This window comes from Pelophylax lessonae (genome assembly GCF_965119305.1).
Source record: "Pelophylax lessonae genome assembly, chromosome: 9".
In the NCBI taxonomy this organism is placed as follows: domain Eukaryota; kingdom Metazoa; phylum Chordata; class Amphibia; order Anura; family Ranidae; genus Pelophylax; species Pelophylax lessonae.
Window position 1 is genome coordinate 233,713,223 of NC_138776.1, and position 72,089 is coordinate 233,785,311.

Here is a 72,089-nt window from a genome sequence, read left to right on the forward strand (position 1 = left end):
ATCATTTTCAATCATTATCAGAGTCTGTTTTGGAGTTTTTCATTTTTATTTGGAGCTTTTTCATTTCATTATGGAGTTTTTCAACTCTTGTCCACTAGGACAATAAACTCTTAGGCTGGCCATACATGATAACATTTTCTTACAATTTTCTTGAAATTGACCTTCAACTATGTAGTACAAAGGTCTACCTAATTGGATACAAGTGAAAGTTTAGTTTAGCTTTGACCTCCATATTATAAGATTAGTGGTAAATCTAACAGAAAATTGGACAAGAAAATTGAACATTTATGGCCAGCCTTATGGGCCGTACACACCATACAATTGTCTTTAGATTTTTTCCTTTAGATTTACCAAAACCATATCTGGTTGCAATGCAATGCAATCTGTCAGACCCTTTTTCTACATAGTTGAAGGTAAATCTAATGCCTCGTACACACGCAACGATTATCGGCCGACCGATCATCCGACTTTTGTCCAGAGTTGTGTTTTGTTGGTTGGAATGTGCCTAGACTGCACACAAATTTTCTCGGCCAACAAAAATCAACTTCAGAAGTGATGTCATGTGCTGGTTTACTTTCCGTGTGTTTTTTCTTCTCTGAGCATGCCCAGTCTTGCTCATCAGATTTTTGTCTGCCGAAATCTGTACTGACTCACGGAAAATCGGCCGTTGTGTTGACGGCCAACAAAAATTTTATAGCCTGCACACCAGATTTTTTTTCGGCCGAAAAGTCGGAGTCTGTTGTCGAAAGCATCATACTAACAAGCCGAAAATCGGCCGATCGGACGTTGGCCGAAAATTCCTGGCCAATAATCGATGCGTGTGTACGAGGCATTAGGCTCCTTTCACACGGTCCGCTGTCTGGTGCAGACCGTTCTCTGCTCAATGGGGATCATTCCGCTGATCCCCGCTGAGCAGGCGGTTTACAGTTCCATCTCCGCACTGTGTGCGGATGGATGGAAAATAGGGTTTCCATCCGTCCAGATTTCACGAACAGGATAGGATGCGAATGGCAGCGGGTGTCAGCGGACATGTCTCTGCCCCATAGGGATGCATGGAGGATCCGATCAGATCCGCCTAAAAAACTGACAGGCGGATCTGATCGGATCGTTCATGTGAAAGGGGCCTAAAGGAAATCTAACAACAAAAGTTGTATAGTGTGTATCCAGCTTTAGTCTCTGAAGATTTCACAATTTATAGATCTGTCCCGTATTGTATGCAGAAAGATCCTTAATTTGTTTCCTATTTTTATTGGTTACTAATGTTTTATTGTATTGATAATATATTCTTTTAAGAATACCTGCTTGAGGTGAGGTGAGGTGTTTAACCACTTGCCGACTGCTCACATGGGTACTACTGCGGCAAAGTGGTTTGTTATCGTCCAGCGACGTAGACCTACGTTGCTGGACTCCTCCCCCTGTGGGCGTCGTGCGCGCGCTACCGGAGGCTCGCTCCCACTGTATTCAGTTACAGCGGGAGTCAGGCCAGGGGAGGAGCGGCGGGGATTGAGTGTGGAGATCCGCCCGCTTGTGTAAACAAAGCGGGCGGATCTCCTAAGTGACAGGCATAGCTGAACATGCGATCTGTCCCTGTGTCACATAGTCCCCTCCCCCCACACACGTTAGTAAGCACCAGGCATACATTAACCCCTTGATCACCAATAAAAGTTAACCCCTTCCCTGCCAGTGTCATTTTTACAGTAACAGTGCATATTTATAGCACTGATTACTGTAGTAATGTCACTGGTACCCCCAAAAGTGTCAAACGTGTCAGTCAAGGGTCCGATCTGTCCGCCGCAATGTCGCAGTTCCGCAAAAAAAAAATCGCAGATCTCCGCCATTACTCGTTAAAAAAAAAAAAACAATAAAAATGACATACATTTCCCTTAGTTAGTAGCTGCGATAACTTTTGCCAAACCAATCACAATACGCTTATTGCGATTTTTTTTACCGAAAATATGTAGCAGAAAACAAATTGGCCTAAAATGTTAAAAAATCTAGATTTTTACATTTTTGGGGGGGGGGGGGAATTTCATATATCAAAAAATTTAAATATATTGTTATTTTTTCAAAATTGTCGCTTTTTTTTGTTTATAGCGCAAAAAGTAAAAATCGCACAGGTGATCAAATGCCACCAAAAGAAAGCTCTATTTGTGGGGAAAAAAAGACATACATTTAATTTGGGTACAGCATCGCACAACCGCGCAATTGTCCGTTAAAGTAACGCAGTGCCGAATCGCAAAATATGGCCTGGTCAGGAATGGGGTAAAATCTTCCGGTCTTAAAGCGGTTAAAAATACACTCATTGAGAATTTTTTTGTCAAAGACATGTAGCTAAATACATATTGGCCTAAATATATGATAAAAATTTAATATATTGGATATTTTTTAACTGTCAAAGTAGAAAAATATTGTTATTTTTTCAAAATTGACGCATTTTTTTATTAATATCGCAAAAAATGAAAATCGCACAGGTGATCAAATACCACCAAAAGAAAGCTCTGTTTGTGGGAAAAAAAGGACGTAAATTTCGTTTGGGTACGGCGTTGCATGACCGCGCAATTGTCAGTTAAATTCGCACAGTGCCGAATCACAAAAAGTGGCCTGGACGTAAGACAGCAAAATCCTCCAGTGGTAAAGTGGTTAACGAGGCACCGTGTAGAGAGCTGTTTTTATGTTAATTAAGTATATTCAATTCACCTGAATGGTGGCCTTTAGGAATCTCTATCACCTGGAGAGAACATTTTTGTAGATTGCTCTCCAATGCTTCCTTTAGTTCAGATGCTTGGAATAGTTTGGGAACATTCAAATCTGTGATCTCCAGGGGATGCATTTGCATTCAATATAATTTTCAAGGAAATGTATATGCCAAAACATATCATTTGTTCACCAGCAACTTTTTCAGCTTATACATAAAGTGTCCAGATCAGAGCCATTACTTTCTGAACCAGGGACATGCTGTTGAATTTTGAGCATTAATCCATCCAAACCAGAACCACTTAAATTTGCCATCATAAACTGAAATAATCAAAATGATATTGCAAAAAGAAAACAAAATGAAAGAAGACAAAAAAATAACTTTCTATATGGAGAGTAATGTTTAAGAGGATATCCACCAATAGAGAGAGCAAGGGGCCAGTGTGTCCAGGAGAGTTTTGGCAGAAAAAATGCTTGATGCTGCTAAACGTTTGGGGTGTTTAGTACTTCAGTGTTTATTCATTTCAGTTGTCAGAATAAGTGATATTCTGGCCAATTAAATAACGCAGCTTAGGTGAGTTTTTAATGATGATTTTCCCCTGTCAACAGAAACATCATTTTACCATAAACCATAAGGTTTGTGTGCATAAGGCCCCGTACACACGCACAGATTGTTGGCCAACCGATCGGACGTCTTTTGTCCATTGTTGTTTGTTGGTTGAAATGTGCTCTAGACTTGCACTGGACTTTTGTTGGCCAACAAAAACCAACTTCAGAAGTGATGTCATGTGATGGTTGACTTTCCGTGTGTTTTTTCTTCTCTGAGCATGCCCAGTCATGCTCATATGATTTTTGTCTGCCGAAATCTGTACTGACTGACAAACAATCGGCCGTTCTTTGTTGGCCAACAAAAATTTTATAGCATGCACACCAGATTTTTTTCGGCCGAAAATTCACAGTTGGTTGTCGGAAGCATCATACTAACAAGCCTACAATCGGCAGATCGGACGTTGGCCAACAATCTGTGCGTGTGTACGGGGCTTAAGGCCTTAAACAATAGCCAACGTGTCATATAAATACTGTTAAAAATCTGCGCAGTTAAAGAGGTTGTAATTTAAAAAAAAAAAACAAACACCTGAAAGAAAAACACATAATGAGCTAGTATGCATCGCATACTAGCACATTATGAAATACTTACCTAAGAACGAAGCCCCGAAGTGCCGACCGCTCACCTCTCTCTTCCGGGTTTGTGGCATCCGGCCATCTGATTGGCTGGAGCCGCGATGACGTCACTCCTGCGCATGTGCACGGGAGCCGGGGGTAACGGCACAGGGCTCTGAAGGAACGGCATGGGCAGCCGTTCCTTCAGAGCGCATGCGCCAGTGATGTCACTGGCTGCATACAAAGTAAATATCTCCTAAACGGTACATGTTTAGGAGATATTTACAGTACCTATAGGTAAGCCCTAATATAGGCTTTCCTATAGGTGCAAGTTGCAGAGGAGGGTTTACTTCCTCTTTAACAATAAAACTCCATAAATGCATGAAAAATAAAATGAAAAATAAAACGCAGGAAAAACAAAATAAAACTTGAAAATCAAAAGTGATTGCTGCTAATACATCAATGAGTGCTTTTCATCACACTTCAACATAATATACTGTATAACATCCTCCACGATACAACGCAATCCCATCAAATAATGTGACAGTTCCTAATTCAAAACCATATGGTCCTTCAATGCTCAGTAGCCTGCTGAGAAAGCTCTGGTACGGAAGCGTAACGCGCACAGGATTTAGAGCCGCGCTGTGGGTATGAGAACACTGGCTGTACTAATCAATATGACCCATGTTTATTCATGTTGAGATAAATAGCATTGTGGTGCTTTTTAAATGTAAGTGTTGATTTTGGCTTTTAATAAATTGTTACTATTCAGAGAGCACGATTGTGGTCCAGTTCTATTTATCTTATATATATTCTATTTGCACAGGGTTGTATCCATGGTGAGAAATACTGAGAAGGAAGGAGCAAGAAGAATAGCCGATGCCACATATGCTCAAGGTGTGGCAACAAGTGTTATGACCTTGATCTGTATTGAGGTCAATAGCACAAGGTGAGCACAATTTGTCACTGGGTGTTTGCATGTGTCACAGAGTTTGAGAAAAGAGGAAGTAAGAGATAAATCACATCATGGTGGTGGAAGAAATACAGCGTTATTGGACATTAAAGGATCATTATATTGTTATACTGTCACGTTACTTGATGGGATTGCGGTGCATCGTGGAGGATGTTATATAACACAATAAAGGTTTTATGGGTTAAAGTTTTGTTCAACTACATTATAAATATAGATACAATATACATTGCTCAAAAAAATTAAAGCAACACTTTGAAAACACATCAGATCTCAATGGGGAAAAATATTATGCTGGAAATCTATACTTATACAGACTGGGTAGCGTGTTACGAACGAAAGGATGCCATATGGTGATGGAAATTAAAATCCATCATATATCATAAAAATATCATCCTATAGAGGGCTGAATTAAAAGACACCCCGAAAATCTAAGTGAAAAAAGGATGCCGTAGGATAGTCCATTTTGCTGAAATTTCATTGCAGCAACTCAAAATGGTACTCAGTAGTTTGTATGGCCCCCACGTGCTGGTATGCATGCCTGACAATGTTGGGACATGCTCCTAATGAGACAACAAATGGTGTCCTGGTGTATTTCCTGCCAAATCTGGACCAGGGCATCACTGAGCTCCTGAACAGACTTGAGATGCAACCTGGGGGTGTCGAATGGACTGAAACATAATGTCCCAGAGGTGTTCTATTGGATTTAGGTCAGGTAAGGGTGGGGGCCTTTCAATGGTCTCAATTCCTTCATCCTCCAGGAACTGGCTGCATACTCTCGCCACATGAGACCGGACATTGTCGTGCACCAGGAGGAACCCAGGACCCTCTGCACAAGCAAAGGGTCTGACAGTGGGTCCAAGGATTTCATGCTGATACCTAATGGCAGTCAGGGTGCCATTGTCTAGCCTGTAGAGCTCTGTGCATCCCTCCATGGATATGCCTCCCCAGACCATCACTGACCCACCACCAAACCAGTCATGCTGAACGATGTTACAGGCAGCATAACATTCTCCACAGCTTCTCCAGACCCTTGCACGTATGTCACACTCAGGGTGAACCTGCTCTCATCTGTGAAAAGATTGAGTTAAAGGCTATCCCTGCAGCCTAGCATGGGTATATGTTTGGAGGAGTGGAGCTTATTATCCCCTTCCTAGTGGAGGTGTTGACATAAAGTATTGCAACGATCTCCATTTTATTCTCTAGGGTCTCTGCTAACAAAAAAAATATACTGTATAATGTTTGGGGGTTCGAAGTAATTTTCTAGCAAAAAATACTGATTTTAACTTGTAAAAAAAAAAAGTGTCAGAAATAGGCCAGGTCCTTAAGTGGTTAAGGACATAACATAACCTACATTCATAGTTAGCCCATCCAATTCATTTTTAGTCTTGATCCTATGGCTATCACATGGCCATAAGATTGTATTTACAGGTCATGTTGCAATATACGTGTAGGGTCAGTCATAGATGGGGGCAGGTTGGGGAGGCTTGGGCTACCTCGAGGCCAACCTATACCTCATCTATCCATTAGCTAGCATGTACTAGTAGTGTTATGACTGCAAGTAATACAGGGTGCTGTGAAGGGGCCTTGCTCCTCAGCCGGTCATTTTTAGTCTTGATCCTATGGCTATCACATGGCCATTAGATTGTATTTACAGGTCATGTTGCAATATACGTTTAGGGTCAGTCATAGATGGGGGCAGGTTGGGGGAGGCTTGGGCTACCTCCAGGCTCACCTATCCCTCATCTATCCATTAGCTAGCATGTGCTCCCACTGTGGAGACACTCATAAATTTGTAGTGTTATGACTGCAAGTAATACAGGGTGCTGTGAAGGGGCCTTGCAGCTTACACATGCATTTGCAAATGTGTGTTAACTAAACCCCTGTTTTTAACGTACATTGTTAGACAGGTCAATTCAGTTTGTTAGCAGACTGGTCAGTGAGTATGATTTACTAAGGGCCGGTTGTTCTCACGCACCTCATTTAAAGTCCCAATCTTTTTTCATTATTTTCCACACACAGGGATGGAGACGCAGAGACTTACCCGGCTTGTGTCTCATTTAAAGTCCCAAAACTGCCTTTATTCTACATACAATTAGGGATGGAGGTGCGTGCTCCTCAGCCGGTCATTTTTAGTCTTGATCCTATGGCTATCACATAGCCATTAGATTGTATTTACAGGTGATGTTGCAATATACATTTAAGGCCAGTCATAGATGGGGGCAGTTTGGGGGAGGCTTGGGCTACCTCCAGGCCCACCTGTCCCTCATCTATCCATTAGCTAGCATGTGCTCCCACTGTGGAGACACTTATAAATTGGTAGTGTTAGGACTGCAAGTAATACAGGGTGCTGTGAAGAGGCCTTGCAGCTTACACATGCGTTTGCAAATGTGTGTTAACTAAACCCCTGTTTTTAACGTACATTGTTAGACAAGTCAATTCAGTTTGTTAGCAGACTGGTCAGTGAGTATGATTTACTAAGGGCCGGTTGTTCTCATGCACCTCATTTAAAGTCCCAATCTTTTTTCATTATTTTCCACACACAGGGATGGAAACGCAGAGACTTACCCGGCTTGTCTCATTTAAAGTCCCGAAACTGCCTTTATTCTACATATAATTAGGGATGGAGGTGCGTGCTCCTCGGTCGGTCATTTTTAGTCTTGATCCTATGGCTATCACATGGCCATTAGATTGTATTTACAGGTCATGTTGCAATATACGTTTAGGGTCAGTCATAGATGGGGGCAGGTTGGGGGAGGCTTGGGCTACCTCCAGGCTCAACTATCCCTCATCTATCCATTAGCTAGCATGTGCTCCCACTGTGGAGACACTCATAAATTAGTAGTGTTATGACTGCAAGTAATACAGGGTGCTGTGAAGGGGCCTTGCAGCTTACACATGCGTTTGCAAATGTGTGTTAACTAAACCCCTGTTTTAACGTACATTGTTAGACAGGTCAATTCAGTTTGTTAGCAGACTGGTCAGTGAGTATGATTTACTAAGGGCCGGTTGTTCTCACGCACCTCATTTAAAGTCCCAATCTTTTTTCATTATTTTCCACACACAGGGATGGAAACGCAGAGACTTACCCGGCTTGTGTCTCATTTAAAGTCCCGAAACTGCCTTTATTCTACATATAATTAGGGATGGAGGTGCGTGCTCCTCGGTCGGTCATTTTTAGTCTTGATCCTATGGCTATCACATGGCCATTAGATTGTATTTACAGGTGATGTTGCAATATACATTTAAGGCCAGTCATAGATGGGGGCAGGTTGGGGGAGGCTTGGGCTACCTCCAGGCCCACCTGTCCCTCATCAATCCATTAGCTAGCATGTGCTCCCACTGTGGAGACATTCATAAATTGGTAGTGTTAGGACTTCAAGTAATACAGGGTGCCGTGAAGGGGCCTTGCAGCTTACACATGCGTTTGCAAATGTGTGTTACTGTTAACTAAAACCTCTGTTTTTAAAGTACATTGTTAGACCGGTCAATTCGGTTTGTTAGCATACTGGTTGGTGAGTATAATTTACTAAGGGCCGGTGGTTCTCACGCACCTCATTTAAAGTCCCAATCTTATTTTGCATTATAGTTCATCCAATTCAACCAACAGAAAAGAAAAAAAATCATCCATATACACAATCCTATACCCACAATTGATCCAGAGGAAGGCAAATAAAAAAAGTAATAAATATTTCAATTTGCTCCGGCAGGGAAGAAAAATCCTTCTTGATTCTCCAGGAGGCAACCAGATATTTCCTGGATCAACTAGCCCTGATGTTAGTATCCAGTTTTTTGCATTTAGGAATGCATACAGTTTTTTTTTTTTTTAATCCACTGAGCTGGCCAGATCTAGTTCTTGATGGAATACATTCCACAATTTTACAGATTTTACAGTGAAGAACCCTTTCTGTATATGGAGGATAAATCTCTTTTACTCCAGATGTAACAAGTGCCCCTTGTCCTCTGTAATGACCTAAAAGTGAATAGCTCAGCACCAAGTTCATAATAAGGATCAGTTAGTGACCATATCCCCTCTTAACCACCTCTTCTCAAGAAAGAATAAATTCCGTTTAGCTAATCTTTCCTCATAGCTGAGCTCCTCCATGCCTATTATCAAATGGTTGTTGCACTTTATCCTTTATCTGCACTTTATCCAGTTCTCTGACATCCTTTCTGACTGTGAACTGGTATCCAAAATTGAGCTGCCTTTTCTTGATGAGGTCTTACTAAAGCCTCTAACACACGTACCGATCGTCGGCCGAACGATCGGCCGTCTTTTGTCCAGGGCTGTCGTGTCTGTTAAAAACTGCAAAAGACTGCACACGAATTTTGTTGGCCAACAACAGCCGACTGCAGAAGTGATGTCATGTGATGGTTAACTTACCTTGTCTTTTTTCTTTTCTGAGCATGCCCAGTCTTGCAAATCTGCTGTCTGTCAGCCGAAATCTGTACTGACATAGAAACATAGAATGTGTCGGCAGATAAGAACCATTTGGCCCATCTAGTCTGCCCAATATATCTGAATCCTATGAATAGTCCCTGGCCCTATCTTATATGAAGGATGAAGGATTGACTGGCGAACAATCGGCCGTTCTGGTGTTGGCCAACAAAAATTTTAATGCCTGCACAACAGATTCTGTTCGGCTGAAAATGCGCTGTCGGCTGTCGGAAGCATCATACTAACAAGCCTACAATCGGCCGATCGGTCGTCGGCCGAATATTTACGGCCGACAATCGGTACGTGTGTACGGGGGTTAATGACTTGTACAGGATAAAAATATTGTCTCTCTCTCTCTCTCTGGAATCTATATCTTTTTATTACAAGAAAGTATATTGCTAACTTTAGAAACTACAGCTTGGCATTGCATTGTTAAGTCTATGATCTACCAAACTGCCGAGATCTTTCTCCACCATGTTAAAATGTCAATATTGGTTTTATAGTTGAAAAACGTTTAACCCACAAAACTTTATTGTGTTATGTCAATAAAATTACACTTTTACAGTATTTAGATGACTCTTTGGTTATTGCTTGAGAGGTAGCACCTTTGTCAAAGTCCCATTATTTCTTTAGATACGTATTTCGATTTTAAATATTACAAATAAAATCAGGCCATTGCATCCCCAGTGGTCCTGATGCAAACACTATCAGACTCAACTCATTCCCCTATTAATAGCATACAGCGTACAGTGGTCATGAGTTTGCCGTATAAAGCCCAGCATACAGAGTGCAGTGATCAGGAGTATGAAAAACACAACAAAGTGTATATAGTACCGGGTACAAGAATTTGTGTCACGCAGAGCTTAGGAGTTGGTAATGCTGGGTACAAATTTGAAATTCGTCTGGTTCAACAGGAAAAATAAAATACATTTCTACCAACAAATATAAAGAAAAATGGTAGTTTCAAATGTGTTATAGAGTAAGTGGAAAAGTAATCTGCCTACGCCTTGCAAATAAAGGATCTCACATGTCGAAGGGTAAAAGTTAGGCCCCTTTCACACGGGCTTTGCGATCCGATCTGCCTGTCAGTTTTTCAGGCGGACCGGATCGGATGCTCCATGCAGCCCTATGGAGAGGCGGATGTCAGCGGAGATGTCTCGTTGACGCCCGCTGCTATCTAATCTTATCCGGTCCATGAAATCTGGACAGATAGAAACCCTATTTTCCATCCGTCTGGAGAATCGGATCAGATAGGATCGGATGAGAATGGACACGCGATCCGTTCTCATCCGATCTTCCCATAGAGGAGAGTGGGGATCTGACAGCGGCGGATCAATTACCCACTGAGCAGAACAGACTCCGTCGGGCGCACCGCCCGTGTGAAAGGAGCCTAAAGGCCCGTACACACGATAAGAAAATCTGAAGGGAAATTTCGTCCGCCGACCGATCTGCCGATTTTCGGATTGTTAGTATGGTGCTTTTAGACAGCCGACTCCAAAATTTCGGCCGAAAAAAATCCTGATGTGCAGGATATAAAATTTTTATCGTCCGTCAACACAACGTCCGATTTTTGTCTCATTAGTACACTTTTCAACGGAAAAAAATCTTAAGAGCAAGACTAGGCATGCTCAGAGACGAAAGAACACATAGAAAGCAATCCAACACATGACATCACTTCTGAAGTAGAATTCAGTCGTACGGAAAAATTTGTATGAAAATAACCTCTTCACTTTCCACATCAGACTAGCATGCCATAAAAAATGGACGACAGATCGTTTGATAATCTGATCGTGTGTACGGGGCTTAAAGCTGCATACACACTATACAACTTTTGTTGTTAGATTTCCTTTAGATTTACCTTCAGCTATGTAGTGCAAGGGCCTGCCTGATTGCATACAAATTGAAAGTATTTAGGTCTGACCTCATATGGTTTTGGTAAGTCTGAAGGAAAAAAATCTAAAGAAAATTGTATAGTATTACATAGTTACATAGTAGGTGAGGTTGAATAAAGACAATAGTCCATCCAGTTCAACCTGTGTAGGTGTGTGTGGCTGTAATCATCTCACATACCCCTGAATGTTCTGATCCTTGAGATGTACCTCTAATAATCTTTTGAAAGCCACCATACTACCTGCAGAAACCACCTCTTGTGGTAGAAAATTCCACAATCTTGTAGCCCTAACAGTAAAGAACCCCCCACGTTGCCTGAGGTTAAAACGCTTCTCCTCTAATCGCATTGTATGCCCTCGAGTCCTCATGCAATCTCTTTGACTGAACAGTTTTTTTTCTAAGCTGAGATCCACATTGAGATATTTAAAAATTGCTATCATGTCCCCCCTCAGGCGTCTCTTCTCCAGGGAAAATAAATCAAGCGATTGCAGACGATCTTCATAATTAAGGTCCTCCAATCCCCTAATTAGTTTAGTTGCCCTTCTCTGGACTCTCTCCAGCTCCAACACATCCCTCCTGAGGACTGGCGACCAGAACTGAACAGAATACTCCAGATGCGGTCGGACCAGAGTTTTATAAAGTGTATGTATCCAGCTTTAGTGTATTAACCTGTGGGTGGGTGCAGCGACAGAAAAACACTCATGGGTAGATTTACTAAAACTGGTGCATTCAGAATCTGGTGCAGCTGTGCATGGTAGCCAATCAGCTTCAAACTTCACCTTGTTCAATTAGGCTTTGGCAATAAAACCTGGAAGCTCATTGGTTTCTATGCAAAGCTGCATCAGATTTTGCACTCTCCAGCCTTAGTAAATAAACCCCTCCCAGTCCAAGTACAGAGAAACCAAAATTTATTGAAACTGGAGTTCGGCAATACAGAACAGGTCTCACAGCAGTGTGTCAACAGTGTCTGTCTCCAGGGGTGGAAGCTTATTGAAACAATGCCACAGCGAATGCATGCCGTAATCAAAGCAAATTAAATATTAGAGTATGACCTTTTTTTTTTTTTGGTGGCTTTTTTCTTTTGGCCAGGCAGTGTATGTCACTGACATAACAATTGGGACGTGGAGAGACACACCACCATCCCTGAGAAAATGAGACCAAAAAGGTCAAAAAAAGAGAAACTCAGAACCCACAAGGTGGTCAAGAGCCTGCAATCTACGATTTTTGACGTGGGGCTCTTTCAGGCTCAGATGTGAAGGCGCAGACCTCAGTGGTTGTTGCATCTGGGACAAGTTTGAGGATTGAGAGCGTAGGTCTGCTGGGATATCTTGTTCAAGAGTGTAGAGATAGTTCTTGATCTCCCTCCGGGTTGCAGCACCGAAGCGGGAATTGCAGTTATTGAATATGGTGCACATTTTTGGAGTTGAAGGAAAGTTTTCATGGCACTTCATTTAAGCATTGTGGATTGTGGCAGATCTGCACAAATTGGTAGGTATTCCCTTGAAGAGACAAATGTAATGTAAATGTAAACTTCAGGACAATGTGCCTAGGAGGGCCATCTGGCTGCCTTCAAGTAAGGACCCTATGTGACATGAGAAACTAATGCCTCGTACACACGCAACGATTATCGGCCGATCATCCGACTTTTGTCCAGAGTTGTGTTTTGTTGGTTGGAATGTGCCTAGACTGCACACGAATTTTCTCAGCCAACAAAAATCTACTTCAGAAGTGATGTCATCTGCTGGTTTACTTTCCGTGTGTTTTTTCTTCTCTGAGCATGCCCAGTCTTGCTCATGAGATTTTTGTCTGCCGAAATCTGTACTGACTGACGGAAAATCGGCTGTTGTGTTGACGGCCAACAAAAATTTTATAGCCTGCACACCAGATTTTATTCGGCCGAAAAGTCGGAGTCGGTTGTCGAAAGCATCATACTAACAAGCCGAAAATCGGCCGATCGGACGTTGGCTGAAAATTCCCGGCCAATAATCGATGCGTGTGTACGAGGCATAACTCTTTAAGGCCTGGTTCACACTGATGCAAATCTCATGCAATCCGGAATTTATAGATTTGCATGTCATCTGAAATCACATTGTTTTATATAAAGGCCATTTACATTGATGCAGTGCGATTTTGATCTGATTTAAAAAAGGGTCCTGTGCGAGTTTAGTGCGAGTGTGGTGCAAATTTAATCTTCAGCTATGCCCAGTCCCCTCAGAAATTGCATTTATTTGCACCTGTCAAAACACATAATCACACTGTTAAATCGCATTGTGAAATCGCATCAATTCGCACCGCATTAGGGTGAACCGAGTCTATAGGGAGCCAGGATTGAGCCTTGGAGGTCAGTGTTCCTCTCCAAGAGTCCTTGTATTCTGATTTTCCCAACTTTTTACAAAGCTCGCTCTTCTATGTCCTCTTGTGAGGAGAGGTCCAACCTCCTGAAGTGGCCATGGGTTATACGAACCAGCTGATTCTTAAGCCCCGTACACACGCGTCGAAAATTGGCAGGGAATTTTCGGCCAACGTCCGATCTGCCGATTTTCGGCTTGTTAGTATGATGCTTCCGACAACCAACTCCGACTTTTCGGGTGAAAAAAATCTGGTGTGCCGGCTATAAAATTGTTGTTGGCCGTCAACATAATGATAGATTTTCGTGCAGTCAGTACAGATTTCGACAGGGAAAAATCTGATGAGCAAGTCTGGGCATGCTCAGTGAAGAAAGAACACAAAGAAAGCAAACCAACTCATGACATCACTTCTGAAGAAGAATTTTGTTGGGCGAGAAAATTCGTGTGCAGTCTAGGCACATTCCGACCAACAGACACCACTCTGGACAAAAGACGGACGATCGGTCGGGCGAAAATCGTTGCGTGTGTACGGGGCTTAAGGGCTGGGCTGAGGTTAGGAATATTGTCCAAGTCACATCAAGTCCAAACACCGCATGAGGGCTGCGGGTGGGGTCCAAATAACCATTGTTTTTAGGTGTTCTTCACAACCAGGACATACCATTTCTTTTCTGTCTATAGCCCATAATACAGTGGGTACGGAAAGTATTCAGACCCCCTTAAATTTTTCACTCTTTGTTATATTGCAGCCATTTGCTAAAATCATTTAGGTTCATTCTTCTTCCTCATGAATGTACACATAGCACCCCATACTGACAGAAAAACACAGAATTGTTGACATTGTTGCAGATTTATTAAAAAAGAAAAACTGAAATATCACATGGTCCTAAGTATTCAGACCCTTTGCTCAGTATTTAGTAGAAGCCCCCTTTTGATCTAATACAGCCAGGAGTCTTTTTGGGAAAGATGCAACAAGTCTTTCACACCTGGATTTGGGGATCCTCTGCCATTCCTCCTTGCAGATCCTCTCCAGTTCTGTCAGGTTGGATGGTAAACGTTGGTGGACAGCCATTTTTAGGTCTCTCCAGAGATGCTCAATTGGGTTTAAGTCAGGGCTCTGGCTGGGCCATTCAAGAACAGTCACGAAGTTGTTGTGAAGCCACTCCTTCGTTATTTTAGCTGTGTGCTTAGGGTCATTGTCTTGTTGGAAGGTAAACCTTCGGCCCAGTCTGAGGTCCAGAGCACTCTGGAGAAGGTTTTTGTCCAGGATATCCCTGTACTTGGCCGCATTCATCTTTCCCTCGATCGCAACCAGTCGTCCTGTCCCTGCAGCTGAAAAACACCCCCACAGCATGATGCTGCCACCACCATGCTTCACTGTTGGGACTGTATTGGACAGGTGATGAGCAGTGCCAGGTTTTCTCCACACATACTGCTTAGAATTAAGGCCAAAAAGTTCTATTTTGGTCTCATCAGACCAGAGAATCTTATTTCTCACCATCTTGGAGTCCTTCAGGTGTTTTTTTAGCAAACTCCATGCGGGCTTTCATGTGTCTTACACTGAGGAGAGGCTTCCGTCGGGCCACTCTGCCATAAAGCCCCGACTGGTGGAGGGCTGCAGTGATGGTTGACTTTCTACAACTTTCTCCCATCTCCTGACTGCATCTCTGGAGCTCAGCCACAGTGATCTTTGGGTTCTTCTTTACCTCTCTCACCAAGGCTCTTCTCCCCCGATAGCTCAGTTTGGCCGGACGGCCAGCTCTAGGAAGGGTTCTGGTCGTCCCAAACGTCTTCCATTTGAGGAATATGGAGGCCACTGTGCTCTTAGGAACCTTAAGTGCAGCAGAAATCTTTTTGTAACCTTGGCCAGATCTGTGCCTTGCCACAATTCTGTCTCGGAGCTCTTCAGGCAGTTCCTTTGACCTCATGATTCTCATTTGCTCTGACATGCATTGTGATCTGGAAGGTCTTATATAGACAGGTGTGTGGCTTTCCTAATCAAGTCCAATCAGTATAATCAAACACAGCTGGACTCAAATGAAGGTGTAGAACCATCTCAAGAATGATCAGAAGAAATGGAAAGCACCTGAGTTAAATATATGAGTGTCACAGCAAAGGGTCTGAATACTTAGGACCATGTGATATTTCAGTTTTTCTTTTTTAATAAATCTGCAACAATGTCAACAATTCTGTGTTTTTCTGTCAGTATGGGGTGCTATGTGTACATTCATGAGGAAGAAGAATGAACTTAAATGATTTTAGCAAATGACTGCAATATAACAAAGAGTGAAAAATTTAAGGGGGTCTGAATACTTTCCGTACCCACTGTATGTACTAGCAGAAGAAATTTTGATTCATCTCTCTGCTACAAAGATTTTGGACTTTATTGGAGATTAAACACAATTCCTCTGATCTTAGGAAAATTACTGTCGCAGCAGACACTCTGGTGCCTCCAATAATTCAGAGGCTGACAGGTCTGAAGCATCTCTGTGAGAGTTGGTGAGGTGACAGCTGTCCATCCCCTTATCGACACACAAGCCTACAGGACCTGTCAGAAGGTCGTAACCAGCAAGGTGTTCCTCTGTTCTCCTGACCCAAAATCCGTCTATTCAAATGATATATTGCGAACATTTGTTTACTACTCTATTCACTAAATAAATAAGAACTTCTGTCTACTGGTGGCCACTGAAATGCTAAAATAAGGGTGAGATCAGCTTGCCTCTTTATTTTCATATCACACAAGGTCATCCGTAAGCCCCGTACACACGAGTCGAAATTCGGCCGGGAATTTTCGTCCGACGACCGATCTGCCGATTTTCGGCTTGTTAGTATGATGCTTCCGACAACCGACTCCGAATTTTCGGCCGAAAAAAATCTGGTGTGCAGGCTATAAAATTTTTGTCCTCTGTCAAAACACGGCCGATTTTCGTGCAGTCAGTACAGATTTTGACAGGGAAAAATCTCATGAGCAAGTCTGGGCATGCTCAGAGAAGAAAGAACACAAAGAAAGCAATCCAACACACAACATCACTTCTGAAGTAGAATTTTGTCGTGCGGGAAAATTTGTGTGCAGTCTAGAGCACATTCCAACCAACAAAACACCACTCTGGACAAAAGATGGACGACCGGTTGGCGGAAATTCGTTACGTGTGTACTAGGCTTTAGTCTGCCCCAGCCTGTGACTGGACAGTAAAAGCAGCATAGTGATGATGATCTTAGCTTTCTGTTCTATCAGTTCTGTTCCTGTCAATTACATATTTGCATGTTATATAAGGTTGAAAAAAGACACAGGTCCATCCAGGTAAAACTATATCTAATTTTTAATCTCTTAATTCCCATAGTCATGTATATTCTGCTTCTAGACGAAGACATCAAGCACTTTTTGAAGCTTTCAACAATCTTCTGGGGATATTCCACATTTTTACAGTAAAGAACCCTTTACAGGATCTAAGGTTAGCCTCCTTTCTTCTAATCTCAAGATGTGGTCATGTGTCCCTCTTTAGGGACATTAGAAGTTATGTTTGACCCTTCTCCAGCATGAATAACTGTAACTGTAATAGATTCTCATAGCTCAGGTCCTGCATAACCCTTTTTCATTTTGTTGCCCTTTGCTGAATTTTTTTTAAATTCAACAAAGTATTTTCTGAGGACCGGTGACCAAAACTAAACAGCATATGCAAAATGAGGCTGAACCAATACAGTGGGGATCGAAAGTTTGGGCACCCCAGGTAAAAATTTGTAGCAATGTGCATAAAGAAGCCAAGGAAAGATGGAAAAATCTCCAAAAGGCATCAAATTACAGATTAGACATTCTTATAATATGTCAACAAAAGTTAGATTTTATTTCCATCATTGACACTTTCAAAATTACAGAAAACAAAAAAATGGTGTCTGCAAAAGTTTGGGCACCCTGCAGAATTTATAGCATTCACTGCCCCCTTTGCAAGGCTGAGACCTGTCAGTGTCATGAATTGTTCTCAATTATCATCTGGGAAGACCAGGTGATGTCAATCTCAAAGGTTTTAAATGCCCAGACTTATCTGACCTTGCCCCAAAAATCAGCACCATGGGATCTTCTAAGCAGTCGTCTAGAAAACTGAAACTGAAAATAGTTGACGCTCACAAAGCTGGAGAAGGCTATAAGAAGATAGCAAAGCGTTTTCAGATGTCAATATCCTCTGTTTTTTTTTGTAATTAGGAAATGGCAGTCATCAGGAACAGTGGAAGTTAAAGCAAGATCTGGAAGACCAAGAAAAATATCAGACAGAACAGCTCGCAGGATTGTGAGAAAAACAATTCAAAACCCACGTTTGACTGCACGATCCATCCAGAAAGATCTGGCAGACACTGGAGTTGTGGTACACTATTCCACTATAAAGAGATACTTGTACAAATATGGTCTTCATGGAAGAGTCATCAGAGGAAAACCTCTTTTACGTCCTCACCACAAAAATCAGCAAAACTTTGCAAATGGTCATATAGACAAGCCTGATGCATTTTGGAAACAAGTTCTGTGGACCGATGAGGTTAAAAGTGAACTTTTTGGCCGGAATGAGCAAAGAGAAGAGAAGGGGCACAGAATTTAATGAAGAGAACCTCTGTCCAACTGTTAAGCATGGGGTTGGATCAATCATGCTTTGGGGTTGTATTGCAGCCAGTGGCACAGGGAACATCTCACGAGTAGAAGGAAAAATGGATTCAATAAAATTTCAGCAAATTTTAGATGATAACTTGATGCCATCTGTGAAAAAGCTGAAGTTAAAGAGAGGTTTGTTTTTCCAAATGGATAATGATCCTAAACACACCTCGAAATCCACGTGGGATTACATCAAGAGGCTTAAACTGAAGGTTTTGCAATGGCCTTCACAATCTCCTGACCTCAACATAATTGAAAATCTATGGATAGACCTTAAAAGAGCAGTGCGTGACAGACAGCCCAGAAATCTCAAAGAACTGGAAGACTTTTGTAAGGAAGAATGGGCAAAGATACCTCAAACAAGAATTGAAAGACTCTTGGCTGGCTAAAAAAAGTGTTTACAAGCTGTGATACTTGCCAAAGGGGGCAGTACAAGATATTAACTCTGCAGGGTGCCCAAACTTTTGCAGACACCATTTTTTTTGTTTTCTGTTATTTTGAAAGTGTAAATGACAGAAATAAAATCTAACTTTTGTTGACATATTATAAGATTGTCTAATCTGTAATGGGGTAGGGAATTATGGTATGCTTAATTTGAAAAATGTCCAGAATGTGAACAAAAGGACACAAAGTCCTCTTCTTCCTTCCTCCTGCACAAACTTGAGTCACAGGTAATAACTCCTGCTGATCACTCTAGAGCAGTGGTCCTCAACTCCGGTCCTCGGGCCCACTAACAGGCCAGATTTTAATATTACCTTGGGGAGATGCAGAATAGAATACTGCAATCACTGAGCAGCAAATGAGATCACCTGTGATGTAATTTAGTTATCTTGCAAACCTGGCCTGTTAGTGGGCCCCGAGGACCGGGGTTGAGGACCACTGCTCTAGAGGAGCTAACAGTCTTTTAGTGTTAATTCAGCAGCGGCCCATTACAGGCTGGGAACATCTTGTCCCTTGAAGAATAGAGTAGCATAATATGGAGTGAACAGTATTCCCTCCTGCCACTCCTGTGGATACTGAGCTCAGTTCTACTACCGCAAAATATACCAGACCGCCTTGCTGCTTGCTTCCCCAGTCCTCCTGACTGGTACATAAAACACAGTAGAAGTCTGGCACTCCAAATTTTAAGTGTCTCTGGCCAACTGGACTGCTTGTATAAGGTGTAGTGAAAGTCTGCTGTCCAGGGAGATGGCAATATACACTTAGAGTTAGGCAGCCATCCCCAGAGTGTATCCGAAGGCTCTGTAAAACATGTGGAAAGCAAGGAGGGGGGGAGGCGCCACTAAATGTAAAATTAGATTGTAAACCTTTAAAGCGGAGTTCCACCCGAAATTTATACTTACCTCCATCTTCTCGCTCCCGGTCACCTGAAAAACAAATGGATAATCGCAATTTTTTTTTTTTTTTTTCACTTACCTTTTAGAGAAAATATACTCACCTTACTTCCTTCTTCCTCCCCTCGGCGGCCACGGCGATTCGTCACTTCCTGGCTTTTGCAATGATTCCTGGGAGCTGAACGTCATCGCTCCCAGGAATCATTGCGCCTGCACCGGCCCCGACGTCAGTTCCGGGGCGCGCGCGTCATTCCCTTCTAAACAGCTTCTGGGCATGCCCAGAAGCTGTGGAGGGATGACGCGCGCGACCCGGAAGTGACGTCGGGGCCGCTGCAGTGCATCGTGGGACCGAAGAAGGAGGAAGAGGACCGAAGAGGACGCGGAAGATGATCGCGCTGGCTTCAAGCTGCCCACACCCGAGATGGCAGCGCTGGAGAAGACAATTTCAAGGTAAGTATTTCTCCTGAAAGGTAAGTGCAACCCGGGACAGATCAGAGGCTAGCCATTGTGGAATGTGCTAGCCCTGACTGTCCCGGGGGTATTTTTATAAAAAAATGTATAACTAGGGTGGAACTTCGCTTTAATGCACAAGATTGAAAACACTTGCAGGAGTAAAGAACAAAACAAACCCGTCATGATTGGTGTGATTCTGATGTTTGTGATGGTCCTGAGGGATTCACAATCCCCAAACACCAAAAGGAGGTGAAATTCTGGGTATAATGGAGGTACTCTGCTGGATACCCAGAATTTCACCTCCTTTTGATGTTTAGGGATTGTGAAGCCCACAGGACCATCACAAACATCAGGATCATACCAATCATGATGGGGTTGTATTGTTTTTTACTCCTGTAAATGTTTTTTATCTTGAGCATTAAACGTTTACAACCTAATACAACACTTAGGGGTGCCTCCCCCCCCTTGCTTTCCTCTTGACTGGTATACTGCCAGGTATCCCAGTCCTGCCCAACTGGCACACTTCCATGGAGATTTCCTAGGACAAGGATGAAGACTAAGCCCACTGCTGTCTTCAGAGAGCACTGTTACAACTGACAGTCTCTCCTCCCCTTATGTTGTCCCCAGGGTCGATCCTGGGCGGGTGCGCGGGGTGCACTGCGCCCAGGCGCCACGTGAGGGGGGGTGCACGCCGCACATAACTTGTCCCTGCACAGTGCTGATCTCTACTCACTGTCTGTCTTTGCTCTGTCCCGCTGTCTCTCCTGAAAGTTCTCCTCCAACTGCCTCCTGTGGTGGGATCCTTCTAGGCCAGCTATCCCGAGCCTCCAGCCCGAGGTAATACCCCTCCCTGGCAGGGGTGTCTTTAAGGACCACCAACAGCCTCTCCTCAGCACTCCATCTCCATCTTTAACCTGACTCTCCTGCTGGCATGGCCCATGTCTATTTATGGAGTGGTCTCAGCTCCCTGCCAGCCAGTCTCTAGGAATTGGCTGAGGCTCCCTAAATATTCAAGGCAGCTCCTCCTAACCTCCACCTACTAATTCTAGAAGATTCTCCAACCTTCTAGACTAGGACAAAGTGCCAGAGAGAGCTGCTAAGATGAGGGATCCAGCCCTGAACTTTAATAAACCCTGACCCAGATTCCATAGCTCAGGCTTAGCACTAAGCTATACCTAAATTGTACTGCTCTACTCATAGCACACTAGAGGGTTCTACATATGTACATTTGGCTGTTTATATACATAAACAGTTTGTTATATCTGTTTAATGAGTGCAAAAATGTACCTGTTGATCCTGCAAGAGATTTGCTAAACTAATAATTTTCTGTTGTTTCTGCTTCTCCGGCACTCTTATCAGTTCGCATTCTCCCCAGTTCTCTCTTTGAACTATAGACTGTTCCAAAGTTATGGAGAAGAGGAGAGAGGGAGGAGTTCTGCTGTCATAAAACACTTTTTGTCATAGGGTGACAATGGTGCTTCTCCATACATACAGTGAGTGAGTGTTGTCATCCTAGGACAGGAAGTGTGGCAGGATCATCAGGTGAGAATAAAGGAAAACAAATCCTGGCAAGAGAAGACAAATGCAACTACCACATCTAGGGACTGGTACGATCCACAGCTTCTAGAGCAAGAAAGACAAGCAATGATGTTGTAATCTATGGGTTGGCTTCAAGCTAGAAAGAAGAGACATATACCAACAATGATGCTTATTTAACTCCTTCCCGTCCGTATCATTGTAAAATGACAGGCGGGAACCCTTTTGTTCTGGGAGGACATCATATGACGTCCTCCAGGAACAGGCCGTGCTCTGGCACGATCTGTCACCCGCTGTGATGACTGATCATTGTACCAGCCCACTGCCATTACCATGTGACTGCTGTGACCAATCACAGCAGATAACATGACAGTTGTAAATAATGAATGGCTTCCTTTCATGCAATTCATTATATACAGTTGTGTTTCTAGCTGTGATTGGCCACAGTGATCACATGGTATATACAGGGCCAATCACAACCCATTTGTACCATGTGATTAGCTAATTAGCCAATCACAACAATAGTCATTCAGTAAAAATATTTGCTTATACCAGTGAAATTCACTGCTATAAGCAAACATAGTATGTTAAAAAAAACAAAATCCTGATCAATTCCCCAGAGTGGTAAAGAGTCCGGTAACACTGTATTGCTTTAGCCACAGTATGTAAAAAAAAAAAAAGGAAAAAAATAAAAAATATTTTAAAAAATGTAATTTTTTTTAATACTGTCCCCAGTCAGTGTCTCTGGTTACCGCCTGTAACGCTCTGGGTTTTTAGTTCAATGGGGCTGGATCTACAGCTGCAGAATTCCACTCAGTAGTCTTGTAGAGATATGTTAAATCACCTGATCCAACTCTCTTGACTCATCACAGTGGTTCAGCCTGATTCAGTATGCACACACACAAACACTCAGTTAATGATGTTATAAGAGTGATAAGTAGTTATGCAAGTAGCAGTGGTATGATACACTGAAGGTATAGGCTTTGAGGAGTGATAGTAGATGATGATAGGTAGAAGTAATAATTACACAGGTATGTTAGTCTCTTTGTAGGTGTGTGGAGGTAGTTTGGTAACTGATGCGAGAATCAGATATAGCTGGTAACCGATGTGAGAATCGGATAGGGCTGGTAACCGATGTGAGAATCGGATAGGCTGGTAACCGATGTGAGAATCGGATAGGCTGGTAACCGATGTGAGAATCGGATAGGCTGGTAACCGATGTGAGAATCGGATAGGCTTTTGAGGAGTGATAGTAGTTGATGATAGGTAGTAATGACAAGAGCTAGCAATCTAGTACACTCAACAGGTGGTAGGTAATAGCAGGCAAGGCGTGGCCTGGAGCAGGGCGTGGCCTGGAGCAGCATGGGATAGGACGTGAGTGAGAGCAGCTCCGCCGATACACACACTCCTTACCTTGTAAATCCTGCACTTGGAGATTCTTAATAGCCTCCCCGACATCCTCGCACCTGAAACCGGACTGTCTGCAGTATGTCTCCGCCGAAGAAGCAGACAGATACAGCCGCCAAACTTGAGAAATATCGCCGCACGGACAAGGATCTCCCCGCTCCAGATGGCGCTCAGGCAGGACCGGAGACGAGCGCCATGGGCGCTGAGACAGCTAAGGTGCTGGAGGCTATTTCTCAATGTCAGGCTTCACTAACTAGTAAGATCGAGGAGGTGAAAGCCGATATCTCCCTGATCAGACAGGATCTCCAGAAGGTGAGGGAGAGAGTGACCGAGGCTGAGCAGCGGATCAGTGCTGTGGAGGATTCCCTCCCACCTCTGCAAAACTCCTTAGACCGTCTCCAGCTCCAAGTTACTCAGTTAATGATTAAACAGGATGATATGGAGAACCGACTGCGAAGATGTAATATTCGGATGATCGGATTGCCTGAGGGAGCAGAGGGGGCCCATCCATCAGATTTTCTTGAGCAACTCCTGATTAACACCTATGGCCGTGCGGCTTTTTCCTCGACCTTTGCAGTGGAGAGAGCCCACCGCCTATTCGGCAGACCACCGCCGCAGGGGGCCCCCCCTCGCACTTTCATAGCCAAACTATTAAATTTTAGAGATAGGGACGCTGTGCTGCGTCTCACCAGGGAGAAGGGCAATATCCCCTTTGGGAATAGCAGGCTTGCAATTTTCCCGGATTTCTCGGCGGATGTCCAGAAAAAACGCAAAACCTTTATAGAGGCAAAACGCAGGCTCCGCATAAAGAACATTAAGTATGCCATGTTATTCCCTGCCCGCCTCCGTGTGGAGGGCGAAGACAGAGTACACTTCTTCGATGATCCGGAGGCAGTTATTTCCTGGTTGGAACATCTCGAGGCGCGGGGTTAGGGCTGCCTCATGCCTCATCTCCCCTGTCGTGCTGGATCCTGGTTGGATCTTCTGAATCTCTGAGTTTCTAAACTATTGGATTGTTCTCTCCTCTCCTTGGCTGGAAGATACATTTGCTTATTTTTTTTTTTCTTTTTTTTTTTTTCTCGAGACCACCCAGATTCTTATTTTTGTAGACATGATAGATAGAACCTGAGATGGTCAGGTATCACCCGGGTCCTTCGGTGGGGTGGCTGGTACCTCCCCCCCCCCCCCTATGGATGTTTCCCCTTTTTTTTTTCCTTCCTTTTTTTTTTTTTTTTTTTTTTTTTTTGGGGTATTTCGTCCATGGAGGGGGGGGGGGTTAAAATAAGGAAAAAAGGAGGGGAGGAGGGGAAAAAAAAGGAAAGGGAAAGGAGGGTAAAAAATGTTTTCCTTTTTTTTTTTTTTTTTTTTGGCGGAGTCATTGAAGTCTCTCACTTTCTGTCCTAGATACATGTTCTGTTAACCAGCGAAGTTTCGCCATATGATTGCCTATGTTAGGCACATGCACCAACCATCCCTCTGCTACCGCCCTGCGGGACAGAAGGGATATCTCTCACACGTTTTTGTATTTGATCCCTTCCATTTGTTTTTTTTTTCTGTGTGTGTGTTTTTTTTCTTTTTTCTCCTGGGTTTTTCACGGGTTGATAGGGTGGATGGAGTTTTCTTTCTTGGATCAAGAGCCCGCACTAGTTGGAGTAGGAGCGGGGCGGGGTGGGTGGTTGGGATGTCTTTATTGTCGCTATATGTTTTTTCTTTTTATGTATCAAGGAATGAGTACTGCAATATTTTTTTACTGTGTTATTTTTCCCCCTTCTTGCCGAGTGAAATTATATATTTTTTCATGTCTTTTACTGATATATATTCTGTTTTTTTCATTTTTAGTATGTATTTCCCTAGATATCAGAACCGAACGGAACCCACGGAGCTCCTGCATGATATTATGCTGATCCATCTCCATGGCGCACCTTAAACTCCTTACTTGGAATGTTCGGGGCATGAGGGACAGACTTAAGAGGTCAGCTGTTTTTGATGCCTTAAAACGCCATAGGGCAGACGTTATAGTTTTACTTGAGACCCATCTAGAAGGTACTCTTCAAAGGGCGCTGAAGCGCCCTTGGTTGGGATGGACGTTCCATTCCATGTACACTTCTCATTCCCGTGGTGTGGCAGTCTTGGTTGCCAAAGCAGTGCATTTTGAGCTCCGGGGGTCCTTAGTAGATTCGCAGGGCAGATATGTGTTTTTAGATGTACTGCTGTATGGTGAGCCTTATTTGTTATTAGCCTTTTATGTTCCTCCACCGTTTTCGGCTTCTATACTGCATGAGGGCCTGGACTTCATGGTGTTGCATCCACGGATACCAGCGATCTGGTTAGGGGATTTCAACAACACCTTGAACCCCAGTTTGGATAGGTTACTTGCTCCCGGAGCCACACAGCCCCAGACATTGACAACTAGGTTTGCACGGTTGATGGAGGAATTTAATTTGCTGGACACTTGGAGGGTTTGTAACCCGTCATTAAGGGCGTACTCCTATTTTTCTGCCTCTCATAATTCTATGTCTCGTATCGACTTTATTTTTATATCCCCCTTTTTACTCCCCAGACTTTTGGATGCAGGCTTTTCAGCCCGCAGTCTTTCAGATCATTGTCCCTATTGGGTTACGCTCCGGATTCATAGTGAACGAATTCGGCCAGCCTGGCGATTAAACCCGTTTTGGCTCCCCCTCATCCCTGAGGAGATAGACTTGGCCGCTAGGTGGCAACAATTTTTTGCCGATAACGTCGGCTCGGCCTCCCCCTTGGTAGTGTGGGAGACCTTTAAGCTTCATGCTAGATCGACATTAATGACCACCATTAATTCTATTAAAGCAACTTCTGCTCAGGCGCATACCGAGGCGATTGGAACCTTGGCCTCTGCAGAAGCTGTGTATACAGCTGACCCGACACCCACTGGTGCGGATCAATTAAAATTAATGACAAGGGTAGTTGAGCAGCTGGAGTATGAAAAAGCCCGTAGGACACTTTTTTTTCAAAAACAAAAGTTGTATGAGCATGGAGAACGGGCGGGTAAACTTTTGGCCTATCTAGTACATTGCAACGATAGGCCTCCGGTAGTGATCACTCTTCATCCTCCAATGGGACCTCCTGTAACCGACCCTGGGTTAGTGGCTGACCGATTTCGGGATTTTTTCCGCGACCTTTACACTTCTACAGCCCCGGCCGATGACTCTCCGATTTCCCTGTATATGTCCCCGGATGTTCTTCCCCAATTGTCGGTCGAGCAGCTGGAGCTTCTCGAGGCCCCGCTGTCGCAGGAAGAGATTATTGAGGCTATGGCTAGAATTCCCAGGTCTAAGTCCCCGGGAACAGATGGAATGCCCATAGAATTTTATTCCACATACTCTGAGGTATTGGTGCCACACTTGTTGTCTATGTTTGAATGCGCATTTGAATCCTACACACTGCCCCCTACTATGCGGGAAGCTTTAATTGTTCTTATTCCTAAACCAGGTAAAGATCCCCATCAACCCACCTCTTATCGCCCAATTTCTTTGTTACAAGTTGACGTTAAGATTCTGGCTAAAATCCTGTCTATTCGCCTCAGTAAGGTCATTCTTTCTCTTGTTCATGCGGACCAGTCGGGTTTTATGCCAGGCAGGAACACCTCATTCAACTTGAGGCGTCTCTTTATGAATTTACAGGCTGCTCATGACAACATTGGCTCAAGAGTTGTGGTGTCCTTAGACACAGCAAGGGCATTTGACTCAGTAGAATGGGGTTTTCTCTGGAGATGCCTGGAGGGATATGGCTTTGGCCCCAATTTCATCCGGTGGGTACGGATTCTCTACCAGGCACCGGTGGCTAAAGTACTGGCTAATGGGAGGACATCGGAGGGGTTTTCTCTTACTAGGGGTACTAGGCAAGGTTGTCCCCTTTCGCCCCTTTTGTATGCGCTGGTAGCAGAGCCACTTGCGATAGCGATCCGGTCGCACTCTGATATACATGGTCTCCGGGTGGGAAGATTAGAAGAAAAAATTAGTATGTATGCAGATGATACCCTGTTGTACCTGGCTGACCCAGATTCATCCCTCTCGGTAGCCCTTTCCCTTATTAAACAGTTTGGCCGATTTTCTGGATTACAAATCAATTGGGACAAATCTCAAATTCTCCCCATAGATAATATTTCCCCCTTCCCTGTAAACCCACTTTTCCCTTTGCAGGTAGTGAATTGTATTAAATATTTAGGGATCCAGGTGACTAAATCTTCAGTGGATTATATACAGAACAACATACAACCCTTGTTTACATTGTTAAAAGCTAAGACACAGATATGGGCGCGTCTTCCGCTGGGGGTTTGCGGCCGGATTAACCTCGTAAAAATGGTGTTACTACCTAAGTTTTTGTATATTTTGTGGCATTCTCCAATTTACCTTCCCCTTAAGTTTTTTCTTCAGATAGAAGCTATACTTAAGCCCTTTATTTGGGGATCCAGTAGACATAAGTTGGCATGGCGGAAGCTTAAGAGTCCCGTTGACCTGGGTGGTATGGCTCTCCCAGATTTTAATTTATATTACCTGGCATCACAGTTATCCCACTTCTTTCATCTTCATAGTTTTGATAGGGAGAGATTCCTGGCCCTTCTAGCCCCTGCATGGGCCCATGCATTAGTTGAACCCCTATCCTTGATTCTGGTGGGCGTACGGGGGGCTGAAACCCGGGGGGATAAGACCTCTATGTTATATCAGTATAGGCGAATATGGGAGGTGGTGTCAACCAAATTGGATATACCCTCGCTACATGCATATACGCCGCTGTGGCATAATACCAGTCTCCGTGAGTGTGCCTCTATTCTGGACGCACATGTGTGGGCCCACTATGGAATTTCCTATTTGGTTGATATACTTACCAATGGTGAACTCCAATCTTTTGATGAGTTAAAAGGGCAACACGATCTCCCTAACCATATGTATTTTAGGTACCTGCAGCTTAGGCACGCTTTCGCAGTTCAATTTCCCCGTCCTATTCAAGAATTGACCGTAATCCCAGTCTTGGAGGTGGTAATGGGCTTTGAATCTAAACAACTTATTTCATATATGTATAATGCACTCCTTTTGCCAGAATCAACGGTCTTGGCGTATGCCATCAAGACTAAATGGGAGGGAGATATCGGGACGCTTGAGGATAAGGAATGGGGGGAAGCCTTAGATAACTGCAAATTGGTTTCTCCGAAACTCTCGGATCGCCTGACTCAATTATATATTCTACATAGAGCCTACCTGACACCGGCTGTGGTGGCTACCTATAGTAGCGAGGCTACTGGCCAGTGTCCCATGTGCAGGGTGGAGCGTGGCACCTTTTACCATTTGCTCTGGACATGTACCGAGGTCCAGGGCTTTTGGGAGCAGGTGGTTAGATTTCTACATGATACCATGGGGTCTCCTTTGACCCTGGTTCCGAAATTCTGTTTACTAGGAATACCCCCTGATATTAATATAGATAAATATACCACACTGTTTTTGCATGAGACACTGTTTCTCGCTAGGAAGTGTTTGGCCCGCCGCTGGATGAGAGATTCACCTCCATCTATACAGGACTGGCTCCGGGAGATCAATGTAACCTTGCCCTATAAAAAACTGATCTACTCCCATAGAGGAAGTGTATCCAAGTATAATAAGATATGGGATAGGTGGGTTCAGGCCCCAGAGACGTGCATGCCATCTGAATAAAGCCACATAAGAGATCGTTCTAATTTCAGGGAGTGGTACAGCTGTTTGTTTTCATTCTTTGTGTTTCCTCTGTTTCCTTTCCTTCCCTAGGGAGGGGACGTATTAGTAATGCATATTATTAGTAGTATGTACAAAATGACAGATATCAGTCTACTTGTATTGTGTTCCTCGGCTTCCTTTAATTGCAGTACAGGTTCCTCTATATGAACCCTTGTTTGATATATGTAAATTAGTTTGGTTTACTCATTCCTTAAAATTTCAAGATGTGTATTGTACAAAGTTGTATAGTTTTTGCTTTGATTTATTACAATAAAGAACTTGTTGAAATAGCAGGCAAGATCTACAAGCAAGTTCAGCAATGCAGGTTTTAGGTAGTGGTGAGCAGTATGTACAAGAGCTAGCAATCTAGTTCAGTAATACAGGTTGTAAGCAGTAAGCACAAGAGCTAGCAATCTAGTTTAGTAATGCAGGTGATAGATACTAGGGAGCAAGATATACTAGAGCTAGTAACAGTTCAATACTGCAGGTATTAGATAGCAAGCGTTGTTGATAAGAGGGGGTCCCCTGTGGGGTACTTATCAATAGCCAGTAGTAAGCAAGTATAGGACAAGGTAGCGAGGCTCCGGTCAATCCAGGTATAGGGTATGTAGCTGGAAGATTCGGCAGCGTCAGGTTAGGCAGGTATCAGGAGCGGTTGCACGAACAATGTGTGAGTGCAGACTGTCAGTTGAAATAGCCGCTCAGTGCGGCGCCTGATGATGATGTCAGCACTGTTAAAGGAATACACACCTATATGCGTTCCACCTACCTGAGTGGTGGAACGCAACCCGGAAGTGAGGAGATAGAAAGGCACTGAGAGTGCCAGGATCTTACAGTACCCCCCCCCCCCCCCCCCCGTAAGGCCGGGTCCAGAAGGCCTACAAACTTGGTCTCTCAGGGTGTCTGTTTTGAAAACCCAGAGTAAGTCCGGACGCATGAACATTAGAGGCACACACAGCTTTCAATGCTTCTTCGAACATTTTCAGATCCTCCTTACGCACCACTGTGCCATTAGAAGCGTGTGTGCAATCAGGTGGAAGAACTTCATTATCTTGGTTAGAAGCAATAAGGGTGCTTGCTATAACAGGAATTTCTTTAGTAAGAGGTACAGACTTTACTGGAGCTGGAGGAGGGGCTTCCCCAAGGTTATTGGGTTCAACAATTGCCAAAGTCTGGGTGCCCTTTTTAGACACAGAACGAGGACAGGGCTGACAACAACCTTGGCAGGTTCCAGGCTGTTTTACTGGGAAAACAGGACGGATATGCATGGTCCCCACTGGGAGAGCCTTAGGCCTAGATGGACGAGTTGGGCAAAATGTAATAAAATGTCCCCCCTCTCCACAATAGAAACAAAGGCCGCAGTTTCTCCTATGGTCTTTTTTTTTTTGAAGACAGCCTGGTATGCACTGCACCGATCTCCATAGGCTCTTCTTCCTCCTCTGAAGGATCAGGACATATTGGAGGTATGTCAGGGTGACAAGGCTGACTGTTAAAGGCAGGCTTGTACCGTGACCAGGCAGAGCCATTATATTCATATGGTTTTCTTTTTTCTCTAGGTACCCGGGGTCTGCGGGAACCTGGAGCAGGCTTGGCAGTAACTTTCTGGGAGGAAAAACATTGAGAGTCCATAGCAGCTAAAAATGACTCCCAATTGTCCAAGATAGGACTTTTCTCCTGCAGGTTTTTGTATGCCCATGTTTTCATCTTTCCGGAAAGCAAATTAATAGCAGAATGAACCTTGATAAAATCATTGTAATAGGTCCTGGGCTTAAGAACAAACAGGAGCTCACAATCCATCCGGAAAGTTGAAAATGAGGAACGGGAACCATCAAATCTATCAGGTAACAGGACATAGGGTTCTGGGGGTTGGGCAGCAGTAAGCTGTGATACACAAGCTAATTGCTGTGTTAGGGTGTGGTTCTCTTTTTGTACTTTAGAGACTGTGTGTACAAGTGCCTCCACTTTTTGGGTTAAATGCTTGACGTGAGTGGCCATATCTGCTGGATCCATTTTTTCAGGTTCGTGCAATCTGCAACGCTCTGGGTTTTTAGTTCAATGGGGCTGGATCTACAGCTGCAGAATTCCACTCAGTAGTCTTGTAGAGATATGTTAAATCACCTGATCCAACTCTCTTGACTCATCACAGTGGTTCAGCCTGATTCAGTATGCACACACACAAACACTCAGTTAATGATGTTATAAGAGTGATAAGTAGTTATGCAAGTAGCAGTGGTATGATACACTGAAGGTATAGGCTTTGAGGAGTGATAGTAGATGATGATAGGTAGAAGTAATAATTACACAGGTATGTTAGTCTCTTTGTAGGTGTGTGGAGGTAGTTTGGTAACTGATGCGAGAATCAGATATAGCTGGTAACCGATGTGAGAATCGGATAGGCTGGTAACCGATGTGAGAATCGGATAGGCTGGTAACCGATGTGAGAATCGGATAGGCTGGTAACCGATGTGAGAATCGGATAGGCTGGTAACCGATGTGAGAATCGGATAGGCTGGTAACCGATGTGAGAATCGGATAGGCTTTTGAGGAGTGATAGTAGTTGATGATAGGTAGTAATGACAAGAGCCAGCAATCTAGTACACTCAACAGGTGGTAGGTAATAGCAGGCAAGATGTACAAGCAAGTTCAGCAATGCAGGTTTTAGGTAGTGGTGAGCAGTATGTACAAGAGCTAGCAATCTAGTTTAGTAATGCAGGTGATAGATACTAGGGAGCAAGATATACTAGAGCTAGTAACAGTTCAATACTGCAGGTATTAGATAGCAAGCGTTGTTGATAAAAGGGGGTCCCCTGTGGGGTACTTATCAATAGCCAGTAGTAAGCAAGTATAGGACAAGGTAGCGAGGCTCCGGTCAATCCAGGTATAGGGTATGTAGCTGGAAGATTTGGCAGCGTCAGGTTAGGCAGGTATCAGGAGCGGTTGCACGAACAATGTGTGAGTGCAGACTGTCAGTTGAAATAGTCGCTCAGTGCGGCGCCTGATGATGATGTCAGCACTGTTAAAGGAATACACACCTATATGCGTTCCACCTACCTGAGTGGTGGAACGCAACCCGAAAGTGAGGAGATAGAAAGGCACTGAGAGTGCCAGGATCTTACACCGCCACACCAGTTATATGAGTATGCTGTACTGCACTCGTGACAGTATGAAAAAAAAAAAAAAGAACAAATGTTCCAAAAAATCATGACAGAAAATCACAACTTCAAAAAACGTAGCATGAGTCTTACTAAATACCTCAGACTGTTTACTTTCTAAAAAGGTAATTTGGGGGTATTTGTACTGTCCTGGCTATTTTGGGTCTCAAGAAATTTAGATAGGCCATCAGTGCATCAGGATTGATCGATTTGTGGACTCTAAAACTTTCCTACAGACTAAATAATGAACACTAATTTGGGTTATTTTCACCAAAGAAATGTAGCAGAATACATTTTGGTCTAAATTTATAAAGAAAGATTATTTATGTGCAAATTGTTATAACAGAAACGAAGAAAAACTTTTTTTTTTACAATCTTTTTGGCCTTTTTTTTGTTTATTTAGCAAAAAAAAAACAGTGGTGATGAAATACCCTCAAAAGAAAGCTCTATTTGCATGATTTTTTTTTTTAATATGGGTACAGTGTTGCATGACCAAGCATTTGTCATTAAAATGCGACAGCGCTGAAAGCAGAAAATTGGCCTGAGCAGGAAGGGGGTAAAAGTGACCATTATAGTGGCTATAGATAATCTTGGGGCAAGTAACAATGCAATTTTTAAACATAGCAGTCACAGTGGAGGTTAGTTTTATTAAACTATTTCTAATTACACAGCTTTAATCAAGGCATTTTTATTTTCCACATTCCAGTCACACTTTAGCTGGCTGAAAGCTCTACAAAAGCTGTGGCTTTTCACTTTTGTGTTTTTATCTGATGCATCAAAATACATGTCGTCAAGTATTATAATACGCTATCACACTTTGATACGAAATGTATTATGCATCGGAATGCACATCGATATGCACTTGATTTCAAAAGAAAACGCCTGAGGGAAAAAAACACACCAAATATATATACTATATATATATATATATATATATATATATATATATATATATTGTAAGGGGTTGGCTCGGTAGCGGGTGTGGGTGACCCCCTGCGTGAGTTCGGTACACAGAGAGACAGCCGAGGAGTGGTTGAAAACAACGGTCTATGCTTTATTCTTCCAATTTGCTGGAACAAGTGCAAGTATCCAAACAGCATAAATCAAACAAACATAAAATGAACCCTGGCCACATGGGGCGTCTACCTTCACAACACAGGAACCTACCTATGGAGTCTGTCACAACCTACTGCTGGGCAGACACTGCTGGTCGTACAGCAGTAAACCAATAGTCTATTTGTTTTTCTTTTCACACAGAAAAAGTCCACACCACCTCACTTTCAGAAGTCTTTCTCAGCTCACTGCTCTCCTTAACGCACAAAGCCTCAGGATGCAGCAATCAGTAGTCATCCTCTGGATAACTTATAGAGGGCTTACTTGCCTCATTCTGAATAGCTGAAGCTTTCCAACATCCTAAACCTTTCTGGCTAGCTCCGCAGCCGACACCTGATAGTAATTGGTGAATTGTCTAAACAAGGCAGAAATGTATCTCCCGTCTGTGACAACACCCACAGATTTACCTGACTTCCTGTCACAATATATATATATATATATATATATACACACAGTATCTCACAAAAGTGAGTACACCCCTCACATTTTTGCAAATATTTTATTCTATCTTTTCATGTGACAACACTGAAGAAATTACACTTTGCTACAATGTAAAGTAGTGAGTATACAGCTTGTATTACGGTGTAGATTTGCTGACCCCTCAAAATAACTCAACACACAGCCAATAATGTCTAAACCGCTGGCAACAAAGATGAGTACAGCCCTAAGTGAAAATGTCCAAATTGGACCCAAAGTGTACTTTCCCAGTACTCCATGACGACATCACCGAGCTGGTGGATGATAGCGAACTTGTGCTCCTCCACCTTCCATTTGAGGATGCCTCACAGATGCTCAATATGGTTTTGGTCTGGAGACATGCTTGGCCAGTCCATCACCTTTACCCTCAGCTTCTTTGCAAGGCAGTGGACTTCTTGGAGGTGTGTTTGGGGTCGTTATCATGTTGGAATACTGCCCTGCGGCCCAGTGTCTGAAGGGAGGGGATCATGCTCTGCTGCAGTATGTCACAGTACATGTTGGCATTCATGGTTCCCTCAATGAACTGTAGCTCCCCAGTGCCGGCAGCACTCATGCAGCCCCAGACTATGACACTCCCACCACCATGCTTGACTGTAGGCAAGACACACTTGTCTTTGTACTCTTGACCTGGTTGCCACCACACACACTTGATATCATCTGAACCAAATAAGTTTATCTTGGTCTCATCCGACCACAGGTCACGGTTCCAGTAATCCATGTCCTTAGTCTTGCTTGTCTTCAGTAAACTGTTTGCGAGATTTCTTGTGCATCATCTTTAGAAGAGGCTTCCTTCTTTCCTTCTGGGACAACAGCCATGCAGACCAATTTGATGTAGTGTGTGGCAGCAATGCTGGCAGCACTCATCCATCTATTTCCCAAAGACAACCTCTGGATATGACTCTGAGCACATGCACTCAACTTCTTTGGTCAACAATGGCGTGGCCTGTTCTGAGTGGAACCTGTCCTGTTAAACCGCTGTACGGTCTTGGCCACCATGCTGCAGCACAGTTTCAGGGTCCTGGCACTCTTCTTATAGTCTAGGCCATCTTTATGTAGAGCAACAATTCTTTTTTCAGATCCTCAGAGAGTTCTTTACCATGAGGTGCCATGTTGAACTTCCAGTGACTAGTATGAGAGAGTGAGAGCGATAACACCAAATTTAACACACCTGCTCCCCATTCACACCTGAGACCTTGTAATACTAATGAGTCACATGACACCAGGGAGGGAAAATGGCTAATTGGGCCCAATTTGGACATTTTCACTTAGGGGTGTACTCACTTTTGTTGCCAGCGGTTTAGACATGAATGGCTGTGTGTTGAGTTATTTTGAGGGGACAGCAAATTTACACTGTTATACAAGCTGTACACTGACTACTTTACATTGTAGCAAAGTGTAATTAGGTCAGTGTTGTCACATGAAAAGCTATAATAAAATATTTACAAAAATGTGAGAGGTGTATTAACTTTTGTGAGATACTGTGTATATATATATATATATATATATATATATATATATATATATATATATATATATATATATATACTGTAAGCTGGGGAACAGGTAGCAGGTGCAAAGCTCCCTGGGATAAGCAGTCTTGCAGGCACAGATACCAAAATCAGTGAGGTAGTGACAAACAGTGCAGTGTTTATTGGTGCTATATACAAGTCTATATACAGGTGCTGTACAGTGCTTTAAGGAAAAACAAGCAGGAGAAATAATAACAAAACAAAAACCTACCCGTGTCCGGGCACTAACTATGTACAATGCAGGCCCTCACTAACAGACTGAGCAAGCCTACCGCTTGTCAGCTTCCACAGACACAATCTGACAGTTTTACCAACCTTCTGCTCTCCTAGACAAACGTTGTCTGTTTTCCCAGGCTGAGAGAGCACTGTCTGTCTGTCTCAGGTGAGTTTAAATTGGCCTGGGGGAGAGGACCAAGATCCGAACTGGATAATGGATCAGCGATCCCTAAAGGTGTATGAGAGCTGCCTGGGGGATGTATAAACCCGAACAGGACTTTTCCCGGCTCTCTCTAGGATGCTCTGCTACAATATATATATATATATACAGGTCCCTCTCAAAAAATTAGCATATTGTGATAAAGTTCATTATTTTCTGTAATGTACTGATAAACATTAGATTTTCATATATTTTAGATTCATTACACACAACTGAAGTAGTGTAAGCCTTTTATTGTTTTAATATTGATGATTTTGGCATACAGCTCATGAAAACCCAAAATTCCTATCTCAAAAAATTAGCATATCATGAAAAGTTTCTCTAAACGAGCTATTAACCTAATCATCTGAATCAACTAATTAACTCTAAACACCTGCAAAAGATTCCTGAGGCTTTTAAAAACTCCCAGCCTGGTTCATTACTCAAAACCGCAATCATGGGTAAGACTGCCGACCTGACTGCTGTCCAGAAGGCCATCATTGACACCCTCAAGCAAGAGGGTAAGACACAGAAAGAAATTTCTGAATGAATAGGCTGTTCCCAGAGTGCTGTATCAAGGCACCTCAGTGGGAAGTCTGTGGGAAGGAAAAAGTGTGGCAGAAAACGCTGCACAACGAGAAGAGGTGACCGGACCCTGAGGAAGATTGTGGAGAAGGACCGATTCCAGACCTTGGGGGACCTGCGGAAGCAGTGGACTGAGTCTGGAGTAGAAATATCTAAAGCCACTGTGTACAGGCGTGTGCAGGAAATGGGCTACAGGTGCCACATTCCCCAGGTCAAGCCACTTTTGAACCAGAAACAGCGGCAGAAGCGCCTGACCTGGGCTACAGAGAAGCAGCACTGGACTGTTGCTCAGTGGTCCAAAGTACTTTTTTCGGATGAAAGCAAATTTTGCATGTCATTCGGAAATTAAGGTGCCAGAGTCTGGAGGAAGACTGGGGAGAGGGAAATGCCAAAATGCCTGAAGTCCAGTGTCAAGTACCCACAGTCAGTGATGGTCTGGGGTGCCATGTTAGCTGCTGGTGTTGGTCCACTGTGTTTTATCAAGGGCAGGGTCAATGCAGCTAGCTATCAGGAGATTTTGGAGCACTTCATGCTTCCATCAGCTGAAAAGCTTTATGGAGATGAAGATTTCATTTTTCAGCACGACCTGGCACCTGCTCACAGTGCCAAAACCACTGGTAAATGGTTTACTGACCATGGTATTACTGTGCTCAATTGGCCTGCCAACTCTCCTGACCTGAACCCCATAGAGAATCTGTGGGATGTTGTGAAGAGAAAGTTGAGAGACACAAGACCCAACACTCTGGGTGAGCTCAAGGCCGCTATCGAAGCATCCTGGGCCTCCATAACACCTCAGCAGTGCCACAGGCTGATTGCCTCCATGCCACGCCGCATTGAAGCAGTCATTTCTGCAAAAGGATTCCCGACCAAGTATTGAGTGCATAACTGAACATAATTACAGTATTTGAAGGTTGACTTTTTTTGTATTAAAAACACTTTTCTTTTATTGGTCGGATGAAATATGCTAATTTTTTGAGATAGGAATTTTGGGTATTTCATGAGCTGTATGCCAAAATCATCAATATTAAAACAATAAAATGCTTGCACTACTTCAGTTGTGTGTAATGAATCTAAAATATATGAAAGTCTAATGTTTATCAGTACATTACAGAAAATAATGAACTTTATCACAATATGCTAATTTTTTGAGAGGGACCTGTATATGTGTGTGTGTAAGTAGGCCCTCACAAGCTGAAGACTGTGTGAAGACCTACAAGGAAAATTGCTCATATTCATGGTAGGTTTCTGCAGGATGCATGCAAAGTTAAAGCTCCTGCTTCTGCTCTTTAAAAGAGAAATATGTTTTTTTTTTTTCACCTACCAAGGTGGAGGCCGCATCGTTTTGATGCTGCATCTGTTCCCCGCCAGCTCTTAACACCAAACACTCAAACACCGCTGATTGTTCAGTTCTCAGTGCTCCGAAAGCAGAGAGCTGATGAGTGTCAGTCACCGCTGTCTGCTCTGCCTCCCCCCCACTCACTTGCTGAGAAGCTGAACCAGGTGCTGGTCCACCTGGGTGGATCCCAAGTTCCCAACCATATGGTTGAGATCTTTCCCCAGCTTGGACTGGCTCTGTGACATAAGTTGACAGTGGGCTTCAGCCCGCTGTCAGCTGAAAATGGGTCACAAGAGTGTAGAACAAACTGCACTCCTGTGATCCACAGAAGAGGTACTGCCAAACGAGCTTTGGCTGTACTTCTCATATACCCAGTGAAGTGACTAGCCTTCGGTGATACACAGAGATGAAACAAATCCTCCTACATAAGTTTTACTTGTCAATCAATCTTCTCTTCTCTACATCCCTTCAAAGGTGCAGAATTGTGATAAAATCCTTTGTCTGTCAGGAGCACAGGGCAGGGGGTGGAGAGTTGCAGTTAGAGCAGTTGTACAGTGTGTGAGAGCTGATTGAAGGAAAGGGACACACATCCCTTCACATGCGGCACAGGAACGAAAAAAGGATGTAAAACTGTGTTCTGAATAGACAAGCCGTGTGCTGAGCTCTTTTCCCTATCACAAATGTATCTCAAGTGTTGGGAAAACTTGTCAGAAGTGACACATGCTGATTTTAGGAAGGAAGCACCAGAGAGAAACGACACTTGGCTTAGGAGATAGACAAGTAAACACTATAGATATGTAGCACTGCCCCTAGAGGACTGCTGAGTATTACACTTTAAGGATTCCCCTGGGTTACCCGTATCAACTGGTTGCTTATCACTTTATCACTTTAAGCTCTTGGCTCAGTCAATGATCAGTCTAGGGGTTGTTGTTTTTGTGGTTTTATTTAAATTGGGATGGGAGAAGGGATGAGTGGGATACTCCAACTGTTAGCTATTCACAATGCTGGGGACTTCTGACTTGAGAATGCGGCAAGGCCGCTTCTTCATCCTGCCACTTGAATGAAGATTAGGTATGTGTTTCTATTACATTTCTCTTCAGGGTACTCGCCTAGTACCCCCTTTCTCACTGGGCTAGCTGACACCCGTCCACTGACTCTACACTCCGGAGTGGTCCCCTTCCTGGGCAGATCCCTGGGCAAGTTCCTCTGTACTCACGAACACTGTTTTTCCAGATTCCGCTGTGCCCCAACTCCTGTAGTCAGCTTCTCCTGGACCTCTGGGCTCAGTCTCACACCCCTGGTACACCAGGCCGACTGCCTGTGACCACCCCCAACTGTTGCAGAAGAGGAGGCACCCTCCTTCTGGGACCTGGCTTCCCGCCCAAAGACCTCTATCTCATGTGCCCCTGGCTTTTTATACCCTGTCCCATAATGCACTACTGTCTGTGTCAACCCACTGGGACAGTACCAAAAGCCCGTGTACCATTGGTCAGGTTTCCTCCAGCATCCAACGTGCCTCCCCATTGGATCAGCTGGGGACACTCCCTGAGACCAAATGAATACACACTGGGCACACTGAGTAGACCTAACTATAAATCCTGCTCCTTGATAAGCAGAGTGCACATATGTTTTGCCTGCTGCTCTTCTGATAAGCAGACAGAGCCAAAACGACTCTCTTTGACTAGCCCCTAACTAGGAGGGTGCTACATCTATATGTGCTTAGTTCAGATTTCATGAATGAGGTTTACAACCACTTCAAGCATGTGTTTGACAAGGCCTTTGACACAGTTCCCCACAAACGCTTACTGTACAAACTAAGGAAGGTAGGTATGGACCATAAGGTGAGTACCTGGATAGAGAACTGGCTCCAGGGGAGAGTCCAGAGGGTGGTGATTAATGGGGAGTACTCGGATTGGGCGGGTGTGGAAAGCGGGGTCCCCCAGGGTTCTGTCCTGGGACCAATCCTGTTTAATTTATTCATAAATGATCTAGAGGAGGGGATATCTAGTACAATCTCAGTATTTGCGGATGATACTAAACTAAGCATGCCAATATCTTCTATGCAGGATGTGGAAACCTTACAAGCGGACCTGAACAAAATAATGGGGTGGGCAACTACATGGCAGATGAGGTTTAATGTTGAAAAATGTAAAGTAATGCACTTGGGGGCCAGAAACCAGAAAGCAAGATACTCACTAGGGGGGAACCTCTGGGTGAGTCTAGGATGGAAAAGGACCTGGGGGTACTGGTAGACAACAGGCTTGGCAGTGGCATGCAATGCCAAGCCGCTGAAAGCAAAGCCAACAGAATACTGGGATGCATAAAAAAGGGGATTCACTCCAGAAATAAAGGAATTATTCTCCCGCTCTACAAGACTCTGGTCCGGCCACATCTGGAGTATGCTGTCCAGTTCTGGGCACCGGTCCTCAGGAAGGATGTGCTGGAACTGGAGAGAGTCCAGAGAAGGGCAACAAAAATAATTAGGGGAATGGAGGACATCAGCTATGAGGAAAGACTACAAGCACTGAACGTATTCTTTCTGGAGAAGAGACGATTGAGGGGGGATATGATATCAATGTACAAATACTGTACTGGTGACCCTAGCATAAGGAACAAACTATTCAGTGAAAGGAGATACAATAAGACACGTGGCCACTCACTAAAACTAGAGGAAAGGCGGTTTAACCTTAAAGTGCGTAAGGGGTTCTTCACTGTAAGAGCGGTAAGGATGTGGAATTCTCTTCCACAAGCAGTCGTATCAGCAGGGAGCATTGATAGTTTCAAAAAACTATTAGATGGGCATCTTAAAGACCACAACATACAGGGGTATACAATGTACGGTTAACAGCAAACACACACACACATCATAGGTTGAACTGGATGGACGGATGTCTTTTTTCAACCTCACTAACTATGTAACTATGTGTTTGCGAACCAAAGCCAAAACATGGGACAACTCTATGCAGATCCAAAAAGCAATTGATTGTGGTAGGGTTTGTTTGAACAAAGCAAGCACCATCAGCCTAAGTAATGAATGGCTTATAGCTTGTGTTGCAGTAATTGCCTGCCACCATGCTAAAGACATTTTGTTTTGTGCTTGGTACACTTACAATAAATCTATATTTTGTGCACACATGGCAAAGCAAAAGGTTCATTAAACATCAACTTCCAACAGCACTTTACTGCCTTTTTTATTTGCTTTCCTGCCACTCCCTTCTGCTGCCAGGGCTGAGAAAATGAAATCCAGAGTCACTCTAGTCAGAGGGCTATCTACAGCACCCGTGGGACCGCATTAGACCAATCACCAGGTACCAGCAATGTCACATCAGAGGAAAAGAAATTTGTTATATGCTCTTTCTTTCTAAGAAATACTGGGTATTTTTCCTGGCTACCAGTGGCTGAACAGATTGTCCACTGAGCAAAGGAAGGGTGAGTGTGCCGTTGGGGTAAAGGGGGTATTAGGGCTCATTCAGACAGGTGCTTAGACTTGTCCTCTATGCTTTCTTCTGCCTGTGCATCAACCCCAGAGCTCTGAGCAGGCAACCCATCGAAGTGGATGCAAACGCAGCAGCTGCCCGGACACAGATGCATGTCAAAATTCAACTTGTGGGCAGGAGTGGGTGCACGGATCCGAATGCAGACAGTGTGCATTCAGATTCATGCACCTGCTCCTGTCCACAATCCATTAAAATTTGCACTCCTCTCTTTCTTCAAATGGGGCCAATGGTAGATTGTATGTCAGTTCAACAAGTTGCTTCTTGTAAAAGATGTTTGTACAACTTCCAAGTAAAGGGTGAATTCAATCCCCTAGAAAATTGCAATCAAAGAAAAAATGGGAACGGTCAGACCAGAATGAATTTGCAATTTTAGATTGGGGAAGCCAAGATAAAGCATAGTGTGAAACCAGAAAATTTGGCTATATGAATTATGTACACTAGAGTAATCTGTAAAAATGTTCATCTGCAGATGTTGAATACGCCAGATGTCTACTAGCTGCATTGCATATAGCCATTTTTAAAATGTTGTCAATGCTAACATTGAGAATGGGGGTTTTCCAGAGGGGGAGTCCAGCACTGAGTCTAAAACAAAATTAAATTCTCCTCCTAAAAATCACCAAACCCTTGGCAAAATTACCCACCCGAGAAAGCTCTGACAAAAGAAATGGTACCTCTTGTTGATTAGGTAGGTATAAATTAGACAATGTGATTGATTATTTGGAATAAAAACCCTTTTATGAAAACATATCCCCCTCTGGATCACTGTATTGCTGGGCTATTTCAAATAAAAGGGAGGTATAGATTCCCACTCCCATTCCATTTGATTTTTTGCATAGTATTTTAACTAAATACCACTTTAGTAAAATATTGTTTGTAAATTGAGGTATGCTCAATCTGCTTTAACCACTTTACCACTAGAGGATTTTGCTGTCTTACGTCTGGGCCACTTTTTGCGATTCGGCACTGTGCAACTTTAACTGACAATTGCGCGGTCGTGCAACGCCATACCCAAACGAAATTTACGTCCTTTTTTTGCTACAAACAGAGCTTGCTTTTGGTGGTATTTGATCACCTGTGCGACTTTTACTTTTTGCGCTATAAACAAAAAAAGAGCGTAAATTTTGAAAAAACCCTGCAATCTGACCCTGCCTGTCACTTAGGAGATCCGTCCGCTTGTGTTTACACAAGCGGGCGGATCTCCACACTAGATACCCGACGATCGGGGAAGAGCAGCTGCGATCGCCACTGCTCCTCCCCTGGCCCGACTCCCGCTGTGACCGAATACAGCAGGAGCGAGCCTCCGGCGGTGCGCGCGAGCCTCCGGCGGTGCGCGCGCGCCGCCGAGAAAGGGGAGTGTCTGATGACGTAGATCTACGTCGTCAGACGATAACCAGCCACTTTGCCGCAGTACTATTACCGTAAGCAGACAGCAAGTGGTTAAATTTGGAAATTGCCAGTATCTGAAAAAAACTTAAGAGTCGGTTCACAGTGGGGCGATTCAAAGTCGCCCTGACTTTTAAGCTGCCCGTGCAGCGCGACTTCATCGCGGCTTGCAAACGACTTCTCTAATAGAAGTCAATGCAAGCCGTTCCAAAGTCGCCCCCAAGTAGTGCAGGAACCTTTTTCTAAGTCGGAGCGACTTGAGTCGCTCCTATTAGAACGGTTCCTTTGCACAGAATGGAGCACTACTTGTCAGGCGACCAAGTCACACATTGTGTGAACAATGTACCATTGTTTATTGTTGATCGCGTTATATAATTGTTTTAAAACCTGCAAGCTCCTGTACCTGCCATCTGTTCTATAGTAGATGTATTAAACACTGTTTATTTGTTGCACCAGCCCCATGTGCTTTCACCGCCATTGCTTCTATTATAATACTATAAAAAGAACAAGTGTACTACTAAGGGTATAATGGCCAAAAATGTCATGGTGACATCAGTACAGAATTTGGACAGAAGACAATGTAGAATTCTTTGTGTGTTTTTGGTACACAATGAATAAGAACTGTGCATTAATCACAAAGGCCTTGAGCTGTCTATGAGACTGTTACAGGCGTTGCATGGTACGGGCTGGGTAAAGCACACATAGGAGTGAATGCAAATGATTCCCGGAGTTTATACACAGATAAGGAGCACGTTAGCAGCCTTGTGATTTGTTTGAAAGTGACACTGTGTTACACTGAGACCAGTCCTGAAAAGTCGGTCCTTCAAGTTGCTTCAGGAGAGACAAAATGACCTAAACTTTTTAAAATAAAGTAACATGAGTATTATTATTATTATCCTAAAGTAAAAAGTTATTAGTTTACTTGAGAATTTTTTTTTTGTTTTAGAATAGATAAATAATTTTATTAGAATATGGGTCTTTAGTTATAAGCCCCAAAAAATTTGAAATGCAATATATTACCACCTTCCAAAGGCTTCCATACAGGGCCGCTGATAGGGGGGGACCACCAGCCCTCTTGTAGGGGGCCCGAGCACACAGGGGGGCCCACACAGAGAGGGGGATTAGTGATGAAAAACAAATACAGAAATCTTCCTCCAGCACCTGAATCAGATCTGTCCCTCTCCCAGCTGTCAGCTAATCCCCCTCCCAGCACTTATCTCTGCTCAGGAGTTTATTTGTAAATTGTAACTTTGTTTCTCTCTCTCTGTCTCTCTGATCACTGAGCTCCAACTGCCCAGTCTGTATATTTTTCTCATCTCATCTTCTTCTTTATTTAACATAGTTGTTTTTGTTAGATTTAGCAGGAATTATGCGAGTTATGTTATATTTGTGTCTGATAATAGTGATTTTGTTGTAATTTTAGCTAAATATATCTTTGATATTTTCTTGGGGGGGGGGGCCTGCCAGGTAGTCTGTATGGGGCCCCGCGATTTCTAACAGCAGCCCTGCTTCCATACAAGCTGGTCTGTTCTGTATGTAAGTTGGCAGATTGGTGGTACTGCACGAAATGTATTACACCAAATCCGACAAAGGGAGGAGGTTTGTGCCGGATGTGTAGAGGATTTATAGCCTAGAATTAACCCTTCACTCAGTGTTTGTCAAGACACCACCTGTTTTGAGTGGTAGTGCTGAGCATTTCCCACAGCAAATACATCCAGATTGCGCATACAGGCTGGCCCGTAGTGAAAGTGGATTTCATGTGTGGCATGTGTGTAGTAATGAAGGGCCTATTTAAAAAGGATTTAAAAAGGACAAAGGTCCTCTTATGCATTTTAAGACACAAACAAATTTTCATCATTTCTAACAGCTGCCATAGTCTGCTTATAGAATGGGCTAGGATATTACAAACAATGCTGAATATTTTAGATACCGAATGAGAAGTAACAAAAACTGTATACAATTTTGAAATGAAGAGAAAATGAAAGCTAAATTCAGTTTAAAACAGACAGCTGTAAAACACACAAAGCAACCCAGCCCTGCAAAGGCTTTAAAAATCTTTACAGGCTATTGGTTTAGAGTTAACCATAATTAACTTAGAGGAAGCAGTTTCCCGCAGTCTTGGGACTCCCCGGTGGAACAGGAGAGCCCAAGAACCAGTTAGATTACTACCTGTAGGGGAGTTGGGCCCTTTGAGAGCCACATTAGATGGGTCTAAAGCTACCCAGTCAATTTTATCTGAAAGCCCTACACTGGCTCTTAACCACTTGCCGACCGCTCACATGGAGCGTACTGCGGCAAAGTGGCTCGATATCGTCCAGCGACGTAGACCTACGTCGCAGGACTCCTCCCCTTGTGGGTGGCGCGCACCCGCCGCCGGAGGCTCGCTCCCGCTGTATTCAGACACAGCGGGAGTCGGGCCAGGGGAGGAGAGGCCGTGATCACCGCCACTCTTCCCCGATCGTCGAGGATCGTGTGAGGAGATCCGCCCGCTTGTGTAAACAAAGCAGGCGGATATCCTATGTGACAGGCAGGGACAGATTACAGGATTCAGCATAGCTGAACCTGCGATCTGTGCCTGTGTCACACAGTCCCCTCCCCCCACACAGGTCAGTAAGCACCAAGCATATATTTAACACCTTGATCACCAATAAAGTTACACCTTCCCTGCCAGTGTCATTATTACTGTAACAGTGCATATTTATAGCACTGATTACTGTAGTAATGTCACTGGTACTCCCAAAAGTGTCAAAAATGTCAGTCAAGGGTCCAAAAAAAAATAGTAGATCACCGCCAGACCGCCGCCATTACTAGTTAAAAAAAAAACAATAAAAATGATTACATTTCCCGGTAGTTAGTAGCTGCGATAACTTTTGCGCAAACCAATCAAAATACGCTTATTGCGATTTTTTTTTTACCAAACATGTAGCAGAAAACAAATTGGCCTAAAATGTTAAAAAATTTCGATTTTTACATTTTTTTGGGGGGGGGGGGGGGAATTTCATATAAAAAAATGTGAAAAATATTGTTATTTTTTCAAAATTGTCGCTCTTTTTTTGTTTATAGCGCAAAAAGTAAAAATCGCAGAGGTGACCAAATACCACCAAAAGAAAGCTCTATTTGTGGGGAAAAAAAGGACATCATTTTTTTTTTTTCCAAAGACATGTAGCTAAATACATTTTGGCCTAAATATATGACAAAAATTGAATATATTGGATATTTTTTTTTCAAAGTTTGAAAAATATTGTTATTTTTTTCAAAATTGTCGCTCTTTTTTTATTAATATCGCAAAAAAATGAAAAGTGCAGAGGTGATCAAATACCACCAAAAGAAAGCTCTGTTTGTGGGGAAAAAAAAAGGACGTAAATTTTGTTTGGGTACGGCATTGCATGACCGCGCAATTGTCAGTTAAATTTGCACAGTGCCAAGTTGCAAAAAGTGGCCTGGACCTAAAGCAGGAAAATCCTCCGGTCCTAAAGTGGTTAAAGTTGGACAGTTGAAGCAGCAGCTGTGAGATTGACACTTGTCTATCATGATGTTTTATAAATGCACCTTGGTAGACAAATGGTTAAATGTATTTTTTTTTTTTTTATGCAAGTACCTGAATTTGACCTGGTGTCTGCCTCTTGTAGTCCTTGTACAGTAGACCTGGAGTGTTGGAAGATGAAGCAGTACAAGAAGCTAATAATAAGTTAATGTGATGACAAGAAGCATATTGATAGTAGTTGTGATCAGAGTGATAGAGGCAGGCCTTTTTTCAGCTGGAACTTGGTGGAACTCAGTTCCACCACTTCTGTCTCAGGCCCTCTTCTCCATGCTCACCAGTATCACTTGTAAAAACACAGAAGTCCGGCTTCTGTATTTAAAAGTGACAGCTTACCTTCCAACGGTTCAGGATGGGGACAAGGGAGATGCAGGGGCCCAGGGTGGAACGTGGATGCTGACACCCCACTTGATGATCTCCCTGCAAGTGAGAGAGAGGCAGAGTCACCTACAGTGTGCAGGGAGGTATTAGAGCCAGCTAAGACATGTGGAAGATGGTGGAGCTTTTAAAGAGGGGGAGAAGATAGGGACAGTGAAGGGAGGGTTGTATGCAAAGATCAGACCTGAAGAGGGGTGAAAATGAGTTGTGGATGGGGGATGCAGAGGAAAGCAGCTCTGAAAAAAGGCTGAACTCTGTGCTCTGTGTGTAGCGCACCCCTGAACTCTGCACTCTGTATGCAGCGCACCCGTGAACTCTGCACTCTGTATGCAACACACCCCTAAACTCTGCACTCTGTATGCAACACAACCCTAAACTCTGCACTCTGTATGCAACACACCCCTAAACTCTGCACTCTGTATGCAGCGCACCCCTGAACTCTGCACTCTGTATGCAGCACAACTCTAAACTCTGCACTCTGTATGCAGCACAACCCTAAACTCTGCAATCTGTATGCAGCACAACCCTAACCTCTGCACTCTGTATGCAGCACGCTCCTGAACTCTACACTTTGTGTGTAACACCACCCCCCCAAAAAAAAAAAACACTACACTTAGGGGGTGGTAACGTGTTTTAGACCATGCACAATTCGCTCCTTCATCAGTCCTCTGAGATCTGATGAAGGAGCAAATTTCCTGTCATTCTGGGCATTCTTTGGTTTTCTACCTACAATTCCTCCATCAACTGGGGAGCACGGAATATAAATTTGTCCTTGCCCCCATTGTGAAGAACATTGTAAGAACCTTGTCGAACAAGTTCTCCCCCGATAAAGAAATCACAAGTTGATGTGGTAACTACCTAGTCATATGACAACCTCCCCCCACAATACTGTGACATCTGGGGTGTCTGTGATAAAAGGAATAGCGATCAATTACCTCCTCATCGCACTTATGATTGTCCCATTGAATTGCTCCCGAAGGCAGAAATTCCTTTTGGTCAACTTTTCATTCTGTCAGAACCTGAATTATAGGTGCTCAGGAAGTGGCATGAGAAGACTTCAGAGAAGGGCTTTATTAGACACGCAACATCTCCTGCAAGGACAGCCCTGTTCTTTGTTGAAAAAAAGACTTGACTTTGTGTCCATGCTTCCATTACAGGGACATAAATAAAATCACTATTAAAAACCATTAATCTCCGAAATGTTAGTTCTGCCAAAGTCTAAACTAGACTAGAGGGGCATATAACCTTGTCTGCATTTGTCAAGGAGACAATGGAAAACCGTCTTTAGAACAAGATATGGGCATTGCGAGTGCTTGGTTATGCATTTTGGCCTTTGCAACGCTCCCGCAGCGTTTCAACATTTCATCGACAATGTTTTTCAAGATCTGTTGGACGCTTTTGTGATTGCTTATCTGGATGATATTATCATCTTTTCTGATAACCTGGAGGAGCATCACAAGAATGTTTGCACTGTCTTTCGAAAGATTAGGGAAGAATCAACTCTACATCATACTGGAAAAATGTGCGGACCCTCTCCCTGGCAGGGCTGTCCGCTGTCCCCCCTCATTTTCGCCCTGATGCTGGAACCTTTTCTTTCCAGGGTCTGGGCGAACCCAGACATTGGGGGCGTTACTATAGGCTCGACTGAACACAAACTGTCTGCTTATGCAGACAACATGCTATTTTACATCACCCACCCTCAGACGACACTGCCTAACCTTATGTCTGAGCTCCGTAGCCTCCACCTACTTTCTAATTTTAAGATCAATCTGAGTAAATAAGAGATCTTACCCCTCAACATCCCTCAGGACGTGTGTACTCAACTGCAGTCTTCCTTCTCCTTCGCCTGGTGCCCATCCAAGCTGAAAAAGGTGGGTGTGTACTTACCTGACCATACGGCGGACCTCTACACTCATAACTATGCCCCCCTGCTGACCGTTATACGTCGGGACCTCTCAGACTGGAATAGGGCTGTGTTCACATGGATTGGCCACGTGAACATATTGAAAATGAATCTCCTGCCTAGAGTTCTGTTTCACTTACAAATGCTACCTATCTGTCTGCTGGGGTCCTTCTTTTCGAGCCTCAACAGCCTGTTTGTTTGCTTTATCTGGGGTGGCAGGAGCCCCCGTTCAGCGATCCGCCTCATGAAACGCTCAAAGCTGTCTGGTGGGCTGGGGATAACAGATGTGAGAAGATACTATGAGGCGTGGTCTTACAGAGGCTAATGGACTGGACCACCATGTCTGGGATAAGATGTGGGTGCCGATGGAGAAAACCATGACTGGTCGCAACCTCTCCCATGCCCCATGACTCGCTGCGCCTCGTAGGGGTCTCTCTCCTCTGGTGTTGCTGACTACCACACATGCTCTGAGCACTTGGGACAGGATCAATGGGCTAATGTCAATATCCCTGCCAATCTCCCCCCTGACCCCCCCTGGGGGGATTCCCATGGTTCGCCCCCGGGGAGGATCTTTCCTTCTTCGGGACGTGGGTGCAGGATGGGGAGATCCGCTGTGGTTGGTTTGTCCAAAGCGGGGCGCTTATCCCCTTGGAGGTCTTGCGGGAACAGTATGGCAGGTTCCCCATGGATTTTTGGAAGTACCGACAACTTCACAACTTCATACGCCTCCTCGGGACTGGGGTACGCTCCCCGCCCTTGATGACCTCCTTTGAAAAACTCTGTATAGCCAAAGACCCTGTACCTCACGCCATTGCCTTATTGTACAGGCTCCTTCTTTCTGGGGAGCCTGTGTCGAAGCCCTTCTACATGCGGGAGTGGGAGAGAGACCTGTCCTATACCTTTACGGACCAGCAGTTGAGTCATATGTACCAGCTGACTCACTCTAGTACGGTGGACACGAGGATGCAGGAGAATGGGTACAAACTCATGACCCAGTGGTATAGAGTCCCCACTCGCTTGGCTAAGATTTTTCCGGGCCAATCGGATCTGTGCTGGTGGGCCTGTGGGCAGCATGGAACATACCTCCATGTATGGTGGGAGTGCCTGCTGTTGCAGCCCTTCTGGCAGGACATCTGCGCCCAGATCCATTCGATTCTGGATGTAGACATACCCAATGATCCGATGCACTTACTACTGCATGTACCCTTAATTCCTCTTTGTCGTTATAGAAAGAGTGTCCTGCCGCATCTCTTGAACGCGGCTCGCGGTCTGATCTCTATCTACTGGAGAAAGACACAAACTCCGACCCGGGAGGCCTGGATTAAAATATTAAAATGGCATTAAGGAATGAAAGGATGCCACATGGTTTGATGGAAATGAAAATGATTAACCTACAGAGGGCTGAATTCAAAGACACCCTGAAAATCGAATTGAAAAAATGATGCAACAGGGTAGTCCATTTTGCTGCAATTTCATTGCAGCTTCTCAAAATGGTACTCAGTAGTTTGTATGGCCCCCACGTGCTGGTATGCATGCCTGACAACGTCAAAGCATACTCCTAATGAGATGACGGATGGTGTCCTGGGGTATTTCCTCCCAGATCTGGACCAGGGCATCACCGTGCTCCTGAACAGACTGAGGTGCAACCTGGCAGCGTCAGATAGACCAAAACATAATGTCCCAGAGGTGTTCTATTGGATTTAGGTCAGGCGAACGTGGGGGCCGTTCAGTGGTATCAATCCCTTCATCCTCCAGGAACTGGCTGCATACTCTTGCCACATGAGGCTGGGCATTGTCATGCACCAGGAGGAACCCAGGACCCACTTCAACATCGTAGGGTCTTACAATGGGTCCAAAGATGTCATCCTGATATCTAATGTCAGTCAGGGTGCCATTGTGTAGCCTGTAGAGGTCTGTGTGTCCCTCCATGGATATGCCTCCCCAGACCATCACTGACCCACAACCAAACCGGTCATGCTGAATGATGTTACAGGCAGCATAACGTTTCCTACGGCTTCTCCAGACACTTTCACGTCTGTCATATGTGCTCAGGGTGAACCTGCACTCACCTGCAAAATGCACAGGGAGCCAGTGGTGGACCTGCTAATTCTGGTGCTCAATGGCAAATGCCAATCGAACTCCATGGTGCCAGGCAATGAGCACAGGGCCCACTAGAGGACATCGGGCCCAAAAAGTCTGTTTTTGATTGTTTGGTCAGAGACATTCACACCAGTGGCCTGCTAGAGGTCATTTTGTAGGGGTCTGACAGTGCTCACCCCATTCCTCCTTGCACAAAGGAGCAGATACTGTCCTGCTGATGAGATAAGGACCTTCTACGGCCCTGTCCAGCTCTCCTAGAGTATCTGCCTGTCTCCTGGAATCTTCTCCATGCTCTTGAGACTGTGCTGGGAGACACAGAAAAGCTTCTGGCAATGGCATGTATTGATGTGCCATCCTAAAGGAGTTGGACTGCCTGTGCAACCTCTATAGGGTCCAAGTATCGCCTTATGCTACCAGTAGTGACACTGACACTAGCCAAATGCAAAACTAGTAAAAACAGTCAGAAAAGATGAGTAGGGAAGAAAATGTCAGTGGCCTCAACCTGCAAAACCATGCCTGTTTTGGAGGTCGTCTCATTGTTCCGAACTAGTGCACCTGTTAATTTCATTAACCCAGAGCACCTGAAATGGATTTAAAACCCCCTCTGCTACTTAACTGACCAGATCAATATCCCAGGTGTATCCCAGAAGTATTCCTTTAATTTTTTTGGAGCAGTGTTTTTCTCCAGAAGGAGTGAGCATTAATCCTAAGAAAATCAAAGCAGTGGTGGATTGGCCTGACCCTAAAAATGTTAAGGAAATATCGTTTGTTAGATTTGCCATCATAAACTCATAAGAAACTTCTCTATGGTGATAGCACTGTTTACACAGCTGACAAAAAGAAAAAAGGATGCCCTTTGTTTAGTCACCTAAGGCACAGACTACCTTTAGCAGAAAATGGATGATGCAGAGACCCAAAGGTAGTGTTGTATCAAATAGGCTGAACATAGTAAATGTGGTGAAAATAAACTTTGCAAAGAATACCCACACGGAAGGAACGTTAAAAAAAGAAAAAAAGTATTTCTGCTTGTACATGATTAGATAATTGAAGTCTCTTTCACTAAGTTAAGGGAAAATTCCCTTGTAAAATGAGTGACCTTTTTGCCATCAGTAAATTAATCCATTAATCTCAGAAAGGTTAGGCATGCACTGCTGCTCAGAGTGTCATCGGTATATTTACTATCTTCCATTAAAGCAGAGAGAATTGGCAGTATGTGGGCGGGGTCATGAGTGTACCTTTTGTGTGTGTGTGTGTGCGCTCATCAATGCTGGGACCAGACGAGGACCGCGTTCATGTCAGAATCAAACATTATGGCAGTTCCCCAGCTTAGAGATGAGCCATAGACAGTGTGCAACAGTAAAAGTACAGAGTCCTTCTGTAAGAATGCTGTCCCATGATATACCTTCACTTGATGTATATTGCATTCAGGAGGGACACTGTTGAGTCTATGCCCTCTCCACCAGTCCCATCCCAGTGACAGAATGGGGTCCTGCTGTGCACATAGCACGGACCTCATGTGTGCACTTAAATATCTCTTTCCACTCTCCTGTACCATGCTTCCAGGTACATGAGGTCTCTGTACTGCAGTTTCAGTTCCCGTTACTTTGGGGAAACTGATCACTAGGGATGGATCCAGAACACTGATTCCCTTTGCTAATGGAGGACCTGTCATCTACACCAGGTATCACTTTCATGACTCACTGCAATATAGCTTGCACTAGTAACTGGTTACTAGCAACCATAGCAGTGCATTCCTCCTCCTACTTGTCTTGCCAAGTTAACCTTTTGTAGTGGCTTCGCTTCATACCCCACATGTGCTTTACTGACGCTGTTCTTTCACACAGCAGAAGCCATCGTGACTTCAGACCAGACTTAGAACAATTTGACAACTTTTACACTACTTTTCATGGCAGAACGAACATTGAGCATAACAAGTCTAGAATCCAACCTGACTAGCCAGGGTGGCTGCCCAGGCATACCTTTAAAGGTGAAATAATTATTCTTTACACCGAGGTAGAAAAATCCACTCTCTGTTATTGTGTATCAGTGATTAAAATTAAAAAAGGTAATTTAACCAAACAATTCCATTAAGAACTATTATGAAGGCTGCAATTATAATAAGGATCTACGTCCTCAAGTTAGTATGGAGAATCAAAGCACTGCCTATTTCAAATGAATACAATGTGTGCTAAACATAAAAGTTCAGGCATTATTAGTGTCCCAGTTCATCTTCATTATGCTACCCAAAATAGCTCAGTGGAACGCAGGCTGATGAGGTACTTTCGGTCTGGCAATCCTGTCCTTTTTTACTTCTGTTTTTAAGTGAGTGTAACCAATTTTGTGTGAAATTTAAATAAAATTCTATCACTCTATGTGGGACCCTCTTGCCATTCCTTTTACATGTGAGAGTACATCAGCATTTGAACCCTGTCACTACATTGAAGAAGCTATTGCAGAGAATAAATACATGTCCTAGCAATGCCAAATCACTAGCTCTCCAAGCATTTATAATTCCCAATTTCATACGTAAGAGTCTACAGCTGTTGGTGTGTGTGGGAACACGGGGGGGGGGGGGGGCACAAAACCTCGAAAGGCTTCTGAGAACTGTGGTGTTTCTTCGTTCTCTTAGCTACCGATGGACTCTCAGCTCTCCCCAGCATGCCTGAACCAGACCTTCCCCTTATTTAACCTAACACTGGGTGGAAGGCTGGCCTAAGTCAAAAATCCTAAGAACTGAGGTGCTAACAGTAAGCTCCTTCCCCAGCCTGGGCAAGTCAACCATATAACTATTACACAACACTGCAGCCAACCTGCCTACAAGTACATCTGCAGACTCATACAGTCAGTTATCTTCTCACTCTCTGGAAAGGTTGAGGCAGTTTGAAGGAGAGCATTGATGATGGGCTTTACATAAAGTCGCTGGTTCTGAATATACACTAGTTAGGGCTATGGTTAGTGCTCCTACGGGTTAGGCATGATTATCTGAAATAAATAGGGGGTGGTTTTGGCTCCCCCCTTTTTAAATTATAAATATGTATTATCTTGCCTGTTCCTAAAATTTGCTAGTCTATCAAAGCTCTGACAATATTAATGGTGATTATATAACAATAATATATGCTATAAAAATAAATACAATCCTCAAAGAAGCAAAGGTCTTGTTTATTTTACGAAGAAAGTAGAACACTAACATAAAATCTAAGGATGGTAATACAGAGCATATAGAATAAAAGAAAACAGAGATGATATGTTACGTAAGTCTTTCCTCAGGGTCTGTATGTTTGCTGGGATCCAGGAGAAAAGAAGTCTTCATCGTTGGCCTTCACATTTTAAAACAGTCACAGACACAAGCCACACAGACACCCTCTGGTCGCCTGTGTAGTCCTCTCTACAATGAGCAAAAAGGCAGTAAACTTTCAGGAAGTGTGTTGCATTCCTTGATAACCACCAGCAGATTGCACTGCTATATTACTATCAAACTTCTTGACCCAGGACAGCATTCCAGTCCACATCTGGTCCATTTGATGTTCTGGTTGAAGGCGCGGCAATTAGGCACTGTAATATTCACATCACCAGGAGGTCTAAACTCATGCTCTCTTATTTCCATACCGCCAGGGAATCCTTTCCCAGATGAAGACCTGATATGCATGCACACTGCTGGATAATCTTGCTCTGCTGGCATTCCAGGCTACCCCCAGCCATATCCAGATGTCGTCAGTATAACCAGGTCTCAAAAGTCCAGAAATATCTGATAGTAAGCACACGACGGAGCTGAATTCAGATGTTACGAGTGAGTCTAATTGTGGGGCCCCCCCGAAAGGTATTTATTTCAGCAACACCAGTAGCCTGACACCCTAGATCAGTGGTCCTCAACCCTGGCCTACAGGGCCCACGAACAGGCCAGGTTTTTAGTATTACCTTGGGGAGATGCAGTCTAGAATACTGCAATCAGCAGCAAATGATATCACCTGGGATGTATTTCAGTTATCTTGCAAACCTGGCCTGCTAGTGGGCCCTGTAGGCCAGGGTTGAGGACCACTGCCCTAGATGATGGCTTATGAGATGAAACACATTGGGTCAGCTACAGGTGTTGCGTTTACTTTGTCCAGGATTCTGTATACTACTTACAAACGCTTTTTTCTATTGAATACTGTAAGTGTTCCTACTTTTAAAATAAATGGTTCCTTTATTGGTACACACTATGTGAGCTTTTTGTTTCATTGAGCTTATGTGGAGGACATCCCGGTTATGATCCCAAGAGGACATCCATTGATTTATATACACAGGTGATGAAATGTGTTTGGAGGCTGTTCTTGAGTACTTAAGGCATTCCAGCGTCAGAGATACAGAGACAACTATCCATTTTTATAAACATGAGTGACCTAAAGAGTGTAAGCTCTATTAGGTCCTATTAGTGCCGCCATGGCTAACAGAAGATAGACTTAGAACTAAACTTGAGAAACTTAACATAAATAAATCACCGGGACCGGATGGCTTGCATCTGAGGGTTCTTAAAGAGCTCAGCCAGGTGATTGCCAGACCATTATTCTTGATCTTTAAGGATAGTTTACAGACGGGTATGGTGCCAGCCGATTGGAAAAAGGCCAACGTAGTACCAATATTTAAAAAGGGGCCTGTCAGCCTAACATCTGTAGTCTGCAAGATTTTGGAGGGGATGTTAAGGGACCACATACAAGACTTTAGTAATGAAAACAGTATTATTAGTAGTAATCTGCATGGATTTATGAAAAATCGTTCTTGCCAAACCAATCTACTTACCTTCTACGATGAAGTGAGCTTCCACCTAGATAAAGGTAAGCCTGTGGATGTGGTGTATCTGGACCTTGCAAAGGCCTTTGACACCGTTCCCCACAAACGCTTACTGTACAAACTAAGGAAGGTAGGTATGGACCATAAGGTGAATACCTGGATAGAGAACTGGCTCCAGGGGAGAGTCCAGAGGGTGATGATTAACGGGGAGTACTCGGATTGGGCGGGTGTGGAAAGTAGGGTCCCCCAGGGTTCGGTCCTGGGACCAATCCTGTTTAATTTATTCATAAATGATCTAGAGGAGGGGATATCTAGTACAATCTCAGTATTTGCGGATGATACTAAACTAAGCTTGCCAATATCTTCTATGCAGGATGTGGAAACCTTACAAGCGGACCTGAACAAAATAACGGGGTGGGCAGCTACATGGCAGATGAGGTTTAATGTTGAAAAATGTAAAGTAATGTACTTGGGGGCCAGAAACCAGAAAGCAAGCTACTCACTAGGGGGGGAACCTCTGGGGGAGTCTAGGATGGAAAAAGACTCGGGGGTACTGGTAGACAACAGGCTTGGCAGTGGCATGCAATGCCAAGCAGCTGCAAGCAAAGCCAACAGAATACCGGGACGTATAAAAAAGGGGATTCACTCCAGAAATAAAGAGATTATTCTCCCGCTCTACAATACTCTGGTCCGGCCACATCTGGAGTATGCTGTCCAGTTCTGGGCACCGGTCCTCAGGAAGGATGTGCTGGATTTGGAAAGAGTCCAGAGAAGGGCAACAAAAATAATTAGGGGAATGGAGGACATCAGCTATGAGGAAAGACTACAAGCACTGAACCTATTCTCTCTAGAGAAGAGACGTTTGAGGGGGGATATGATATCAATGTACAAATACTGTACTGGTGACCCTAGCATAAGGAATAAACTATTCAGAGTAAGGAAATACAATAAGACACGTGGCCACTCACTAAAACTAGAGGAAAGGCGGTTTAACCTTAAAATGTGTAAGGGGTTCTTCACTGTAAGAGCGGTAAGGATGTGGAATTCTCTTCCACAAGCAGTCGTATCAGCAGGGAGCATTGATAGTTTCGAAAAACTATTAGATGGGCACCTTAGAGACCACAACATACAGGGGTATTCAATGTACGGTTAAAAGCAAACACACACACACACATCATAGGTTGAACTGGATGGACTGATGTCTTTTTTCAACCTCACTAACTATGTAACTATGTAATTTTTCTGGTAAGCCCCCTCCTTACCTCACATATCGGTGGTGGTCACATACACCAGAGATAACATTATTTCACCTAAGGAGATTCTGCACTTTGCACTTTGGTGGGCTTTACTACAGAGATCATTTTATCAATTTTCGTTGAACTGGATAGACTTCATTTAATTTAATTATTTCATTTTATTTTCGTATTTATTGGCATCATGCACTTTAATGATCACAAATGTGGATTATATGCACTTTAATATACATTTGTAACATTTTTGCACTATTTTTTGCATAATTTGCACATAGAGACTTTTATACATATTCATTGTATTTATTTACAATTGCATATTTAACACCAGAGCTGCATTCTTTTTATTGTTGGTTGCCACACTATTGGCCTTCTCCACTGCAATTTTGCATGTCAGAGGTACTTCAGGGCTCCTAATTGGCAGCAAAGCCTCTACTTTGTATGAAGAGACCTTGCCGTCAATTCATCACTCAACTCACATAGACAGATGTGAGATCTTTTTATATACAGTAAATGTCAGGTCACACAACACATGTAAACCTGAACCAATGACAATTGATGATAATTCCTTCCCTGTGCCTGGGTTTCAGAGACATTGCCAGGCTAGGATGTTCAAGGATCTTCCAAACATTTCTCGTTCACCACTGCATATTGACCTGGCATATAAGGCCATCATGGTCATGCCTCCAACAGAGGGAAATACCAACTTGCCTCCAGCTTTTCTCCTCTCTAATTAAATGTGGTAATTAAGCCTTGAATGTAGGAAGATTTCCCAGTCAGTAAGCCCAGTGACACCCACTGAATATACAGACCAAGTCTGCACATCTATATATGGGATCAACGAGGAAGCATAACAACTTTCATAACATGTACAGCCCACCCAGGCATTCGACCACCACTTTGGATTAGTGAAAGCAATGTGTTTAGGCAAAATCTTACTGAGCTGGGATGCTAACTCATAAAGCCACTGCCCCTCATACAGAGACTGCACAATCAGCTTGATGTTGGTTGATAATTCTGACTGCCCTTAGGTGCATGACAGAGTCCATGATACATTTTTACTATGTACTACCACACTCTCTACCAGCCTCTTAAAATGGTGAATAAAATCTTGACCCACCTTAACCTGGGTATTTATGTGACTTTGCTGAATTTTTTTAGGGATGTCATTTATCTCTCTTTGAGTAAAAAATCCCTGCTTACTGTCTTAAGCTATGGCTGAGAGTTTGTTCCTCAAGATACTGATGTCCACTTCATTAATAACACACATCCTGCTCCTATTCCTCCCAGTATAGTGCTGAATTCATCAATCGTCTCTCGGTTACTCCTCAGAAATAAGCGTCCTGAATGAACATCATTATGTGCCCACACGCCTCTGGGAGCAAGAGACTGATATAATGATTGCCCTTGATTCAGTGTATATTAAACACATACTGGGTAATAGGTTTTTATCAACCACTACGAGATGTTAAAGTGCTTCATGGTGAGGGCATATTGTATCCCGGTAGCCAGTGTTTGGGAAGACCTTAGATCAATTTGGAGTGGTTCCTCTTTTTCTAACGGAGCATGTTTTTGTGAGTAGTCACTGGCATTACCTGTGCAGGATTCCAGCTGCTCCGGTGAGACATCAACCTGGCATATCTCCCCTATGTCCAGCTCTGGTGTCCCACATGTCCAGTAACCGATAACCTATATTGATATTGATTGATAAGATTGAGACACCACCCCCACAAGGAAATTTTCACCCCGTTGATGTTCCATCTGCATCCTCCTAGTCTGGCCAACAGAAACGTTACAATGCCTAAGTGTCAACGCCCTGGCTACCTGCATCATATTAATTTGGTTATTCAATATACAGTATGCCACACACAAAAACATACTTCCCTTCTTTCAATTCCTCACTGAAAACCCCAAATCCTACATCTCTTTGTTTCCGAAGCATTGGATAGGTTGGAATTTTTCCCTAACCAATAACATATACATAGTTGTACCCACTGTGAGGGATTAGCTCGGTGGTAGGCGTGGATGACCCCTTTGGGGGTGCGTTTTCACAGAGAGATAGCCGATTAGAGGTTGAAAACAAGACTGATTTATTCATGCAATTTACTTAACACAATTGCAAGCATCAAAACAGCCAAAATAAAATAAAAGACAAAATAAATCCTTGCCTCTGTGGGCGGCTACCTTCTCACGCTGGAACCTACCTAAGAAGTCTTTCCAACCTACTGTTGGGCCGACACTGCTGATCCTACAGCAGACACTCAAATGTCCATTTGTTTGCTTTTCACACAGCACAAACATTGTCCATTGAACATGTCCCTTTGTTTTCTTTCACACAGCACATGTTCATTTATAACAGGATCCTTTACTCTTCAGATTCTTCATATTGAACACAGTTCATTTAACAGGTCCCTTTACTCTTCACACTCTTCACATGGAACACTTTGTCTTCTCACCTTTGAGACGTCTTCACTCGTGGTTACCCTCCTTAGCTTCACATCGCTTTAGGGGGTCTTCTCCCATGCTCACCAGCTTGTCGGGAGGCACACATCCGACTGTCCCCCTCTCCCAGCCCACACGGCGACAGGCGGCAGCAGTCCTTCTCCCATGCCCACACGGCGTCGGGAGGTACACGTATGTCTGTCCTCCTCTTCCCAGCTCACACAGCGACAGGAGGCAGCCCTCAATAGATTTTCTCTGGACAAATTATAGAGTCCTTGATCTCCTCATTCTGAACAGCTGAATGGTTTTCAACTTCCTGCTGGCTCTCTCTGCAGCCAACACCCTATAGTATCAGTGAACTTTCAAAGCAGGTGGGAATGTGTCTCCTCTCAGTGACTACATTCCCAGATTTACCTGACTTCCTGTCACATACCCCCCCCTCTTGTTTCAACCCTAGGGTTGGGACACATATTTCCAGGCACGCATGTGTCAGGCACTGCTGACTCACTGATAAGCCTCCTATTATCCTCAAGCTTCCGGATGAAACTGTTTTGTCATCTTCATTGACAGATTTCTCATAAATGCCACACAGTTTGTCTCTCATCTCATATACACATTCTTCAACTGCATTTTTGGCATCATTTTGCTCCTTCTCGTTTCTGTCATCTTCATTGACAGCTTTCTCATAAATGTCAGACAGCTCGTCTCTCATAACCGTCTGTCCAATCCACCATGGAGGACCGTGATCCATAGGCAACTCAATTGGGCTAGTCTTAATGTCTTCAACATTCTTAAGACGCCTCTCTCTGCAATCCATAAATGTTTTCCACAAAACTTTGAGAACCTTTGCTTCACTAAGCTTTGTTCCAAGTAGGGACTCTTGACATCCCTCTGTGACTTGAGTTGCCTCTCCATACAGCTGTACACAATCATTGACTTTTTGTTGTAAAAGGGAATGATCTTCCTTCTTGAGCTTTGCTTGCTCTAAGATGCTGTGCAGAGGATTTTCCAATTGAGACAACAGGCTGTCACACATTTCTTCAAAGTGACCCCTGTTCCTTTTCCCAGAGATATCAATATCATTCACCAAACATTTCATATTCATAGGCAGATCGGAAGCATTTGCACTCATCAACTTCTTAAACTTTTCGCCCTCCTGAGCGAGTCGCAGTAAAGGCCTACTATTTGATTTGATATTCAGTTTATATTTCTTGCCAAACTCTTCACAGAAGTAGTCAACCAGAACATCATCAACTTTCCTTACACCAACATAGGGGTTAAAGGCAACAACACAGTTGAACCCAGCGATCTGGGTGGTATCCATTATAGACCTCCTCTCTGCATCAGTGAAGAAGCATGGAACTGCAACACATTCTTTTACAGGTTTCTTCAATGCACTTTCTGCTGAACTATTTGACCGCTCAAGGTCACCTAGTTCTTTTTCTCTATCTGAATTCCACATGGAATGCATCTCAAGATCACGATCAAACTTCTGCCACCCGTCTTTCACCAGTTCCATTTTGGAAACACTCCCTGAAAGGCACTTATTCATTTGCTTCACGTTTTCACCAACAGCCTTAGTTTTCCCCACTAGGTTTTCAGCCTGAACTGAGAAATCATCACATTTCTTACTCAGCTCCTTTGTTTGCTGAAGCTCTAATGATACATTTTCCAATGCTTGAAGTTTTTGAAGGAACGGTTTATTCCAAAGGGGTGATTCAAGCCACATGTCATCACATTTCTGAGGCTCACTCAGGACAGACCCCAAAACACTGATCCTTTTAAAAACTGCATCAGGCACACTATCCCCTCTTTGGGACAGATCCTCTGTTGCCTGGAATTCCTCTTCCAGTTCCTGCAACGGAATCTTCATCTCTTCTACTTGCTGTTCTAAGGCTCGCTTAGACTTTTCTAGCTCCTGAACTCTTTTCACAACATCATCCTTGGAGCTGACCAATTCTTCCATTTCTGTACGCAGCTGTTGGTTAACACTTTCTAGTTCAGCCTTACACTCTAGAGCTTCCTCCAAAGAGCGAGCCAAGAACAGGGCTTTGCTCTCGTTATCACGCACCTCCGTTTCTGCACGGGCGCGTTCTTCTGCATATTTTGCAGACACAGTCTTCTCTTCACCAAGCATCTGATCAAACTTCTTTTTCACATCTTCAACACACTGTAATGAACCAACGCTTTCTTCCATGCGTTTTTTTATATCCGCTATCTGAGCTTGCAATGTTGCGACTTGCTCTGATAGGTTTTTCTTTGCTTCCGCCTCCTTTTTTAATTGTTCCAGGAAGCCATTTTTCTCATCTTCCATTTGTTTGAGCTTTGTGCTAAAACTCAGCCTTTGACACCTCTCTTCCTGTAAGAGTTCCTGCGTGTCTTGCAGCTGCGATTCCAAGATAGAAAAATCTTCCGCAATTTCTCTAGATTTGCTGTCTGCTTGAGAAAGCTGATTTGTAACATTGTCCAACTCAACCTGCAGTCGGTTTGCCTTCTCTGACAGCTTAGCACACAATCGGTCACCTTCTGACACCTTGACTTGCGATTCCAGAAGCTGTGCCTCTACTTTTTCCCTCTTATGTTCACAATCTTCTTTTCCCTGCATAAGAGCCTTCACCTCATTGGCTAGCATCTGGGAATAAGAATGTAATTCTGCCACACAGGCTTCTTTCTCCTTTAACTGCTGCTGGACACGTTGGGCTTCCCCTTTCCAACTTTCACAGTCCGCACGCCATTCATTTACCACATTGCTTAAAGTAGTGAGCTCATACACAGTACTCAGTAATTTAGCCTCTCTTTCACTTTTCTCTTTGTCGTTGAGAGACAATGTCGCTTTCAGAGCAACATTCTGTTCCTGCGACTCCTGCAGGTCTATTTTTGTAACTTCCAAACACTGAAGACTTTTTTCCAGCTGATTACGCAACTCCAACATATCAGCCATACTTTGCTTCTGCAAAGTCTGAATTTCACTTTCCTTTTCCATGAGGATGGTATCTTTCTCCATTATAGTCTCTCTGCGTTTTTGCAACTCGACCAAAAGAAGAGCAGTGGATTCTTCCCACTGTAACACATGAGACTTGAGTAGTTCATTCATTTCCTGCAAGTTTCTATGCTCCATTTTAAGCAATTCCAAGGCTTGTTCCTTTTCTTCCATTTTCCGTTGCAAGGCATCCAACTCAGCCCTGCACACATACTCGGTTTCTTCCAAACCGATGGCCTCCATTGGCTGCTGGCGTCTCTGTTTCCAGCCTGCCATGCTCTCTTGGTGAGCCTTTTGCTGAGCTGCAAAGCTCCGCTGAAAATCCGCATTTGCCTGCTGTTGAGCTGCATTTGCTTGCTGTTGAGCTGCATTTGATATAATCAGATGTTTCAACATCTCCTCCATTTTGAGTTTACTTTTCATCTGAGCACACTGCGTCTCCATAGCAGTTTCATCAGTGTTGCTAGGGACAACAACCTTCCTCTTTAGTAGACTCTCTTTAGGCATGGATGGGGCTGGTTCAGACGGCAACATCCCCTCCATCCAAAGAATCCGGTCTCTCATTTCATCTATCTTTGCATTTTTCAGGCGTTTGGACCGCCCCATCTTCAATAACTCCACAAACAAATTTTTCACAGTCCAGCAAACAATTTTCAGACCACTGTCTCTTCAACACATGTAGTTTTTCTCTCTCTTGCAGGATCTCTTTTCCTGCGCACACAGTTTGTGCAGTCACTTGCACCAGACACAACAAAGTTCATCAAAAAATTTTGAGACCGCTGTCTCTTTAAAACACTTTTTTTTTTTTTTTTTTTCTGTCAGGATCTTCTCTCCTGCACACATAGATTGTGCAATCTCATGCACCAGATAAAGTTCATCAAACATTTGCACTTCCTTGCAGGGATCTCTGCTTATGCCCACTGCATACCTCCACCATATGTGAGGGATTAGCTCGGTGGTAGGCGTGGATGACCCCTTTGGGGGTGCGTTTTCACAGAGAGATAGCCGATTAGAGGTTGAAAACAAGACTGATTTATTCATGCAATTTACTTAACACAATTGCAAGCATCAAAACAGCCAAAATAAAATAAAAGACAAAATAAATCCTTGCCTCTGTGGGCGGCTACCTTCTCACGCTGGAACCTACCTAAGAAGTCTTTCCAACCTACTGTTGGGCCGACACTGCTGATCCTACAGCAGACACTCAAATGTCCATTTGTTTGCTTTTCACACAGCACAAACATTGTCCATTGAACATGTCCCTTTGTTTTCTTTCACACAGCACATGTTCATTTATAACAGGATCCTTTACTCTTCAGATTCTTCATATTGAACACAGTTCATTTAACAGGTCCCTTTACTCTTCACACTCTTCACATGGAACACTTTGTCTTCTCACCTTTGAGACGTCTTCACTCGTGGTTACCCTCCTTAGCTTCACATCGCTTTAGGGGGTCTTCTCCCATGCTCACCAGCTTGTCGGGAGGCACACATCCGACTGTCCCCCTCTCCCAGCCCACACGGCGACAGGCGGCAGCAGTCCTTCTCCCATGCCCACACGGCGTCGGGAGGTACACGTATGTCTGTCCTCCTCTTCCCAGCTCACACAGCGACAGGAGGCAGCCCTCAATAGATTTTCTCTGGACAAATTATAGAGTCCTTGATCTCCTCATTCTGAACAGCTGAATGGTTTTCAACTTCCTGCTGGCTCTCTCTGCAGCCAACACCCTATAGTATCAGTGAACTTTCAAAGCAGGTGGGAATGTGTCTCCTCTCAGTGACTACATTCCCAGATTTACCTGACTTCCTGTCACACCACAAATGACTGAAGGGAATCTGGCATGATGTTCTGCAAGTCCTGTTTATATGCAAGTCCTCCTGAATCCTAATCTTTTTCTTTTTCTCCGTTCCCTCTTGCCTTACCTTCTGACTTAATAAGTCCAACCTTAATGACACAACAGAAGTGGATGCATAGTTCTCTCCTGGATTTTCCCTCTCCACATCATCCCCTGAATGTTCATCCGAATAAATTTGAGATTTTGCATGGACAATTATGATCTTTCCTTCCTTTTTCCAGAGACTCTGACAATCTCCGCTCCACTAGGACTCTGTAAAATAAGAGCAAGAGTAGAATCAATTCTTATCAGTAGTTTCTCTTACATTGATCAGCATGAACCCACTTCTCTGTCTCTCTCCTTTTTATGCCTTTTCCACTCTTCTTGTCTGTGAGCCGCTTCAATTTGACAACTTGATTGCTAAAGGTCATAGTGACTGTAAAAGGTCCCTTCTAGTTTGCGTCCGAGGAATATTTGGAAACAAAGTATTTACCATAACCTTGTCTCCAATCTTCAAGCTAATGGGAGGCTTTTCAGGCTGCTCTTTCTCTTTAGGTGCCACGTTCTTTGCAGCAAATTGCAAATACCCCTGTACATATTCTTGCAACTGGACCAGAAATGTGTCCCTTTCGGCACTCTCCCTGGCTGAAGTTCATCATTCTCCCCATCATTAACTGATATAGGGTTAATGATGTACCTTTTGCTGCAGATCCTTGTAATGCCAACAGGATTGAAGGAAGATGGATCAGCCAATTCTTTCCTGATTGCAATACCATCTTCTTAAGCCTCTGTTTTAGCGTTTGATTCATTCTCTCAACTATCCCCACAGATTGTGGATAGTTCGGTACATTGAATCTTTGTTCTACTCCCAGCAGTTCACAAAAACTCTTCATGACCTTGCCAGTAAATCGAGTCCCCCTATCGGATTCCAGGACTCTGGGGAACCCCCATTTTGAAAATATTTCAGTCCACAAAGCTTTAGCTGTAGCAGTAGCCGAGTCCTTTCTCTGCAGTAGAGCTTCCACCCACTTTGAAATAACATCCACAACTACCAACAGATATCTATACCCTCTATCTAGGGGCACTTGGTAATGGAACAACAAAAGTAAAGCTGCAAGCTCTCCCAGGATCCATCAGCTAACGGTACCCTTGCTAACACTGGTTTCAGTCCCCTTGGCCTAGCCTTAATTTGTGGACAGATCAAACATTCCTGCTCTACCCGTGAGATAGTGTTACCCGATGTCTCCCACCAGTATTTAGCCAGTATGAACTTCAAGGTACCCTGAACACCAATATGGCCTGTCAACATGTGAATCTCTCGGGATAAATCCTTTTGATGCTGGGAGGGCACTACAAACCTTAGTCTTTCTGAGGTCTCTCTTAACAGTAGATTGTCTTGTAACACATCATTTTGGGGAGCATCCTCTAAGCTACTCTTTGATTGAGCTCAAGGTCTCATCCTTATTTTGCTCATCTGCTAAGCACGGGGTTGGCATCCTTAGTACCGGCAACAGTTCAGGTAAACCTGCTTTTACCTCCTAGTCCTCAAAATTATGTTCCTCCCAGGCCTGCCTTCCCTCAGAATCATAGGGTGGCCACCTGACTCTTATCAGGGCCGCCTCCTTTGACAGCTTATCTGCCTTGTTATTGCCCATGGTAACCTCCTCACCACCTCTTTGGCGGGCTTTCACCTTAATGATAGCCCCTCATTGAGGCTCAACACTCACTGTATCTCATATATTTTTGAGCACCGAACTATGTATCAAGTCTTTCCCAGAGGCATCACTAAAACTCCTTGAATGCAACAAAGGCATGTATTCAGTCAATGACCTTGTGACATAGGCACTGTCAGAGAATATGGGTATGGGACCTGATCTGAAATGCATGATGGCCTTTCTCACTGCTTCCAGTTCAGCTCTTTGGGCAAAAAAGCATCAAGAGCATTTGGTCATGATTTTGTCATTGTTCTGGGGGCACCACAGGGCATACCCTGTGTGAAAACTTCCTCCATCTCAGTACCTTGATCCATCCACCCAGATTTTAAGGTCTTCCTTACCTGCTGCTAACCTAAACACCTCCTTTGTTCTGGTCCGATGTACCCCCCCCCCCCCCCCCAGAGTCATGCTACTCCCCCTCCAACTGCATCAATTGTGGGAGAGAGTATGTGGCATTGTGGGTCACAGTAAGGTTTCTGGGTATAAAATCCACTAGCCATCTGGCTACCCTTTGGGAGGATACTCTACTGAGGGAACAATCCAAAAGCATATTAATCGGAGAATGGGGTGTCTGCAGAATGATTTTGCTAAATCCCACAACATGCTCTGTGGCAAGAACAGCCCAAAGCACTGCCAAAAAGTTTCTGACACTTTCATCAAATCCCCTCTCTACCAGGATTAGCACTCTGAACCAGTATCTGACAGGTACCTATTTGTCCTGCCTATCCTGCAGCAACACTGCTGTTATTGCTCCTGCAGAGGCATACACTTGTAGTGCAAAGAGCAAATCAACATTCAGATTGCTTAATGCCGGGGCCTGCATTAGACTGACCTGTAGCTTGGTGAAAGCTTGCTCATGCTCTTTCAACCAATCTAAAGGGTATGTTTCCTTCTTGTCTCCTTAAAGCAAACCATACAGGGCCTTGCCCTTTCCGCAAAGCCTTCAATGAAGTCCCTGCAGAAACCGACCTTCCCCAAGATTTGTCTCAGTGCAGTCTTAGTGCTTCGCCTTGGTAATTTACTGATAGTCTCGCATTTGTTTGGGCCTGGAGTCCTTCCCCCACTGTGAAACTATAACACCTAAGAAACAGACTGCATCCATCATCAGTTGTGCCTTTTTGGGGTTATATTTCAGACCTGCATTCTCAATCAGTGTCAGGAGCTCCTCCGGGGAGATAGTGCTATTCTTTTGTCTCAGTTTGAAGCACAATATTGTCAACATACTGAATGATGTATTCTGGCTCAGAAAACGGCTTCAGAATGTCCACCATACAGATGTGGGAGTATGTGGAGCTGGATTTGAACCCCTGGGGCAATTGACAGATTCCCTGAAATGTAAATGCAAGTTTGTCTTGGCTATCCTCATGTACAGGAATGGAAAAATAGCCATTTGATATGTCAATCGATGAATACACCTTTTCAGAGGGCTTCAGAGCTGTCATCATGTCTGGCATTTTGGAAAATACATTTGTAATAGATGGGGTACATTTGTTTAGCGCATGACAATCTACAGTGGACCTTCACCCCCTCCTTCTTTACTGGCCAGAGGGCTGCATTTGTTTTGGATTGGCACTCTTTAATTACATTTTGTGCCAACAAATTCTTCACTGCACTCCTTATGTATAGCATAGATTCAGGCAGAATGTTGTACTGACACTGAGATGGCAGATCAGGGATATCAGTTTTAACAATCATGTTTAAAACTAAATATCTGATATTAAAACATGTTGACTTCCAACATTATTTTACTGCAGTACAAATGTTAATGCTTTTCTTTTTGTGTATTGTTAGTGGGATCTAGCCCAGTGTTTTCTCATTGTGGTAATCCTACCCCTCATTGCTCATCTTCCTTTTTTCCTCCCAATGCTATAAAGGCATTCATTGTATGTGTTAGTTTAACCAGAATCACCATGTGTGGGTAGCACTTGGTGAGGCCAGGGATCCTGCTTTAGTTGGTGGTGTATGGCTTGCTGGCACAGGTAGTAAGTCTATATAATGGAGCAAGGACAGAACTTCAAGGCCATTTGTAAGCTAGAAGGAAGCTGAGGGTAATCTTTGCTTAAAGCCTATGTTACCCTATCCCTTCATATTCCTGATATGTGCCTGCTGTACCATTTACTTGTATGAGAAAGTATCCTGTTCTCTTTGTATTGCTTCCTTTATGCAAAATCTCTGGTGTTCCTGCCAGTCCCTATGCTTTCCTATTAAAAGCTGACAACACTAAGCAGAAGAGCACACCATGATCAGTTCTCTAGCAGTGCTGGGAACTCAGCCTGCTCTCCTCCAAAGATCAGACTTGTCCTGACATGCCCCCACTATGCAGCTATTCACTGGGAAGCTCAGTGTGCTGCTGGGTCACCTCCCCCAGCTATTAGCCCCCGTTCACACTAAGGCGACCTGGTCGCCTCACAGGTCGCCTTCCATAGGGAAGCTGCGGACCCGTTCTAATAGGAGCAACACAAGTCGCTCCGACTTAGAAAAAGGTCCGGAGCTTCTTTGGGGCGACCCGGAGGCGACCGCCATAGACTTCATTGTTATGAAGTCCGTGGCGGCCGCTCCGAGGTCGCGGCTGCTGCTCCTCTAAGTCGCCCCTCTAAGTCGGATTGCCCCTATGTGAACGGGGCCTTATGCAGCTCAGAAGAGAGGGAATGTGATCACTTATACAAAAGGGTAAAAAGGTATTTACAATGTTTTTTTTTATTTTTTATATCTATACACAAAAATATTGCCTTTCATTTCTATTTCAAACTGAATGGGTTGTTTTACAAGGTGATTCTTTACAATCACTTTAACTCTTTGGTGCTGGTGAGTATAGTTAATGGGAATAATTATTAGGGTTCTATTTAACCACTTTACCACCGGAGGATTTTGCTGTCTTACGTCTGGGCCACTTTTTGCGATTCGGCACTGTGCGACTTTAACTGACAATTGCGCGGTCATGCAACGCTGTACCCAAACTAAATTTACGTCCTTTTTTTCCCACAAACAGAGCTTTCTTTTAGTGGTATTTGATCACCTGTGCGATTTTTACTTTTTGCGCTATAAACAAAAAAAGAGTGACAATTTTAAAAAAATAACAACATTTTTCACATTTTTTTATATGAAATTCCCCCCCAAAAAAATCATTTTAGGCCAATTTGTTTTCTGCTACATATTTTTGGTAAAAAAAACATTGCAATAAGCGTATTTTGATTGGTTTGCGCAAAAGTTATTGCGTTTACTAACTAAGGGAAAGATTTCTGTCGTTTTTGGTGTTTTTTTTTTAACGAGTAATGGCGGCGATCTGTGATTTTTTTTTGCGGGACTGCGACATTGCGGCGGACAGATCGGACCCTTGACTGACATTTTTGACACTTTTGGGGGTACCAGTGACATTACTACAGTAATCAGTGCTATAAATATGCACTGTTACTGTAAAAATGACACTGGCAGGGAAGGGGTTAATTTTTATTGGTGATCAAGGGGTTAATGTATGCCTGGTGCTTACTGACATGTGTGGGGGGGAGGGGACTATGTGACACAGGCACAGATCGCAGGTTCAGCTATGCTGAACCCTGCAATCTGACCCTGCCTGTCACTTAGGAGATCCGCCCGCTCTGTTTACACAAGCAGGCGGATCTCCACACTCGATTCCCCGATGATCGGGAAGAGCAGTGGCGATCGCTGCTTCTCCTCCCCTGGCCCGACTCCCGCTGTGACTGAATACAGCGGGAGCGAGCCTCCGGCGGCACGCGCACGCCGCTGAGAGAGGGGAATGTCTGGCGACGTAGGTCTACGTCGCCAGATGTTATCGAGCCACTTTGCCGCAGTAGAGCTCTAGTGAGCAGTGGCAAAGTGGTTAAAGAATAAGTTCACTTTTTGGCAAAAAATAATAAATGCTAATTTTTTTGTAGGTAAAAAAATGTGCATTTATCATAGCTCCCAACTCTCCCTGATTTCGAGGGGCTGTCCCTGATCTGGAACAACGTCCTTCTGTCCCTCTTTCCTCCTCATTTGTCCCTCATTTTGGTCTGATCTATATAGTTGTATATAAAATGCACTTTTTATCTTTCAAAAAGTGTTTCCCAGTGCTAAAACTTTCAATTTTCTGAATTGCTGCATGTATCAAAAAGTCAACATAAAGAATGAATAGTTGTAAAAAAGAAAGAAAGAAACTTGTGGGTTTAACTAACCTTTTTTTCTGAATAAATCTCCTATAAGGGGGCTTGGCAGGGGGTGTGTCCTATGCCTTAATACTTTTGATAATAAGTATCCCCCAATCCTATCTCAAAAAGTTGGGAGGTATGCATTTATTATATTTATTTATTTATTTATTTTTTTAATCAAAAAAGTCTCCAGAAGATCTGCCAGTGTTTCTGCTTCCACCGTACATCCCATACGGGTAAGCAGATACAATCTTTCAGGAAGCATGAATGAACTACCACCACAGCGTTGTTGGTAGTTAATTGAAAACTACAAGCTGACAGCCGCAAAGGCTGCTGGGCCTTGTAGTTTTCAGTACACATAGCCCTGTCAATCAGTGACCCGGGCAATCAGAGCTCCCCTCGGCCAAATTTTTCCAATTGTGACAGCTAGGGAGGGAGAGGAACCCGCTAGCTATCAAAACGGGGATCAGGGAGGTGCGGGGGCCAGTCTGTTCGTAACATGTTACGAAAGGTGAACTTATTCTTTAAGGTTAGGCTGGAAGCGTCTATTCTGTCCTAACCTGCCTTGTGAGCTAAGATGAGAGAAAGAGTGAGAGGGAGACAAACAGGGACCAAGCGTGCTTGCGGAGATAAGCTCTCTTCCTGAGGCATCACCTAGGCAACAAAGGCCCGCATAACCCTATTAAGCCTTACAAGGATGTTTTCTATGATGAAACACTGTTTAATTCAGGGATTTCCAAACTACGGCCCTCCAGCTGTTGTGGAACTACACATCCCATGAGCCATTGTAAAACTCTGACACTTACAGACATGACTAGGCATGATGGGAATTGTAGTTCCTGAACAACTGGAGGGCCATAGTTTGGAGACCCCTGGTTTAGATATACAAATGTTCGGTTTAAAACCTGTACTGAGAGGAATATTTGCTTGTCAAGTTAAGAGTTTTGGAGAAAGAAAACTTGCGCTATGTATATATATATATATTAGGGCTGTCAATCGATTAAAATATTTAATCGCGATTAATCGCATGATTGTCATGAGTTAACTCGCGATTAATCGCACATTTGTATCAGTTCTAAATGTACCTTAAATTAATACTTTTCAAGTTTTGAATACATTAATCAACATGGGAGTGGACAAATAGACGCTTTATGCAAATGCATGTTTATTATTTGGGCAATCGGTCGTCGATTTTAATTGGTGACTGTGTATGGGCAGTTGTTCTTATTGAGTTGCTCCGAGGAAATCGTTTAGGGGTGGTTTTATCTAAGTATTGAAAGCAGGGCTGTAAGAACTACCGCTCAAGATTTCCTTGGTTGGGACAGCAGAATATGGCTGTATTGCCGTTATTATATAAACGTCGGTTCAGTACCGCATATAAGTGGAAACAGTGCTCCGATGGCTAAAAGCCATTTCTTCACCCCTGTGTGGTGAATGCTTTATTATGTACCTTTCTGCCGATCTGTAGGTCAGTGCGTCTGCTTCCGCTGTCCGCTCTCGTGCTGTCATCAGTCTCCGCTCTTCCTCGTGGTTCCTGGCGTCCGATGCTTGCTTGGAGCGATGAGGGGGTGTGCCGCCAGGCTAACTTGCGTAGCTTCGTCTGGACGTCGTAGGCCACGGGTCAAACAGCAAACAGGTGATGCGCGCTGCATTAATCGCGCGTTAAAAAAATTATCGCCGTTAAAATGAATCTGAGTTAATGCGTTATTAACGCGCTAATTTTGACAGCACTAATATATATATATGTGCTCACTCTTATGTAAAAAAATAAATTAATGATAGAAATCTGCTGCCGCTGTTCACATAGTAAAAATTATAAATCTTTTAAACCACAGTGCAAGCACAATATCAATAATCAAAACCCTAATATCGTTATTAGTACTACAAACGTGCCAATATTAATAGATGACACACACGTGCTTATGTGCAATAACCGCAACACATGTATATTTAATTTAAACAGGCACGCATTTAACTTAAATTCACCTTAAATAAAAAATAAATAAAAAGAGAACGCCCTATGGGAGCGGCGAAACGCGTCGACGAAGATTCCGGTTCCTCAGTGACGTCACGTCTGGCTGGCTGTGGCACGCAGGTTGGAATGCACATGGAGTGTGGACACCACGCCAGTCCTTGGACTAGTTGAAACTACACACTTGCCCTCTTATGCACAAGGAAATAGTTTTTGTGAATTGATCTCTGCAATATTGTAAGTGTATTTCTGTTCAAGCGTATTTTAATAAAAAGGACGTATTGCACTCTTTTGGATCCTCTCTTTCCCATTCATGAGTCATGGTCTTCTAAGGACGTATAGGAAGTGACCCGGTCGCCACTTACCAAAACAAGCTTGATAGACCCACATGCTATATTGCTAAGGGTTCCACATTATCTGGTAAGTGCAAGCGCTGTTGGGGAGTGATACACCGAGCACTGCATGAGAAATTTACTGTAGATATTTTCATCACTTCAGCACTTTGGCACAGAAGCACTTTTTTGGAATATAAATAAGGGCTTTTACTGGCTACATGTTTGTCATATAATATTGGACTATAAATTTGCACATTGAATGCACATGTTTGTTGCAGTTTATATTTATTCATTTAAAGGTGGATTTAAAGTGGTGTTTCAGCCTCCCCTCTCCAAAAATACCATAGCTGCTGACTTTTAATATTAGGACACTTACCTGTCCTGGAGTCCAGCGATGTCGGCACTGCAGCCGATGTTTCTATTGGCTGTCGGGTGCTGCCGCCGCCATTGCCGGTAAGGGAACCCGGCAGTGAAGCCTTGCGGCTTAACGGGCGGGTCCCTACTGCACAAGCAAGCTGCACATTCGGATTGGCTTGGCGGCGGGGGAAGGAGGAGGGGGCCAAACTTCTGAGGGACAGCGTCGCAGCGCCGTCTCCTAGAAGTGGTCAAAAGCAGATACCGGTTCCCCCCTTCCCCCCTGAAAGGTTCCAAA